The 72089-nt window shown below is 31.9% G+C and overlaps 3 protein-coding genes and 1 long non-coding RNA gene across 7 annotated transcripts in view; 1 reads left to right on the top strand and 3 right to left on the bottom strand.

The window, feature by feature from the left end:
- Window positions 1-21210: 21210 nt before the first annotated feature.
- On the bottom strand, window positions 21211-26199 carry LOC114924207 (probable LRR receptor-like serine/threonine-protein kinase At3g47570). Of its 3 annotated transcripts, XR_011863654.1 has the most exons (3): window positions 24099-24756; window positions 23388-23486; window positions 21211-21632 (listed from the first exon to the last, which is right to left on the bottom strand). XR_011863654.1 is itself a non-coding variant. In XM_072199103.1 (2 exons), exons 1-2 carry the CDS (start codon window positions 24754-24756, stop codon window positions 23473-23475), a joined length of 672 nt encoding a protein of 223 aa, XP_072055204.1. In that variant the 5' UTR covers window positions 24757-26199; the 3' UTR covers window positions 23136-23472. The 3 variants fall into 3 exon arrangements, 2 of the variants coding, with proteins under 2 accessions (XP_072055204.1, XP_072055203.1); XM_072199103.1 differs by lacking the exon at window positions 21211-21632 and having other exon boundaries at window positions 23136-23486; window positions 24099-26199; XM_072199102.1 differs by lacking the exons at window positions 21211-21632; window positions 23388-23486 and adding an exon at window positions 23836-24001.
- A 111-nt stretch (window positions 26200-26310) lies between these two features.
- On the top strand, window positions 26311-37058 carry LOC140174453 (uncharacterized). 2 transcript variants are annotated; one of them, XR_011863655.1, is made up of 3 exons: window positions 26311-26933; window positions 27039-27195; window positions 30181-30395. It is a non-coding gene; the product is annotated as an uncharacterized lncRNA (long non-coding RNA). The 2 variants fall into 2 exon arrangements; XR_011863656.1 differs by lacking the exon at window positions 30181-30395 and adding an exon at window positions 35591-37058 and having other exon boundaries at window positions 26392-26933.
- A 22480-nt stretch (window positions 37059-59538) lies between these two features.
- On the bottom strand, window positions 59539-63204 carry LOC112701113 (uncharacterized). The gene is made up of 2 exons (XM_025751911.3): window positions 60459-63204; window positions 59539-60149 (listed from the first exon to the last, which is right to left on the bottom strand). The coding sequence occupies exons 1-2, from the start codon at window positions 63166-63168 to the stop codon at window positions 59776-59778; spliced, it is 3084 nt and encodes a 1027-aa protein (XP_025607696.2). The 5' UTR covers window positions 63169-63204; the 3' UTR covers window positions 59539-59775.
- Window positions 63205-68768: 5564 nt separating this feature from the next.
- Window positions 68769-72089, bottom strand: part of LOC112701114 (uncharacterized) — a 3856-nt gene continuing 535 nt past the window's right edge. Inside the window, exons 1-2 of the mRNA XM_025751912.3 lie at window positions 69624-72089; window positions 68769-69315 (exon numbers count right to left, since the gene is read on the bottom strand). The exon at window positions 69624-72089 is cut by the window's right edge and continues 535 nt beyond it. Of these exons, the coding sequence (XP_025607697.2) occupies window positions 68942-69315; window positions 69624-72089 (2840 nt within the window). The 3' untranslated portion in view covers window positions 68769-68941. The remainder of the gene's footprint in view (window positions 69316-69623) is intronic.

The raw sequence follows: 72089 nt of genomic DNA on the forward strand, positions 1-72089 counted from the left end.
GTAAATAATATGTTGTATATTATTACGAAAAATAATCCGTAGATAAAATTGAAATTACACCCGTATCATATAATTATAATTGATTAATTGGTATAAAATGAAATTATACCCGTGTTATGATTAATAATCTAAATAATTATATCTTAACAAAATATAATTTGAAATAATTTATAAACAATTATCTTAACAAAATAATTATTTAATAATTGATTTAAAAATCAATGCAAAATATAATTTTTAATAATAGTATTATTAACTGGGTAAATAATATATGAAAATCAATTGAGTAAATCAATGATTTTGTACCTTAATAATTTGACAATTATTACTCAATTAACCAGTTAATTGAATTAGTAATAACAATTTCCAATTTCAAATTTTGTATATTAAGTAATTATTAAAAATTGAGTAATAACGATTTACACGGGAAAATCATTAATAAATTCAATTAATCATAAAGAAGATAATATACTAACAGTTTTAGTATATTATTTATGACAAGAGAAATTATTTTCTCAAATTAAATTTTATATAATTATAGTAAGTCTCTATAATTAAAGCAATATAAAACTGCTTCATATATAGCAATAATATTATACATATTTATATATCTCTTCTTTTATCTCTTTTTTTAAAATATTGGCATATAATTAATGTAGAAAATATATAATATTAAACTGTTTTGTTATGCATATATATGAATTTATATAATAACCCGTATAATTTATACGTATGGCATAATACATATGTCAAAAAAAGATTTCATAATTTTTGAAAACCACTGTTTTGTTATATGAAATTGAAATTGAAATTAAATAATTTCTATTTATATAATTTTTTTTATTAGTATCAAGTATTTTCATTAAAAATTCATATCGTTTGTAATTAGTATATATATATATATATATATATATATATATATATATATATATAAAAGTCGTAATAGTCAATTGTTTCAATTATTTTGACGTTAATACTCTTGCGAATGAACTAAGTGGGTATTTAAAAAGGCTAACTAATGAGCAGAAATTTGCATACGATCAAATAATTAGTGCTGTTAGCGGTAATATGGGTGGATTTTTCTTCTTATACGGTCAAGGTGGTTGTGGAAAAATATTTTTATGGTCAACTATATCATGCTCAATTAGTTCTAAAGGAGGTATAGTTTTAAATGTTGTTTCGAGTGGGATTGCTGCATTTTTGTTGCCTAATGGAAGAACTGCACATTCAAGGTTTAAAATTCCTTTTGCCATAAATGAGGATTCTTTGTGTAGCATTAAACAGGGAAGTCCTCTTGCAAGGTTAATATCCAAGCTAAGGCCAAATTAATCACATGGGATGAAGCTCCAATGATAAGTAAGTATTATTACGAAGCTTTAGATAAATGCCTCAGAGACATCTTAAGGTGCTCAGATTCGTATAATGCTCATTTGCCATTTGGAGGTAAGGTTGTTGTTCTCGGAGGAGATTTTAGACAAATTTTACCTGTAATTCTAAGAGACTCAAGGCAAGGTATAATTCAGTCTTCTATTAATTCTTCATATTTGTGGCATAACTGTAAGGTTTTGAAGCTTACAAAAAACATGAGATTGTCACTAGGTGAAAACAACAATATACAAGAACTCAGAAATTTTGCAGAATGGCTACTCAAAATTGGTGATGGTTTGGCTGGTGATACAACAGATGGTGAATCGATCGTTCATATACCATCTGATATTTTGATTAAGAACTCTGAGATAGTTTTGGATGACCTCATTGATTTCGTGTATCCAAATATGTTATCCAATTTATCCGTTGAAATTTATTTCAAGGATAGAGCAATTCTTGCACCAACTTTGGATTTTTGTGTCACTGATGTCAACAACAAGATGACTGCAGGGCTACCTGGACAAGAAATAGTCTACTTAAGTTCAAACTCTGTGTGTGCTGAAGAGGAAAATATGGAACTTGAGTTAGATGCTTTCTCGCCGGAGATTCTAAATGGAATAAATTGTTCAGGTCTACCACCACACAAGTTGGTTCTGAAGGTTGGCGCTCCTGTTATGTTGCTGCGGAATATAGACCAAACTAATGGTTTGTGCAATGGAACGAGGATGCAAGTTAGAAGAATGGGAAATCATGTGATAGAATGCAAGACTTTAACTGGTAACAAAGTTAGAAGTATTGTTCTTATCCCAAGAGTGAATCTAATTCCAAATAATGAAACATTGCTGGTCAGGTTTCAAAGAAGACAATTCCCAATTATCATGTCATTTGAAATGATAATAAATAAGTCCCATGGACAAACTCTATTGAAACTTCCAAGGCCAGTTTTCATCCATGGTCAATTGTATGTTACGTTATCAAGGGTAACGAGTAAAGATGGTCTGCGAGTGCTGTTGCAAGATCATGGACACTTGGAAGATAACTGCATGATGAATGTGGTATATAGAGAAGTTTTTGAGAGCCTATAATAAAAAGGTAATAACAAAATGTCTTACTAAATCTATTTATTTATTAAAATTTATTACTATCACTTAAAAAAATTTAGAAATTCTAGGAACTAATAGATGAATTCTTATTATACATTAATAGTTTGAAAATATTAAAATTATCATTAAAATTCGTATAATTTTATATACAAACATTGATACGGTATTGTTTCATGTATATATTTTGCAGGTATCAAAAGATAGCATTGAATTGTTATTCAGTAGGTTTAAATTATTTATTGTTTATTACAAAACTTTCTGCATTAGGATTCTCTATTAATTTGTTCTTCATTTTGAGCTGATTTTGATATTTTCTTACTTCACATTAAACCAACATATAAAATTTTGTTGGTAGATTTAAGTATTACTAGATTATTTATGATCATATTGAGTATATATGCCTGATTTATTGAAAAAAGTAGATTAAATAACTATTTTATAGTTAATACAATTAATACTATATTAAAAAAAGAAAAACAATGCATACAAGTTATTTTTTTATTAATTAAATTATTATAATTAAAATGAAATTTAACATAACAACTTAAAATTATAATTTTAATTTTATCACGTGCCTGGCACGGGTGATTAAACTTGTAATATCTAAAGATAGAAAGACAAAAATACTATCTATAAAAATAGTAGTAACATAAATTATGGTCATCACATACTCAAATCTTAAAATTTAAAAATTAAAAACAAAAATAATTAAATATGAGATCAAATATCATTTTGTCATTATATAAGAAGGATTTTTATTATTAACAACAAAAAATATTAATTATAAAAAAATAGTAAAACAGTGAAAAATAAATAATTTTAATGCAATCCAATTTTCACATATTTTTCGGATCTCTGCCTATTTAATAGTTGATAATTTTTATTAACATTTAAATTTTACTTATTATATATATAATTTGTTACAAATTTTTTCGTATTCATGATTTACAATGATTTCTTAAGTCATTTGTGAGTTAAATGATACTTAATTATTTATTTTATCAACCTAAAGGAGTATTTATTTTTTATTTATTTCTTTTAAAATAAAATCTTAAAATTTTATCTTTTAAAACCAATTTATACTACATCAGACAAACTTTTATAATTTGTACCATCTTAAATAAAATATTTATATTAAAAAATTATTTGATTAAATGTTGTTTAGATTAAAAAATATTTTAAAAAAATGTCTGTTAAAATTCGTTTCATTGATTTTTTTATTTTTTAGATGAATTAAACATTATTATATGCATTAATATGTTACTTAACTATCATAACTTAGATCCACTGTGAATAATCTTTATTATTTAGGCATATTCTTGTACATAAGTTAAATATGATTTCAATGTTGTCACTTACACACAAAATTTTAACACTAAATATTCTTAAAATCTGTAATTATAAATTATATTTTTGTAATATTTAAACCATAAAAATAATATCTATTTTTTAAATATATCATTTTATTGTAAAAAATAAATTTAAAAGGAAATACAAAAAATATATAAATTATATTCTATTAATAAATTTCACTTTAATGTGATTTTAACTAACATTATTAACACAAATTATATGACAATAAATTTTTTTAATTATAATTAATTTTATAAAATCACATTTATACCAACATGTATTGTCTATCTTAAAATACTTTTATATATGAATTATTTAAATATGAATTATTGCATAAGGTCATTGACCTCTCTGTAAAGCAATTAGAGAATGAAATATTAAATAAATATAAAAACTGACTCAAAAGGAAAAAAATATTTTTTTTATAACTAAATTTCTATTCAATTTGTACTTAAAAGTTGAAATAAAAACATCTTCTTGAAAAATAAAAACACTATGATAAAACTATTTCTTTGATAACTTGCACGATATTTTTTTTTTGTGACTGAACATAACACAAAGAAAAAAGACCTAAGAAAAAGAGTAGTACTTCTCTCTAATAATAATGTCTAAATTATTAAGAGGTAGTAACCACTCTAAATACACCTGCTTGTTTAAAGCAGCAGTCTTAGCCATTAAATCAGCTGCTCTGTTTGCTGTGCGCTGGATGAGCACTAAAGTAGCCGTCCAATTGCGCTGGAGCATCTCTTTGATTTTGTCAAACAAATTAGAGTCATTCCTAATCATGCTGGTTGTGCCTTGCAAAACATGAAGAAACGCATCAAGATTATCAGTTTCACATATGACCTCTTTGCACTCGTAATCCCAAGTCATAACAAGCCCTCTCCAAATAGCATGAAACTCCCAACAGAGAACACTAGAAAGAGGTATACTGGCAGAACAACCTTTTTATCCAAATTCCTATGCTGTCTCTAATATTACATCCAAAGCCAGCTAATTGCTCATTTTCAAAAACGCTTGCATCGCAGTTCACTTTACAGACATTCATTGGAGGTGATTCCCAGTTATAGTTCAAAGAAGAATGAATAATATGTTTTTGGTTGATAACAACATTAGAGAAATCTCGAGCAGCATGTTTAACTAAGTGAATAATTTTTTCCTTACTCCATGAATCATCTTGGTGGAAGATGTCATTATTCCTATCCCTCCAAATCCACCAAAAGGCCGCTGCAAAGAGAAACTCAGTTTTGTTGAGGTTAGAACGAATCCAAGACACAAAATTCAAACTAGAGTCCTCAGCGGCCATTCCCAAATTTAAGCTAATCCAAATCTGTCGTGCTTTTTGGCAAGTCCTAAAGCAGTGGTTAATATTCTATAGAGCAAGATAACATCTCTGACAAAAATCAGAAGTAGCAAGACCTTTTTGAAACCGGTAACTAGCTATGGGAACTCCGTTGTTGAGGCAAAGCCAGAGCAGACACTTTATCTTCTCCGGTATTCTCAAGCGCCAAAGCCAAAACCAATTTTCATTATCATTCCAGCCAAATTTCTTCTTCAATAGCCATTCATACCCGCTTTTAGTCGAGTAGGTGAGAGTATTTGAGTTTGTCCAAAACCAACCTGTTTTATCTCCTGCCTGCTTGATAGGATCAAAGAGCATCAAATCAAGTTTAACTTCTTCCGAAATCATTGTGCAAAAAATATCCCACCGCCAAGGCCCATGGTGCCACACACCTTCTAACTTCAAGTGAGAATCAGAAATGTGCACAAAAGGAACTAAAGGAGCTAACGTTCCACATGGTCGCCAAGCATGATACCAAAAGGATTGAGACATCCTGCCTGTACACCAATCAAAACCATCACGAAGCTTTTCTATTGTCTTATAAATCGTTCGCCTCTTGAAATATTATTAAAAAAATTGGGTAAAAAGCAAGAACTCCCAGATAAATATTTTGCCAACATAATTTTTACCCAAAACTTATCTTTATTATGCAATAATTGCCAAACAAGCTTTTCGAGTAAAGCAAAATTTACACATTGGGTATCTCTAATTCCTAAGCCTTCATATTTTTTTGGAGTGACAACTTTGCTCCACTTGACCAAATTTAAGCAACACTCTCCCACCTTTTCCTTCCACAAGAATTATCTAAACATAGAATCAATCTTTTGACAAACCGAAGTAAGAAAAATAGTCACTTGCATCTGATAAATAGGAAGAGAAGAAGCAAGAGATTTAATTAAGCAAAGCCTGCGTGCTCTGTTGAGGAGCCGATCTTTCCAACTAGCCAGTCTATTCTTGATCTTCTCTAAAGAGTCTGAAAAAATAGATCTAGCAGCTCGAGGATGATTAAGGTTCACCCCCAAGTATTTGCCTAGGTCACTAGTAAAAGGAATATGAGAAACACCAGACAACATTTCCTTCCTTCTATTAGAGATATTTCTAGAACAAATAGTTTTAGATTTTTCAATGTTAACCTTCATACCTGAAGCTTTACAGAACAACTCCAAGGTGTGCACAACATTCTGAGCTTGATTTTTCTTCGCTTAACAAAAAAGGAGTAGGTCATCTGCAAACATCAAGTGAGAAACTCTAGGTCCCCCTCTAGAAACAACCATATCATCCCAAATACCCTCGTCAACTTGTTAGGAAATGAAGCACGCCAATCTCTCTATGCACAAAACAAATAAATACGGAGAAATTGGATCTCCTTGCCTGAGCCCTCTGCGAGGTTGGAAGCTGTCCAATCTATTCCCATTCCAAAAGATGAAAAGATTTGAAGCCTGAACCCAATTCATTACAAGTCGAATAATTAGAAAAGAAAAGCCAAAATATAATATGATACAACTCTACAGATGTTCGTATACTTCTTTTTAAGATAAAAAACTCTTTAATTAAATATAATTAATATAGATGCCATCTAAACAAAATGCTTACTGATGTACTTTTACTGGCAGTTAGCATCAAATGTAAATTTATTATTTTGATTAGCTACCTTTAGCCAAGATACCAAATAATCATAGTTCAAATTATTATCTATTCAGTAACTGAGATGAGAAGTAAAGTATAAAAAATAACAAATGGATAACGGTTAAAAGCAGAAGACAAATATAAATGCTCGTATCTAAGGACACGGTTTCTTATTACATATCTTAACACAAATATATGTTTTTAAATTATTTTCATGCTTTTTTTATAAGTTCAATTTACCAAAACTAAAAGGAAGTTAATAAGATCAGTTCCACAAAATACATCCAACGACAAATTGATACAAAAAGATAACCTAAACTAAGAGAACAAAAAAAGACAATTATATCAATTGTTCTAGAAAAACTATCCATAAACAGATAATCACTCGAGCACCGCATTAAGACCCTGCAAACAATCACAGATTTGAACTATTATTCATTGGCTTTTAAAAATGACTTGTACTTTTCAAAATTAAAAAGTCTAATATAATTTCAAATATTAATTAATATCCAAAATTAATTCTTATTAATGTCTACTATAATATTTTTAAATCTTAATTATTTTACCAAACGCACTACCACTTATTGTTATTTGTGCTTATTGAAAGTCATTTTTAATTTAAATTATCAAACATAAAAGATAATTTTTATAAAATAATTTTTATAAGCTGCTTTTAAAATGTAAAATTTTTATCAAATTAAGCGTAATGTTAGTTTTAGTGATTTATTTGAGTAAAAAGAATTATTTTTATAAAAAACTAAATAATTTTTTTAAAAAGAATTATATATTATTTAGAAAATAGAATTAAAATATGCTTTTAATATTTGAAATTTTTTAAAAAAAATTATCTAAATATAAAATAATTTTTGTCTATTAATTTTTTAAAATATAATTTTTTTTAACCAGGTGATTGTATCTTCTCCCCTATAAATTTCTGTCTTCAAATCTTTTCATACTTAATTAAAAAGATATTTTATTAATATAAGATAACATATGATATCCTTTTAAGTTCAATTAGAAGATATAATATTAAATTTAAAATATGATTTAATTATTTTTTGATGATATGATATTAAAAATTGACACATTTAATTTTAGTTTATGTCAACTAAAAAGAGTAATTTTTATCTTAGATTTTTTTTGAAAAATTTAAATAAAGATATAACATAATTATTTTGAACCGAAACATCCCTGGCAAAATCAAAATGAACATAAATTGTCATATTTCAATATTTTTATTTTTTCAATTAGTAGAGACGTTCATCCAATATATAAACTCTACTACCGCATTATTAAACCACTTACTTCAATAATCTTCTTAATTCTTTAATTATTTGTTTCTTTCATTTTTAATCTTGAATATGGCTTTAACAAATTTGCCTTCAGGTGCAAGCAAGAAGTTCAAACCTACAGATGAAGAACTCATTCAAGATTTTCTCCGTAACAAAATTAATGAGAGGCCTCTACCAAACTATGGAACCATTCTTGAAGGTGAATTGTTTGGTACGGAGAAGAATCTATCGGAAATTTGGAAAGAACACGTTGAAAATTCTTATGACGGGAAGGACCTCTACTTCTTCACTACTCTGAAGAGGAAGTTCTCGAAGCTTGAGGATGGTTCGCACCATCGGGTTGGGTTCTTGGGAAGCTGAAGAGATCGGAAAAGAGATTATGACCAATAAAACTAACCAATGCATTGGAATGAGAAAATGATATCGCTTTGAGAAAAGTGGAACTAGCCATGATGGTGGATGGATCTTGCATCAATATAGCATTGATTCTTCTTTGTTACCAAATCCTTCCAATGTAAGTATCATAATTTTGTGCATATTCTTTAACCAGAGGTTTCGAATTTGAATCAAAAGAATCAGTACAAACTAAATTTTTGTTGGACTGTATTTGATAACGTTTCGATGATAGATTAAAAGTTCAATTGCTGATGGACATAGAGTTGTAAAAGTGTTCTGTCTAACAAAAATTTTTTTTTGTCTTTATTTTATTTTAATCTTCTCATTATTTCTGTTTCTATTAAAGAAACAAAATCAAAACACAACCTAGGTGACGACTACATTATGCTTAGTTTCTCAATAACACAACCTTGGATAATTTATTTTGGATTGATATATATATATAATGACTGCTACGATATTTTTGTCTTGCTCCAATTCCAATTAAACAAAGATTAATGTATTTATATATTTTTCTTACAGATGAATAATTATATTTTATGCAGATTTAGAAAGAATAACATTAAACCTCGTCTAAAGAGAAGAAACCTCTGGCTCCCGAAACTGTGGCTACTCTAATACCGGTAAGTATTGATTTGATTGATGTGTTTAATTTTTTCTAACTATAAAGAAAAAGTTCAATTTTGATTTTAAGCTTACTAAATTAATAGTAGTTTATAGCTTATTGAGTTGTGTTTATGTGTCTTCAAGTTTCAATTTAATGTCTCATACACACTCTTTCTTTTCAATAATAATAGTGCTGTCTTTGAATACGACTGAGTGTTGTTGAAATAACAAATTTAGAAATTACATTTTTATTTATTTGAATACAATATTTTTAATTAGTTTGAGGATTACAAAGTGTAAATGATTTGATTCTAACTCTTTTTATAATTTGAAAATACTGCTTCTATTAAAAAGTCTGTTTGAATTTTATTATATATAAAGTAAATTTTTTTTAATACTTTGATTTTGATTATTTAAATCCATATTTGCGTATCCCACTATCTACATATTTATAATTAATGGCTCTTTTATTTAAATGGAACAAAGATGTTTTAATTTATAATTACAGCTTCTCATATTTGTAAGACTAAATAAATAAAAGATTTTGATTTTGAAAGAATATAGGTGAATAAAGTAATTCGAGCAATTAAATAAAATAATTAAAGATTCAGTAATTGATTTAAGAACTGCAGCTTATTTTCTAGTAGACTTTACTTATTTACTTTAATTTAAAAACCAACTTGATTTGCATATATATTGGATGAAAGTCAAATAATAATTATTCTTTAACAAAAAGAAAAAAAATTTCCGTTTTACAACAAATGTCACATTCATTATAGTATTCGTATTGTAAGCATTATTCTATATTTTTTTTCTTCTTCCAATTGAAATTGTGTATGAAAATTATTAAATTTTTAGATTAAAGTAAATCTGAATTTATGATACTAGTTTGGATATTTAATTTGACTTGGTTTCCTACTTTATTTTCTATAATCATATACTAGTTACATATCTGAATCACACAAATGGTGAACGTGCAATTTTTGTTTTATGTTTTTTACTTCATTATTATTATTATTATTATTATTATTATTATTATTATTATTATTATTAATAGAATCTATAGGTCAAGTTCTTGATATTATTATTGTGTTTTTGATATTAGAATGCTAATGATTATGCTGGGATAGTAGAATTTGTTAAACAATGAGAGAATGGATATGAAAAGATTGATGAGATTTTGAGAGAACTTACAAATTAATTAGAGAATAATAATGGAGATAAAAAGATTGATGAGATTCTGAGAGAACTAACAAATCAATTTATTTACTTAATATACTAAAACTGGGTTTTCCCCCAGCTACTAAAGGTGATGTGTCGATCTCTCATGCCTCCGTTTTCCCTCCAAAATGAATAAATTTTTTTTTCTATTTTAAATTATTTTATTGTAATTATATTATAATTAATACTAAATAAATAATATATAATAATACTAATTTGGCAACATATCCTCATTATAATTATATCAAATCAATATTTAATACACTATTAAACTACTTATTAATTATCAATTAAAAATACTTTTAATAATTTTAATGATAATAATATCAATAATAGTAATAATAATAATAAAAAATATTTGTTACCCAATTTACGTATATCAAATAATTTTTCTAAATTATTTTATAAAAAATATCTTTAATATAATTATATTATAATTAATATTTAATGAATAATATATAATTATACTAATTTAGAAACATATCTTCATTATAATTGTATCAAATCAAAATTTAATGCATTATTAAAAAATTACCTTAATAATAGATAATTTACATATTTATTTTTGTTTTACTAAAGTCTATATATAGTGTTTTCCTGTGGTACATGAATCTAAATTTGAGAGTCAATTCATAATTTTATATTTAGTGTTTTTTTTTACTACTTCATAGAATAAGAATGTATTTTTCGTTTTTTATTGAAGTTGATCATTTTAAGGTACAATTTATAATTTTTTATAATATTTTTTATATACTTATTCTATTATATTATTCTTTTGATAATTTTTTATTTGTTGTTACTCTAAGTTATTCTTATCGTCTAATGTTCCAGTTCGATTGTCTTTTGCCACAATCATTTACAATGCATCACATTCATGAAATACCTCATCGAGTTGTCTTCACTGATTCGGGTTCCAACTACATGGATGTAAGCGTTCAAAGAAGAGGCAATAGTCTCTACTTTACCGAAGGATGTAAGCGTTCAGTTTTGCTAAATTCATGACAAATTCAAATATGCAATTTCAACGATTGGTAATATATTTAAATTTTCTTAGTTTAAGTTGTTCATTATTAGAATAATTTTTTAACATATTTTAATTTTTTTCAGAAATTATCAACTTTCTTTTGCATGCATGCAATGCCATTGAGGGGAATAAGAGTTAGTTTGGTTTCTCGGTGTGGCAATTTTATACCTTGCCGCATTGCATGGATAGCGGATGATGAAGCTTATCTAACAAGAGGATGGTCTGATTTTGCACGAATTCTAAATATTAAAACTTACGATGTTATTTCAGTTGGTTGTCGTTACAAGAATGATTCTATACTATACGTGAATAAGGATTAGAATATGTTCAATATTGTTTAGGTAATTTGGTTTTACTATTAGTATTTGATTAAATTATAATTATAGAATTTTAAATTATTGCCTCAATTTATATATTACGATTATTTTTTGTGGATGTGCTATTTTTAAATAATTTAATAAAATGAAGTAGTGTAAGATATTATTAAGTTTATTTTTATCCTTTATTTCTTTATTTGTATTTTCATTATATTTAACAAAAAATGAACCTACACATATATTAAATCGTTGACCTAAAGACAATTTATTTGTCAATAAAAACAGATTTTATTTATAATTGGAATAAAATTTATTTACCAATAATCGGTGGATAAAATTGAAATTACACCCGTGTCATATAATTATAATTAATTAATTGGTATAAAATGAAATTATACCCGTGCCATGAGTAATAATCTAAATAATTATATCTTAACAAAATATAATTTGAAATAATTTATAAACAATTATCTTAACAAAAATAATTATTTAATAATTGATTTAAAAATCAATGCAAAAAATAATTGTTAATAATAGTATTATTAACTGGGTAAATAATATAATTTTAAATTATTACTTGAAATATAAATAATATATGAAAATCTATTGAGTAAATCAATGATTTTGCACCTTAATAATTTGACAATTATTATTCAATTAACCAGTTAATTGAATTAGTAATAACAATTTCCAATTTCAAATTTTGTATATTAAGTAGTTATTAAAAACTGGGTAATAACGATTTACACAGGAAAATCATTGATAAATTCAATTAACCATAAAGAAGATAATATACTAACAGTTTTAGTATATTATTTATGGCAAGCGAAATTATTTCCTCATATTTTCTATTAAAATTAAAATTAGTAATAGTTTAAAAAAAGGTTTATTAATAAAATTACTAATAGTCACATTTTTATACACAAGATATATGTTTTCTATATATTATTTAAAAAATATAATGAAACATGAATAATGAATGAGTATGTTATTTCTTCGACTAGCTAATTAATGCAAAATCGAGTACCTTTTTTATTCGATTGAGGTCATATTCTGTTTGGTGAAAGTTTTAATCACCTTAATTAAATCCTATCTTTGTGCCTTAACTTATACAAGTAGTAATATGTTACATATTATTTGGTATATCTAAGTAGTTATTTCTCATAGTGGAGATGTAAAAAATCATATTAAGGTTTATTTCCAAATAATTAGTGGATGAATAATAGTAGATTATATTATTTTGGGAAAGTATTTTCATTATAATTATATCAAATTAATATTTAATTATGATAAAATATGTTAATTATAATTATATCATAGAATTATAATAATTACGATATTTATGTTATATATTTTAATCATTTATGTACGTAAATAATTAGAAATCAATCAAATTAAATTATCACGGTAAATAATATGTTGTATATTATTACGGGAAATAATCCGTAGATAAAATTGAAATTACACCCGTATCATATAATTATAATTGATCAATTGATATAAAATGAAATTATACCCGTGTCATGAGTAATAATCTAAATAATTATATCTTAACAAAATATAATTTGAAATAATTTATAAACAATTATCTTAACAAAAATAATTATTTAATAATTGATTTAAAAATCAATGCAAAATATAATTTTCAATAATAGTATTATTAATTGGGTAAATAATAAAATTTCAAATTATTACTTGAAATATAAATAATATATGAAAATCAATTGAGTAAATCAATAATTTTGCACCTCAATAATTTGACAATTATTACTCAATTAACCAGTTAATTAAATTAGTAATAAAAATTTCCAATTTCAAATTTTGTATATTAAGTAATTATTAAAAACTGGGTAATAACGATTTACACGGGAAAATCATTGATAAATTCAATTAACCATAAAGAAGATAATATACTAACAGTTTTAGTATATTATTTATGGCAAGGGAAATTATTTCCTCAAATTAAATTTTATATAATTATAGTAAGTCTCTATAATTAAAGCAATATAAAACTGCTTCATATATAGCAATAATATTATACATATTTATATATCTCTTCTTTTATCTCTTTTTTTAAAATATTGACATATAATTAATATAGAAAATATATAATATTAAACTGTGTTGTTATGCATATATATGAATTTATATAATAATCCGTATAATTTATACGTATGGCATAATACATATGTCAAAAAAAGATTCCATAATTTTTGAAAACCACTGTTTTGTTATATGAAATTAAAATTGAAATTAAATAATTTCTATTTATATAAGTTTTTTCTATTAGTATCAAGTATTTCCATTAAAAATTCATATCGTTTGTAATTAGTATATATATATATATATATATATATATATATATATGTTGTAATAGTCAATTGTTTCAATTATTTTGACGTTAATGCTCTTGCGAATGAACTAAGTGGGTATTTAAAAAGGCTAACTAATGAGCAGAAATTTGCATACGATCAAATAATTGGTGCTGTTAGCGGTAATATGGGTGGACTTTTCTTCTTATACAGTCAAGGTGGTTGTGGAAAAATATTTTTATGGTTAACTATATCATGCTCAATTAGGTCTAAAGGAGGTATAGTTTTAAATGTTGCTTCGAGTGGAATTGCTGCACTTTTGTTGCCTAATGGAAGAACTGCACATTCAAGGTTTAAAATTTCTTTTGCCATAAATGAGGATTCTTTGTGTAGCATTAAATAGGAAAGTCCTATTGCAAGGTTAATATCCAAGCTAAGGCCAAATTAATCACATGGGATGAAGCTCCAATGATAAGTAAGTATTGTTACGAAGCTTTAGATAAATGCCTCAGAGACATCTTAAGATGCTCAGATTCGTATAATGCTCATTTGCCATTTGGAGGTAAAGTTTTTGTTCTCGGAGGAGATTTTAGACAAATTTTACCTGTGATTTCCAGAGGCTCAAGGCAAGATATAATTCAGTCTTCTATTAATTCTTCATATTTGTGGCATAACTGTAAGGTTTTGAAGCTTACAAAAAATATGAGATTGTCACTAGGTGAAAATAACAACATAAAAGAACTCAGAAATTTTGCAGAATGGCTACTCAAAATTGGTGATGGTTTGGCTGGTGATACAACAGATGGTGAATCGATCGTTCATATACCATCTGACATTTTGATTAAGAACTCTGAGACAGCTTTGGATGACCTCATTGATTTCGTGTATCCAAATATGTTATCCAATTTATCCGTTGAAAACTATTTCAAGGATAGAGCAATTCTTGCACCAACTTTAGATTTTTGTGTCACTGATGTCAACAACAAGATGATTGCAGGGCTACCTGGACAAGAAAGAGTCTACTTAAGTTCAGACTCTGTGTGTGTTGAAGAGGGAAATATGGAATTTGAGTTAGATGCTTTCTCGCCGGAGATTCTAAATGGAATAAATTGTTCAGGTCTACCACCACACAAGTTGGTTCTGAAGGTTGGCGCTCCTGTTATGTTGCTGTGGAATATAGACCAAACTAATGGTTTGTGCAATGGCACGAGGATGCAAGTTAGAAAAATAGGAAATTATGTGATAGAATGCAAGACTTTAACTGGTAACAAAGCTGGAAGTATTGTTCTTATCCTAAGACTGAATCTAATTCCAAATAATGAAACATTGCCGGTCAGGTTTCAAAGAAGACAATTCCCAATTATCATGTCATTTGCAATGACAATAAATAAGTCATAGGGACAAACTCTATTAAAAGTTGGAATTTACCTTCCAAGGCCAGTTTTCACCCATGGTCAATTGTATGTTGCGTTATCAAGGGTAACGAGTAAAGATGGTCTGCGAGTGCTGTTGCAAGATCATGGACACTTGGAAGATAACTGTACGATGAATGTGGTATATAGAGAAGTTTTTGAGAGCCTATAATAAAAAGGTAATAACAAAATGTCTTACTAAATCTATTTATTTATTAAAATTTATTACTATCACTTAAAAAAATTTAGAAATTCTAGGAACTAATAGATGAATTCTTATTATACATTAATAGTTTGAAAATATTAAAATTATCATTAAAATTCGTATAATTTTATTCTCTTGACAAACAATTTTATAATTATGTTAATCATATAATTTTATATACAAACATTGATACGGTGTTGTTTCATGTATATATTTTGCAGGTATCAAAAGATAGCATTGAATTGTTATTCAGTATGTTTAAATTATTTATTATTTATTACAAAACTTTCTACATTAGGATTCTCTATTAATTTGTTCTTCATTTTGAGCTGATTTTGATATTTTCTTACTTTACAGTAAACCAACATATAAAATTTTGTTGGTAGATTTAAGTATTACTAGATTATTTATGGTCATATTGAGTATATATGCCTGATTTATTAAAAAAAGTAGATTAAATAACTATTTTATAGTTAATAAAATTAATACTATATTAAGAAAAGAAAAACAACGCATACAAGTTATTTTTTTATTAATTAAATTATTATAATTAAAATGAAATTTAACATAACAATTTAAAATTATGATTTCAATCTTATCACGTGAATGGCACGGGTGATTAAACTTGTTAGAAAATAATAACGGAGATGAAAAGATTGATGAGATTCAAAGAGAACTAACAAATCAATCAGAGAATAATAATGGAGATGAAATAAGGGTCACTCTTCGGTACAGATGTAAGTTGGTACAGATATACAAAAATTCTTTTTGCTTCACTACCAGATCGACACGTGGTTCTGGCTGATGCAAGTTGGTACAGATGTTAGCAGGACTTGTCGGGCGTGGATGGTAGCTATGGTTGAGCCAAGGCTGTCCATGCAAATGTTAGCTGTTGGACATCTGGAGTGGACTTCGGCAGCAATAAATTGAATATCTCAAAAGATGAATTAGACCTCAAATATTTTGCATTTTATTAATGGCATAGGAAAAAAAATTAAAAGCCCATTTACCTGAAAATATTTTTTTTTGCTCAAGTTGAAAAATAAAAATGATATATTGACTAGAATTATCATTGAATATATTTTTAAAATTTAATTGTATGTAAAGTGAATTTTTTTTAAAACAGTAAATAGGACCCTTTTAATACTATTATAAACTGAATTTAATATATGCAGGTGTAATATTACTTATATTTGAATTATGGATTTGGTCCAATATTTTAAAAGTTATTGCTTCTTTGTAGATCGACCAAAAAATATGCTAAAAACGATATTTGAATGGATATGTAGTTTATTTTATTTATAAAATTCATCATTTGGTTATATTAATTATGATTTTTTTTAATGTAAGAACAGTTTATTATATAACACCTTTATTATTAGAATGTCATATTTTTTATTGCATTAGAACATTAGATATAGATGAAACGCTAAAAAATAGAGACGGTTCTTTTTATTAAATGAAATTTATTATTAAAGTATCTTTTATAATATTTTTAATTTTTTAAAACCAAATAATTGTACATATAAATTAAGAATAATGTTCTAAAATAACAATTAAAAAGTTTCTTTAAATTTGTTCGAACATTACAACTTAAAAAAAACCCTGATAAAGATCAAGCTAATTTAATATTAACTCAATTTATTTTATTTTAATTAGGGGATGAATATACACAAATAATATTTCAAATCATTTTTGATAATCTTGCTTCAAACAAATTAATACTTAATTGTTAAAATGATTTGGTCACATAGCATTACTAACGATAAAATATCAATTTTTTTGTGACTTAAAAAAAAATAAACAACAACAAGAAAGAAAAAATAAATAAGAAACTGCTTAAGAAAGACAGTCCCATTAAATACTACTCTCAAACTCTTTTTAAGGCAACGGAAGCTCCACTTGGGGAGAAAGGGTCCTCATTGCAGTCTTCGTTATGATGTCTGCTACTGTATTTGTATATCTCAAAATCAACCGAAGATCAGCACGCCATTTCCAAGACATGATATCTCGAATTTTTAACACCAAAGGATCAATAAATCCAGAGCAACCCTGTAAATTATTGACCATAGTAAAAGCCTCCACACAGTCTGTCTCGCATATAATGTCTCTTTGTCCCGAGTCCCATGCTAAAAGAAAGCCTCTCCAAATAGCAAACAACTCTCCTTACAAAATGTTACGACTCTCAATTGTTACCAAACAGCCTCGTTGCCACTTTCTCTTCCAATCTCTGTTAACACAAGCAAAACCAACTCGAGCATCATTGCCAGGATAGCTAGCATCACAATTAATTTTAAAAGTACTCACTGAGGGGGGAATCCAAGAGCCACTAATGGTGGAGGGGATAGACAATCGTTGCAACTCAAAAATATTTTGGAGCTTCTTTTCTAAGGACAAAGCCATACCAATTACCTTGTCTGTGGTCCAATACTCATATGGATGAAAGATCTCGTTATTCCTCGAACGCCAAATCTACTAGAGACCAGAAAAGAATCTAAAGGGGCGCTGTTTGCTATTATGTAAGAACCAACTCATCAAATCTATTAGTTGATCGGAGATCCCTAAAACTTTCCAAACTAGTGGGCTTTTGGACAATCCTGAATATAATGTAAAACCGAATCCTGACCTGACAAATATCGTGGATAGCTATTCGTATGCGAAATGCCCCTCATAAAATGAAATGTAGCAGTAGGAAGAGCCTCCCGAAGACATAGCCAGGCTAAAAATTTGTGCTTTTTCGAAACATGTTGATGCCAAAGCCAAAGCCAATTACCCCTATCCTCCCAACTAAACATCTTCTTACTGAGCTACAAATAACCACTATGGGCATCGTAAACCTTTGAAGTCGCACCAGTCCAACACCAACCGACCTCTGAACTAGCTTGAACATCCGGGTTGTAAGAGTTAATATTGCTTTGCAGAGAGTGATTCAGAGGAGAATATATATTCTCAAGGTTCCACTGTCCAGATGACCAAAGGTCCAAGATCCTGAGATTCGAATCAGAAATGTGAACATAATCCATCTCCTGACACAGCCGCCACTCTCTTCTCCATTTAGAAAACCAAAAATTCTGTTCCAAATCCCCAATGCACCAAATAAAACCTTCGTTTAGGATATCCCAGACTCGACATATACTCTTCCAAACATAAGATTCCCTTCCTTGAGACCGACTGAAACAATCATCCTTAGAAGAATGGTATTTCTGTGTCAACAGTTGAACCCATAGCTTGTCTGAATGTGAAAAAGTTTTCAAACTAGCTTTCCAAAAAGAGTAATATTAGCACAAAAAGGGTCTCTAATTTCCAGACCTCCAAACTTCTTAGGGGTAACCAACACTTTCCAATTAACTAGAATCAGGCCTCTACCATCAGCTTGACCCTTCCATAGAAAGTTTCGCATCATGGATTCTATCTTTTTAGTTACCCCTTTAGGGAAGAGAGATACTTACATGCGGTAAGTAGGAATCGCAGTCACTACTGAGTTGAGCAAACAGAGTCTTCCTGCCTTAAAGATTGATCTAGAGAAAGCGTACGATAGAGTGGATTGGGGATTTCTGAAATAAACCCTTGTGAGTTTTGGCTTTTCTCCTCCGACAGTCAATCTGATTATGCGTTGTGTCACTGCTTCCTCACTGTCTATCCTTTGGAATGGGGATAGATTAAATAGCTTCACTCCGAGTAGGGGTCTTAGGCAAGGAGATCCTATATAACCGTATCTGTTTGTGTTGTGTATGGAGAGATTGTCCTGTTCTATTAATCAGCAAGTTGATAAGGACTTGTGGAAGCCGGTTGTGGTTTCTAGAGGGGGTTCAAGAATTTCTCATTTGATGTTTGCCGATGATTTGCTTCTTTTCTGTAAAACCGAAAAACAGCAAGTTCAAACAGTAATGGTAGCTTTGGAAAATTTCTACAGAGCCTTTGGGATGAAGGTTAATGTGGAGAAATCTAAAGCGCTATGCTCCAGGAATGTTTCAGCGACAAGAAAAGAGATTTTCACCAGAGTGTCCTCCGTCAGATTCGTCCAGAACTTGGGCAAGTATTTAGGGGTGAACCTTAATCACTCTAGGGTGACACGCGCAACTTTCAACGATGTTCTAGACAAGATTCGGAGAACGATAAAATATCAATTTAGAAAAATTAGATGACATATCATGTAACAATCAAATAATAAATTAGAATAATTGAGATTTTTTAATTAAATTTTAAAAAATAATTATTTTTCAGAAACACTATATTCCATCTTTTTAATTTGCATCTTACATTGAATATTATCTTAATAAATATAATAATAATAATAATAATATCAAAACAATAATTATTACTATATTACAAATAATTATTTCAAATTATTATATGCAAAATAACATAAAATAATCTTTTATATCTTAAATTCGTCAACATATCCATACAAAGAGAGAAACTAAATTAATAAGTCTTGGGTCGAACTCATTTTTATAAAGAAGTTATATCTATTCTTTGAATTAAGATTTTTTTATATAAACTTGATCAACATCTACAGTTGAATATAAAAAAAAATCAAACGAAATAATTCCAAACAAATATATATATATATATATATATATATATATATATATATATATATAAAGTTAATTTAATTTATTTTAGAGATAAATTAATTAATTAATTTTATTTTTAAAAAAATTCACATAAAAAAGTAACAAAACATGAAATTGGGTTGCAAGATATATCGAAAATATCTCATCTTTTTAAATTTTCTTTCGACTATATATCTTCAATATAAAAGGATTGGATTATAACTAAGGTTTGATTTGGTAAAATTTTTTGAAAAGGTGTTTACATTTTTTAAAAGTACAAGCATCTCATTGTGCATCTGACAACTACTTAAAAGTACAAGCATCTCAACAACTACTTAAAAGTACAAGCATCTCATCAATTTTTATCTTTAAACAGTCGAAGGATGGACCGCACTACTTAAAAGTTTAATTTACCAATTTTCTGGTCAAACCGACCAATCTGATCCGATTCTTACAACTATGTATTAAAATTAGTATACAATAAATTTTTGTCTTATTAGTTAATAAACAAGCAATTAATTAGGTTCATATTGATATTATTATAAAACAATCATTCAATATGTTAAGAACTTAATTGTGCTAATTTTTTAAAAATAATTTTTTGTCTTTTATTTATGTTCTTTCAAAACCATATTTTACTGTCTTATTATTTTTTCTTTAATATTATTACTATCTATTTCTAATTTTTATTACTATTATTATTCTTATCATCATTACCATTATTATTACATAAAAACATACAGAGCCAGTCAATCAGTCAACTTTTTTTAATACATTTAACTAGACTAAAAGTTACTTTTTCAAAAAATTAACAATTATCATCACATCTTTTAGTTCTCGAAAAAATTTATTTTGTATTTTAATAATTCATATGAAATACAAATATTTTTTAACACAGATTTCATTATAGCCTCTTTAATTTCTTAAGCTTAATATTCTTAATTTAAAATAAAATATATTGTTACCAATTTATTTCAAATATTTATATTCATTCTTAAAATTTTATTAGAAAAACACACATTATCCAAATACATGCCTAATACAACATATATTTTTTCAAAAATTTTGAATCAATTATTTTCTTCTGTAAACATGCACAACAATATAATAGTAATAACTAATGTTGGTTTCGGCTATATAAAAAACTCTACACATAGATACAACAATTTATTTTTTTTGTCGATACACTATACGTTATCCACTTCTCCCTAAACCCACTATCAAGTTTTACAAGCACAATCCATATACAGAATTGTATACATATAAAGGAGCCCACTCCCAATGACAAAAAAGAAAAAATAAAGAACTGAGCCCATTACTTTCCTAGACACATTACGGGATTTGCACGGTAGCTCTTTCTCTCCCTAGCCGTGGCTCCATCAAGCAAGCCCGACAAGCTGCAGAGATCTCAGACAAGCCTGTCTCCTGTAAGGAGCGCCCTGCCACTTGTCACTCAATTCTTGAATCTGTATCATTAACATCTGTATGATATAATTGATCTGAAATAAAGGTTGAAACTTTGGTTACTACTATTGGAATTGAGGCAAACTCTGACGAAATGGAAGATGGTGATGATGATGAAGATCACAATGATATGACATGGCCAGAGTTTTTTGCAATACAATTGATAGAAGTTAACAAAGACCGGTTCATCCCAAATAATGATGTCTCCCTAATTCCAAATAAATTTCACAATGACACGTTAAAGAGGTTTAAAAAAGTTTTGTGATCAACTATATCTAATTTTTGTTTTTTTTTTAATTTATTTTTAGTTTTTTAAATATATTCGGATTCAATTTTGTACAGACTTTTGTTTTGGTTCGATAGATTTATGTATTAATTTTTTAGTGAACTAAGAACTACTTATTAATATAGCTAATTTGTTTAACTTTGTTCTATATAAACTGATGGTGCTTTTTCTGCAATTTAAAATTTATTTGGAAGATGTAGTATATGCATCATGCTTGTTAATTAATGGGGTTTATTCTTGGGCTACTCTAAAAAAAAAAAAAATTTAAGAATGACTTTTGATGTTTGGACCTTGGAGAATTAATTGTTTAAATGAAACTAATGTAAAATTCGGGCTACGTTCTGGCCAAACACTATTTCATTATAAAATTTATTGATATCTATTTATTGGTATTAATAATTACTATTTTTAATTTAAAAAAATCCAGTATATAAAATTATTTTATTCTATATTCTTAGAGAACAAAATAATTTTATTATTTTTTTAGTTCATATTTAAAAAAATTATTTAAATATAAAAACTATTATATTTGTGTTTAAATATGTTACTGTTGTACCATTCAAAAATAAATAAAATTTTAATAAAATTAGTTTATATTCTAATCACACAAACAATAAATACTAACTAAATGATATTTATTTATATTATTAGTCTCTAGTGTATAATTTGTGCTACTCGTACATCATATATTTAATTTATTTTATTATATTTATGTATAATTTTTTCATAAAAAGATTGATATATATTTATTGAAAATATTAATTTACTTAGTATATATAGAAAAATTAAATTATTAACCTCTTTTGTTATATTGATATTTAATTTAGTTAATAATTTTTTTCAAATGCTTTAAAATACATTGTAACTAAATTTTAAAAAATAGATAAATTAACTATTATGAAAAAGTAAAATAAACTATTATAAAAGAGGTTAATATTTTAATATTAAATAATTATATTAATTAAAATACAAAACACATAAAAAATACTATTCATATACTAAACACTTTTGACACCTTTATAAAAATATAAAAATAATTAATTAATCACAAATTTAATAACAAAATATTTGGATAATTGTTAAGAAAATACAAATGTTAAAATAATATTTATTATAAAAGATATAGATATAGTAAGAATAACAAAACTTAATTATGAATATGTTATTTTTAGATATCTATTACTAATAAATTCATAAATATATCATATCTTTCATTATAATATTTTTTACCACCAAAATTTTAAATAAAATAAAAAATATTTAATTTATTATTTTCCACGATAGTAAATAAGATAATAATTTTTTTTTTCCAAAGATAGGAGACTCAAACCCGCAACCTCTTAGATGAGTATGAGGAGACTATGCCATTTGAACAAATCCAAACAATATGATACAGATTCAGGTTACAGAATTGGTTATTTATTTTACCATCCGCCTCTGTAGCTTTGCTCTAATTATATACAACAGAAAAAGCTGTGGATTGATCTATGGAAGTTGAACTTGCCTCACAAAATTAAGCTATTTATCTGGAAAGCTCTCCATGGCCGACTTCCGGTGCTTGCTCAGATTCATCACCGCATCCATCTATATCACCAATATGCCCCTGTCATGAAGCAACAGAAACAGTCACTCATTGTTTGATCGATTGCTCTAAAATTAAAGACGTGTAGTCTCAGAGTTATCTCGATTGTTCTAACGACTTTTGGACATGGTGGACTGCATCAACAGAGATACTTAACCCGTTGAAGAATGCTGACCGTAATCATCAATTGCTTGCCATCATTTGTTGTAACTGTTGGAAAGCTCGCAACCAGTTGATTTTTTAAAATTTTACTTCTATGCCGTCTGCCATTCCAGTAAGCTCTGTCAAGTTGCTTCGTGAAATCCAAAGAACTTTCAGTATAGGTCGTCATCTCCATGAGGCAAGCTTTTAGTTGCATTCAATTTGAATTATCATTCTTCCTTCTTTAAGATTTTCCTTCGTTTTTCGACCACGTACAGTTGAATGAATACTTCAATGTAGTGTTTTTGAAAAATTTCCACCTTTTATTATGATGTCCTGCTTTTCAACATCTTTATATTTCATTTTTTAATAATTAATGAAATATAACCTACTATCTTTTGAGAAAAAAAAAATAATTCATGAATTCGTTAAAAATAGTAGCAACATATTACCAAAAGAGATTAAAAAGAAAAATTAAATCTTTAATTTTACCTGGTGGAACATATCCGATGGTTCCCTTGATTACTGAGGAACTTCCTTTATCACTGCTAGAGTGGCTTGCGACACCATGAACAAGCCTAGCTAATCCAAAGTCTCCCAAGTGGGCAACCATGTCATCATCAAGTAAAATATTGCTTGGCTTTATATCACAATGAACTACAGCTTCCTCTAAATCATTGTGAAGGTAATCCAATGCAAAAGCTACATCAAGAGCAATATTTACTCTTTGCATCAGGTTGAGACTTGGATTTGTTGACTCGCTATCTTCAATAGTGTGGTGTAACAAGGTTTCTAGACTCCCATTAGGCATGAACTCAAACACTATGGCCTTGAAATCATCCCCTTTGTAATCAACACTTGAACAACAAGTCAATATGTTGATAAGGTTTCTGTGCTTGATTTTTCCTAGAGCTTTGCATTCGGCCATGAAACTCTTTGATGCGCCGCGTGTTTGAAGGTTCAACACTTTCACGGCAACAGGTCTCTCAAAATGAACAAGGGTTCCTCTATACACAGAACCAAAACTTCCTGTGCCAACTAAATTGGATGAAGAAAATCCATTTGTTGCTTGATGTAGCTCTCCATAAGAAACCCTCAAGTACTTATGTTCCAATGATGGTAAAAAAGGTAACTTCTTGGGCTTCCTCATGAAACAATAGATGCTAACAAAAATAATGAAAGAGATCAAAAGCCCTCCAATAACACTGATGAGAATAATTTTCTTTTTACGAGAGCTCTTGTGTTTATTTGAGGGCAACTTTGGACATGGAGGGAAATTCAGTTGAGGTATCCCACCACAGAGATCCTTGTTTCCAATGAGTGATATTGCTGTGATGTTACTAAATATTCCTCCTAATGGGACCTTGCCATAGAGCTGGTTATTGGAAAGGTCCAAAGCATTCAACTGTGTCAATTTCTCAAGTTCATACGGGATTGTGCCTGAGAAGCTGTTGTTGGAAAGTCCTAAGAATTCAAGTGATCTTAGAGAACCCAAGAAGGAAGGTATGTTTCCATGGAAGAAGGTTGCATCTAGATAAAGCTCTGTCAATGCAGAACATGCACCAAGTTCATATTGGGAAGTTGTCAGTGAATTGATTTGATGCAACAACAAAAACAGACAGATTGGGAAAAGCAAGGTGTAAATTTGAAGAAATAGGACCCACTAGTTTGTTGTTACTTATATCAAGAACTTGAAGATTTGAAAGGTTGTAGAACGCAATAGGAACTTGGCCTGACAAATTATTGGTACTCAAAGAGAGTTACTCCAAATTTGACAACCTTCCCAAAGCATGAATTATAGGACCTTCCAAATTGTTTCCTGCAAGATACAATGTATCAAGTGATGAAAGATTCCCCAAGGTTGGTGGGATATTACCAACTAGATTATTGAATCCAAGCTCCAACATAGTAAGTTGCATCATGGATCCAAACCATGATGGAACTTTCCCAGTTAAATTGTTGTAGGACAAGTCAATTTTCTTAAGACTTGAGCAGTTGATCAGCTCCATAGGAATCTCACCTTGAAGATTATTTCTCGTTAGTTCGAGAGCGTACAACGACTTCAATCGACCAACATCCCGGGGAACCTCACCATGAAGATGATTCTGCTGGAAGCTAAGAATCTGCAGCCTCTTTAAACGACCAACTTGTCTTGGAATCTGACCGTACAAGTTGAGGTCAGTAAGATTGAGCTTCTTGAGGAAGGTTAGATTTCCTAATGATGGTGCAAGAGTACCACCCAAGTCTTGATTTTGCAAATGCAATGCTGAGACTCTCTTATGGCGGCGACCACATGTAACGCCCTGCCATTCACAGAAATGAAGAGACTCATTCCATGATGGCAGAACATTTGAGTCACCATTAGTAAGCTTGTCCTTCAAAGTCAACAAAGCAAGCTTATCAGTCTCAGAACTTAATGGCATGGCCATTGTTGTAGTTAACAGCATGTTTATTGAAGCTTGTGAAGCAATAGATATGAGAAAGATGATGATTGTGAGAGCCATCATGATCATATTATCATTACTTGGTCACAATATGTGCATGAAAAGTGTTTGGGAGTAACAGAGAAGGGAAGTTGAATTGGTTGAAATGTAGAAGCATACAACTAACGAAATCTTCCTTTTATAGAAAAAAAATTCCAAATAAAAAAAAATCTAAATTTATTTTATTTGGTATTTAACTCCTTGACCAATTACACTAACACACGCACACTACCACCCATCCTTTCTCCAATGATCCACATATTCCTTTATTATGAGCCATTCATCCATAGCTAATGTAAACCACATATTTCCAAATGAAAATCAGAATTGGATTCAGAAAATCAGAGAAAGAAAGATCGAGAGAGAGCAAGACACAGAGGGAGAAAGGGGAAAAACGGAAACAGAAAGGGAGGAATGAAGATCAGAACTCACGGAAGGAAGAAGGCTTCGATCTCACCATCTTCGTACACCCATGGCTGCTACTATTATCAATCGAAACTACTGCGCACAGAGAGAAGAAAAGAGCGACGAACTGGGAGACGCGTTGCTTCTGTTGACATTTATTGGAGTTGTCGCGCGTAGAAGAGAGGTTACCGCCGATTCCGCCCAGGATCATCGTCGCCGCCGCTACCATTGATGAAAGTCGGCGCCATCGAAGGGGCCACTGGTGAGAGGAACCCTAACTGTCATCGATACCATCGAACAGGGCAGGAAGGGGAGGAGTGACGTGATGAAAGAAGAGAGTCGTTCTGCCACTGATGCACTTGCTAGTGCTATTGAGGAAGTCCGCCATCCGAGAAGCATCATCCGCGTTGTTGCTGTGAACTATTTCAGCCCTGCCCTGGTATTGCTCGGTTACCACATCCTCCTTCATCTTTGTATCTGAATCTGTATCATTAACAACCTATTTTGATTATTGTTATCTCTGCTTCCTGCTCCATTGTTATAGGAAAAATGCCAAAAAATGTTTTTGTTTTCGTCTAGCCATCATTATCGCGATTATTGATGACATTGCTGCACAGAGAGTCATTGGCATCACTGTTGCGGTTGCTGCCACGAATTAGGAATAAAGGGAATTGCTGTGTTAGATTCATTACGACATCGAGGTAGGGGGTTTAAAACGATTTCAATTTAAGAATGCCTGCAAGGTTTATTGAGTAAATTGCAAATAGTCTTAATTGTTGCGAGTGATTAATTGATGATATGAATGCTAAGTTGTGCTTATGAAGTGTAATTGAAATTATTGATAGTGATATTGATTGGTTGTGTGAATATTGAATTGTGGCTGAAATTGTGATTGGAATGGTTGAGATTGTGATTTGGAATTGGTGATTGGTGATATTGATTGATTATGTAGATTGGGAATAGTTTGATGACTTATTGTTGAGAATTACTGAATTTTAATGGGTTATGTTGGATTTGTTGCTGTTGAGCTATTATTTGGTATATTGTAATGTTAGTGAGCTTAGTTGGTGGTTGATTTGGAATTGGTTTTGAGGGGTATTGAAGGGTTGGATTTTGAATACTAAATGGTTTGCTGAAAATCAGATTCTCTTGAAATTAAACGGCAACTTTGAAAGTGATTTAGTAATTATATAGTGACTGAAATGATAAGAATTTAAATGTTAAGTAAATCATATTAAGTGTAATTGTGAAAATTTAATTTTTAAGGTTTCGTATCAACTAGAGAATTAGTTATGATTTTTCAAAGTTGAATTCTAAAATCTGATTTTCTGCATAATTTCTAAACTGAGTCAGCAACTTTAAAAAGCTATAACTAATTATGTGATTATCGAAATTGCGTGGAACCAAGTCCGGATTAAGCTTGGGAATATAGGGAGCTGGACTGGTGAATTTGAGACTTTTTCATTAAGTTTATGATTTATGGTGAATTTTTGAATTATGGATGTCAAACCTGATTTTTCTGTAGAACGTTTAACACAGCAGCAACTTGTTTCCTCTATTGGAATTTCTCCAGTTTGTATTTTGAAATAGAACCAATTTTAAATGAAACTCTGGTCCTAATACTATAATTTCATAAAAATTTAGAATTGTTAGAGTTGTGGTTTTAAAGATTTGGATTTTTAAAGTAAGATGTATTATGCGGTAAAAGTCAGGTGTTGTTTTCTAAATCAGTAACTTAGAGATTTTATAATCTTTAATTCTGGAATGATATTGAGATGCAACCAATTGAAGGTGAAAGTTGAGTATGTTTAGTACATATGATTCAAATTTCAGGGTTTTCCATGTTTTAATAAATGAGTTATGGGACTTGGAAGAGGATGTGTTTAATGATTTGTAAAACAAAATGCTGCAGGAAATTACCTAACTTTCAAGCTACGTAACTCCTTCATTAAAAATGGTATGACCCTGGAACCAATTGAGAAGGAAATTTGGCTAAGTTATGTTTAACCACATTAATTTTGAAGGTGGTTGGATTTAATTTGGATTTTATATGAAATTTTGAGTGTTGTATGCTGTTGCTGTCTTCTGGATTTTTAGCACTGCAGAGCAGGCACGGTTTTGCTTATATTTCCGAAGCTAAAGACAATGAAAAATTATGATTTTTTGTTTAATAGAAAGCTTAATCTGAGACGATCGCATGGATATAAAATTTGCGGAATTCCGAATTCATTTGATATTTTAAAAACAAAATGGAAATCAGGCTGCCAAGTTGTGTTGGTAATTATTTTGGATTTGGAATTTAAGAAATAGATTTTCTATACTATTATCAAATGTTTTTGAGAATATATTGTTGTGGCAATTGCTGAAAGAGGCTGACAAAATGTTGAGAAAGAAGGAACCCGTAAGGGTGGCGAAGTCCTATTTTTAAAGGAGATTATGTCGAAATTTTTATAAAAGTATAAGGACTTAATCAAAATCAATATTTAAGGCTTATTTAATGATAATAACTTCAATGATTTTTTTTAAGGAAAGATTATTTGGTATACGAGATTGTTGGCAAGGGCGTGGATTTTGTACCGCTTGCATATTTACAATTATAAAAGAGTAAAGAGATAAAAAGAAAAGAGTAAATCAGAGCAGAGTAGAAAAACACAGAGAACAGAGCAGCCGGAGTAAAGTAAAGAGAATAAAGAGAAAAAGAATAATATAGATACAGAGAAAAGAGTAATCAGAGAAAAGTAAAGAGATACAGAGAAAAGAGAAACCAGAACAGAGTAAAGAGATATTTATAAATATATATTAGTTGCTTGATGCAACCCAGAGTTATGTTTATATATATTAGTTGCTTAATGCAACCCAGAGCTTCTGTAGGGAAACTAAGTTACCTACAACCATTTTTCGCTTCCCCAGAGCATAGCAGAGTATATATATATTTCCTGCAGTGAGCAGAGGTTGTCTCAAATGAGCGGCTATTATTATATGCGCATTTATTTAGGAACGAAAAATCGTATCCGGGATTACTCGTGACCGGATAAATGTCGGGATTGCGGGCGGCCAACCGACACATGAGCTCATGGCCTGTACTAGGACTAGACATTCATCATATGCATCTATATGACATTGTTTGGGTGTGTATATTGTAATTGGTTTGCCTATATGAATGATTCTGTTTAACTACTAATTGCTATACTTGATATAATTACTCTTGATTGTGTTTGAACCTCATTATTTGTGTTTGTAACTGATTGGCTGGATTGTGGTGAATTGGGTGTTGGTTGAATTGCTTGGGCATGAGGCCGTGATTGGATTGTGTTTGAGGTTTAGTAAGTACGAAAGATTGAGTTGGTTCAGCATAGACTTAATGAACCTATGCTTGGAACAGATTAGTCATTCATACGGTATAGGAAAACTTTTAAGATTTTCATAAAGGAAAATATGGATTTAGAATTTTGGATAATTAACTGAAGCTTTATTTGATTTTGGATTTTTGAATGTTATGCCATTGGTTTTCAAAATAAAATATTGATAAGGCGAGTAAAGATCACTGCAGATGAAAACAGTTTTTCTTTTAAATATTTCTGAATGGAATTAACTATTTGCGTTTTATTCTTTACTTTCACGGCATTCTCGACCTCTACTGAGAACATGTGATTTGATTCTCACCCCCAAATTTTCCACGCTTTCAGTTACATAGGTTTGAAGACGCAATTTGAAGTTGCGAGCGATTAGTAGGCTTCCTTTATGGTTTTAATTGCTTTCATAGAGTCCCCTTGCTGTTGTCCCTTGAGATTTTATTTCGTATAAAGGGGTAGGTTTGATATATTATATTTAAGTTTCATATGGTTTCTTTTGTATAAGAATTATTATCAATAGTAATTATGTGATTATTATTACTTGGAAATGTTTGAATTATGACTTTAATGAATAAAAACAAAATTTTCTGGAATTTTCTTAAAACTAAAATGCGAACTCGATACAAAGGCTCGATAATTAAGTAGTTAATACTAAAGAAGGTTACGTAATGTTCTTTCTAATAGAACTATCCTGACTTAAGCAAGGTATTTTGCTGGACGAGACGTTACAGTTGTCTTATTAAGAAGACAACTCGGTTTGACATTATCTTGTTGTGATGCATATTGAAGAAAACGTATTTGATATCATCATGCACATAATAATGGTCAATGTTTAAACAAAGAATAACGATAAGGCGGCCAGATCTAAACTTAAAGATACTTGAAAACGGGTGGTGGACTAAACCGAAGACGGTGTTCGCTCTAACGAAGGAACAGAGACAAAATGTTTGTAGGTGGGTTAGAGGATTGAGGTTTCCTAATGGTTATACCTCTAATTTGAGCAGGTGTGCAAACATATCACATGGTAGACTTGCTGGGTTGAAGAGTGATGATTGTCACGTCTTCATGGAGTCTTTGCTTCCTGTCGCATTCAGAGAACTTTCAACCAACATCTGGAAATCCCTCATACAAATAAGTGAGTTCTTTAGGGAGTTATGTGCTATGAAACGTAGCTTTAATGATCTTCCAGTCATGGAAAAAAAACATTCTCATCATACTTTGTAAGCTATAGAGGATATTCTCTCCATCATTTTTTGACATTATGGAACACTTAGCAGTTCACCTACTATATGAAGCCATACTATGTGTGCCGGTCTAATTTAGGTGGATGTACCCATTTGAGAGGATGATTGGGTCATTCAAGTGTACGGTAAAGAACAAAGCTCGGATTAAGGGCAGCATTTGTAAAGCATTCCTAGCTAAGGAACGTCCGCATTTTGCTCATTCTATTTTCAACTTCATGTTGAATCACGTAGAACAAGGTTAGAAAGAATGAAGAGAGGGGATAATCCTCGTCAAGTGGAACAACATATCCAATCTTTGCTTCGGAATGAGCTACAATGGGTGCGGGCTGTAATTATTGGTTAGAGTAGAAGGAAATTGATGCCGCACATCTGCATGTGTTGCTTAACCGTGACCGGATTTCATGTAAAATCCCGAATAAACAAAAATTAAATAAATAATAAATTAAATATGAGCGAATATGGTTAGAAAAATTTAACAATCAGAATTTGATAATTTAAATATGACATTTAGACTCAGTGAATTTTTCCGAGTAAGAAAATGTAGTTTTCAGCATAAAAATACGAAGTGACATTTTAGCCGGCAGTACCGGCTTAAATCTACTCGGTACTGAATCTGAGAAATTAATTGGGAGTAAAGAGGGTAAGAAGATAAAAGTTAATTTAGAAAAGTAAAAAAATTTTAAAATGTGAATTAAAACACTAATTTTAAAGGTTTTGGCTCAAAGTTGGGACAACGGGCTAAACCGATTAGACCGGGTCCAAATTGGGCCCAAGTCCAACCTTTATAAGCCCAAATTAATAAGCATTCATGTAACACCCTAACTATCAAAATGTCACGCTTTTAGCTGCTCTCGAGTATTAAGACAACACTTAAAATATTTAATACTAAAATATGAGCCTGTTTGAAAGTTAAACCGAATTTTTCAAAACATATATCTATACTTAAATTATAAATTACGATACTTACAAAAAATACATACATACATACATATATATATATATATATATATATATATATTTACAATCAGACGAGGAGGTAAGAACATTGAAGGGTGCTGGAAGGAAGGTCGAATGACAACATTAATGAGGGTTAGAAAACAACACAGCGATTTGAAATGAATTCAAGCTGAGTCAAGAAGTATGAGGGTTATAGAAAAAGAAAATTCAAGGCCAAAGACAAACTCACAAAATTCAAGTATGAATGGAACCTTTCAAACGCATTTCCCATAAAGAATGGGAACTTCAGAAAAATTATTTTAAATTCCAAAAGAGAAAGTATGCAACATATTGTAAAAGAATAACAAAAGCATAGATGTGACATTACTCTAATACAAACTCAAGTTGAAGGAGATTATGTAAAGTTTGAAAAAGGTAAGAGTAAAAATATTTAAGTGCATTACTAACCAAATGCATGCATAAAACTGGCATATAGTCGAAAGAAAAATCAAGTTATATTACATCAAAACAATTTTCAAGTTTAAAAGTGGAATAAGAGAGTTTCGAAAAGTGAAAATCATAACCAATCTTAGTATTCAAAGCCTAGTCAATAGTTATGAAACTTAAATAGTGATTAGAGAAGATTAGTAAGCTAAGGAACGATTAAAATGTAAAAGAAACAATTTTCAGCAAAACAGAGGGATCATGCGTACGCATCATGCCCCAATCCCGCGTATGCATAGTAATAAAAAGGGGTAGCCGCGTACGCAGTACCTCTCCCGCGTACGCGGGAGTTCCAAACAGAGAGGATTCCCCGCGTCGTGTGTTACAGGTCGCATATGCATGTCTCGAAATTATTGTACTCGCATACGCATGCCTTAGAAAAATTTGAAAACTTCAAAAATTGCAGAATCTTAGATTTTTATACCAAACTTCAAACGCGCATAACTTTTTTTTAAAATATTTTTCATCCATTCTTTAAACATTATAAACTTCACGAACCCAATTTTTATTTCAAACAAATTTTACAAAATTTGGGAGTCCAAAAGTCAAACTACGACTCCTTAAAGTTCGTTAAAAAAATCAAGTTTTTATTAAAATTCGCAAACCCTCTTTCAAAACTCATTATGCCAAAGGTGATTTTATCGAAATTCATATTCAAACAAAACGAGTATAGAAGTTGCAACAAAGATCAATTTTAATTAAGAAGAAAGTTCGAGGTAAAAATTTTCTTATAGGTCAATAAAGGAAATGAGTGATGATTAGCAAACCGACAGATTTTCAGTCATATAAAGTTTTCAAAGTTTCATATAAGGAGTGCATGCAAAGCTCAAAACAACTTTATCAAAGTTTAAAGAATGGTTATGAATACAACCGAGTAAGAGAAAGATTTGTTTTGAAATTTCTTTAAAAAGAATCCAAAACTTCTTTCAAAATATTTAAATCAAAATTCCGAGTGTAATCTTAAAATTGTATCCTAATAAGGATATTCAGAATGCACTAGAAAGGAAAGTCAACTTGCTTCCAAGAAAGGAACTCAATTCAAAAGAAATCAAGCAAGATTCACAAAGTTGGAAAATAACGAAAAAGTTTTCAGGTGATTCGATGAATTACAGAACTTACAAAGAGGGACAACTCAGTCGATAATGATTTCTTAAAGATTTTCAAAGATCTTTTTGATATATCAAACAATTCAAAAATACATCAAAGAACACATGAGTCAAGATATAGGGTTTTGAACAAATGAGGCAGTTATTTCAAGGAATTTCAAATAGACATATACAATTAAGATCAAACAAGAACGCATATGAACAAGAGGGCAGGATTGGAAGGTAATCCGATTACTTTCCAAGAAAGAATTGCAAACAAGAACCTCATAGCATACCAAGAAGGAACATGTCACTTGACATTTGCAGAGTTCAAAACACTTAATCGAGTAACCTCGAGAATTAACTCCTAACGTTCCCAAAATCCACGATTCGCGTTACATATAACTCGTATACCGTCTATGATAACCCATTAGTACTTCCATATACATAACTTACTAGTGTTAAGCCGGCCAAACTTAATACCAGGAATTATGCAATGTAACACTAATGGCATTAATCAATAGACCGTCATGTGCATAAAGCTCTATTTCTCGTTATTCGAACAAGACCTACTACATGACAGACGCTCAGAATATGCAATTGAAGCATAGTCGGTCCATTCATTAGGCTCTACAGGAAGGACCGCTCTGATACCATAATGTAATACCCTAACTATCAAAATGTCATGCTTCCGACTATGCCACTCTAATAGCTCGGGTATTACAACGACTCTTAAAATATTTAATACTAAAATATGAGTCTGTTTGAAACTTAAACCAAAATTTTCAAAACACACATCTATACTTAAATTATAAATTACAATCCTTACAAAAAATAAGTATAAATGTATTTTTTGAAAAATTCGGTTTAAGTTTCAAACACAGCTCATATTTTAGTATTAAATATTTTAAAAGTCGTCATAATACTCGAGCTATCATAGTGGCACAGCTGGAAGCGTGACATTTTGATAGTTAGGGTGTTACAATTCAGCTCCTTCTTTCAAAGAGAAAGAGAGAGAGCCGTGGAAGTGAGAAGAGAAGAGAGGGGTGAGGGCTTCACTATTCATCAGAGAGGGGTGAGGGCTTCACTATTCATCCTCCTCTTCAAATCACCATAACTTGAGCTACGGAGCTCCGATTGATGAATGGTTTGTGACCACGCGTCGCTCTTCTCGCCCTCTTCTATTCTATCCAAGTTTGGTGGTGAGTATTTCGAATCTCAAAGCCCATTTTTGTTTTCTCTCTTTGAATTTGTTTGGTTAAGTGTATGTTGAGATATATTATGATTTTGGTTGTTTAGGGGTACTCTAGTATGAGTTATTGATGAGTTTCATCAACCAATTCAATGGGTTAAGGTATGGAATCTCCAAACCCTAGTGATTTATCAATTTCATGAACCCTAGGTTAATTATAAGTGTTATAACAGAGAGAGAGAGAGAGAGAAAAAAGTGGAAGCACGTGGGGGGCACATACCCCCACTTAAAATTTTCTTTTTCCCTTTCCCCCCTCCTTTGGTGACCCCCATCCCCTCCTTCCTTCTTTCATTTTCTTTCTATTTCTTCTCAACAACTTAAAACCCTCTCTTCCTCTTCCCTTCTCATTCAACTCTTCCATCTTCTCATTTCTTCTTGCAATTACACACTATTATCAAACTCATCTTCATCATCTTACCTTCCTTTCTTTTTCTACTCTATCTCTATTTAAAATCTCATTTTCTCAAAATCCCAAATCATGGAATGTCAACTTAATGAGTGAAAGAAGCATTCAACTTTGAGTTCCAATTATTATTGAGGCTTCAAGGTAACTATTTGACTCAATAATTAGCCATATTCCCAATTTTTGTCATCTCTATATTTATGGGTATGTATAAATCCGAATTAGGGTTAGAAAATTTGGGGCTTTTGTCAAGGTGAGTAAGATTATATTAATTGACAATATTAGTAGCTCACAAATATCATTATTGTCATATTTTTAGAGTTGTAGAATTATTGGACATCATTTGGTAGCTCGTTGACGCGCTCAGAGTTGCTTCCGGTTCTTTGGAATCAAGTTGTGAGTGGATATTATGTCTATAATTGTTTTTAAATATATTATTATCAATATTTATGTTGAATCATTATTTTTGTAGTTTGAAAATATCTGATTATTGTGATTTTTGAATTTTTAAAAATAAATATAGATTTGTGAAACTTATAATTTTATAAAAATACACACGAGACGATATTTATATATTTTGTAAAGTAAACATGTTTTCTTATTTGACTTTATTGAATTTTAAATAAAAATTTTAGTATGAAATCTTATATATATTGGATTTGCTATGGAATTTAGTAGTATATTATATGTATTAGAGATTTTTATAAGTGATTTGGTTTGGATTGGTTTGGGAGACTCTGACTAGAAAACCGTAGTTAACGGCGGTTATGACGTTAACCTAGATGCATCTGGCTCAGACCTCAGCTAGCAGGGGCGTTGCTAGCCTAACATGTAGGCCACACGTTGGATCTGTTATACCGTACGGGCACACTAGAGGAAAGGGCTACCCTTAGAGGTGGAGCCGCCCTAGGTGTGTAATATTTGATTTTATTTGACTTCTGGAATGAGAACTCCCATTTCAGTTCATCCGCTTAACTACTTATTTATTTGTTTGCATGATAAACCCCATTTGTAGGGTTTATCTTGTATTGATTTTAGGAGATTTTAATACTTTTTACCCACATTTATTCAATGAATTAGCATGATTTTGTGATTGTCTCCTTATTTGTGCTTAAATGTGAAAACATGCTTTTTAGGCCTTTAACTTGATGATTTTAATCTCCCTTTGATTCCACTAGATGTCTTGATGTGTTTGTTAGTGATTTCAGATTGAAAAGACTAGGAATGGATCAAAGTAGTGAAGAGGAAAGCATGCAAAGTGGAGAAATCATGAAAAGCCAAAGAGTTGAACTCGCCCATGGACGCGTGCGCGCACCTGGCGCTTACGCGAGCCTTGCAAATCACCCCATGGACGCATACGCATACTGTGCGTGTACCCGTCGATGCTGGTTTATGATTTTTTTTAATGAAAACGTGGCTAACGAATTCAGAAAGGTTGTGGGGCCCAATTCTAACCAACTTTGGCGCCAAAGATGCTATTTAAAGCCAAGGATTGAAGAGCAAAGGGACTTTTAATCATTCACACTTATTAGGATTAGTTTTAGTTAGTTTTAGAGAGAGAAGCTCTCACTTCTCTCTAGGATTAGGATTAGTATTAGGTTTAGTTCTTAAATCTAGATTTAACTTCATGCTTTCTTCTACTTCTACCTTTCAATTCTTTGTTGTTACATTCATCATTCTTCCATTCTTTTGTTGTAATTTCCTTTATGTTGTTCTTATACTTTGTTGTAGATATACTTTTGTTCTTTCTATTCTCTTTCAATTCAATTAGAGGTAATTCACAATAATTGTGTTCCTTTTGATTGTTGTTGTTAATTCATTGCAATAATTGCTTTTAGATTTTGTTCTTGTTGTTGATTTACTATGCTTTTCTTTTGTGCCTTCCAAGTGTTTGATGAAATGCTTGGTTGGATTTTAGAGTAGAATTTTATGCTCTTGGCTTGGAAAGGTAACTTAGGACTTCTTGAGTTGCTAATGTCCAAGTAATTGATTATTGGAAGCCATTGACTCTAGTTCTCACTAATTGAATTAGTAGAGAGTTAGGACTTATGGACTAGGATTGATATAGGTCATTTGACTTTCCATTACTAGTTAGAGGATGACTTAATGGGATTAATCCTTGCCAATTCTCATATTGTGGTTAGTGATTAGGATAGATATCCTTGACCACCAACCCTTGCCAAGACTTTTTTAGCTATTAGTTTACTTCTTTGTCATTTATCTTTCATGCTTCTTATCAAAACCCCAAAAATAACTCATAACCAATAACAAGTCACTTTATTGTAATTCCTAGGAAGAATGACCCGAGGTTTGAATTCTTCAGTTATTAATTTTAGGGGTTTGTACTAGTGACAAACAATCTTTTGTATGAAAGGATTATTGCTTGGTTTAGAAACTATACTTCGACGAGATTTCATACAGTAAAAAATCCAATCATCAATGCATAATTAATTAATATGAATTTCTCATCTCTGAAAAGAAATATAATTTTCAAGGTAAACTCTGTATTGTCTCGTGTGTGTTATAGATGTAATGTTTGCTCACTGAGTTGCAAAACTCACCCTATTATATTCCCATATTTTCCAGATACATGAGTCATTCCAGGTTCCATTCCACCTGCTCCTCAGTAGATCTTAGTCATTTCGGTGAGCCCTTTTTCTTTCCAAGGGCTAAGTGATTATGTAATGGAACCTTTGCTCAAAATTTAGATTACGTCAATGCTCCATATGTCACAGGCAGAATCCTCGTGTGGGTTATGTTATTTTGGAATCTTGAACTGTTTAGATAGTAATTATAAGTTGGTTATGTAAGACTTATGGATTTAACTATATACTCTAGTTATCAACTTGATATATATATATATATATATATATATATATATATATAATGCGTATTTTGGATATATGTGGTTGTGGATATAGTTGGAATATGTTGTTGTTGTTGTCTGTGGAAATAGATGTTTATTATTGATACAGTGAGTTAATATTTATGTTGGTAAGGTCCTAGAAACAGAGGAGATTCTGTTCGTTTTTCTGAAATTTGGTCGTTTGGCTTGCTGAGGGACTTGTCCCTTGAGCGCCAGTCATGGACAGGTTTGGGCCATGACAATAAGTGTGAAAATTGGTTATGTTAAAATATTAGGTGATATTAGTAAACAATTAGGAGGTTGATATTTCTTGTGGAGCTTTGGTGAGGTTTAGAACTAAGGTTTGGTAGAAATTTTCAAAGAAGATGCTCAATTGTTTTGGCTCTAAAAGGTACGATTTAAGTTTTATTTAAGTACCGTGTGGTGTGATGTAAATTCCTAGATTAGATGCCCCTAGGATTAAGTTTGAATAGTATGTTTGGATGGATTGATGTGTGTAGAGAATGCTTGAAGGAAATTGACACTGTATTTATGAAATTGCTATTGGTGTTGGATAATTATTGTGTGTTTATGAGTTGTGTTGAATTGAATAAAATTTTGGGTCGGAGGCCGGAAAAAAGATAAGGTAGGTAAGTTGTGTTTGTATTGTGTAATGATTAATGAGGATATTGAATGTGAATGTTGAGCCATGATGAGTTTTGGTAATAATTATGAAGAAAAGATAATACTTGATTGTTGATTTATGAATAATGTTAGTTGATTATGAGTTTGTTGAAAGGAAATTGATAGAATTGGACATTGATATATTGAGAGAGGTGTGATAAGGGTATGGAATAAGTCTCGTTAGAATTTGGGTTGTTTTTGGGTTAAGAAACTTTGGTTTAAAAATGAGATTTTTGAAGAATAGAGCTTTTGGTAACTTTTGGAAAAAAAAACTGATTTTTAATAAACTTCAGTGATGAATAACTCGAGCCTCAAATTTTGGATTTAAATGGAATCTATTTTAAATTAAAGATGATTTCAAGATCTTCTGAATGGTATAAATTTTGTGAAAAATGGAATTTTGTAGAGGAAGTTATGTTCGTCGAAAGTTTGGTGCGTAAAAGTATTTTCTACAAAATTTAACAGCTTTATTTTGCTATTTTTTAGGGGCTCGCGTATGCGGACACACACGTGATGCGGATGTTTGGCTTTGCCTTGACGTCTCGCGTACGCGAGAGTGTGCATGCGTACGCGAGGGTGAAATTTCAAGGCTCGCGTACGCGGGCGGGTGCCACACGACGCAAGCAAACCATTTGGGTCAAGGAGACTCGCGTATGCGGGCAGTTGTCACGTACGCGAGATGGGAAAAATTACACTTCCGCGTACGCGGGACATGGTTCGTGTACACGGGGTCCTATTTTTCATCAAATTGATTTTGATGATTTAAACATGATTTTGAACCTCTAAACCTCTATTTTTACTCTCTAAGACTCTAGAATTGAGTTGTAATGGTAATGAAGAGTGTTGAACTAGGAAGGGATAGTGACTTAGAGGAGAAGAGAGGTTTTGAAATGGGAGATTTGAATTGAAATTATGGATAAAGCGAGTAACTAGGTAATGAGGTGTTGGCAATGTTGAATGAGAAGTGAATGATGATAATGATGATAAATGGTGAACTTGAGATTGAATTGAGATATGAATTGATGAGATGTGAGTGTACAATAGAGGGCATAAAGGGTGGTAATGATAAATAGTAAGTGTGATTGGAGAGTGTGACGGACACTATATCCCAAGAGTGTGTTGGGCACTATATCCCTGGTAGACAGTGACTGTGGCTATGATTGATTAGTTGAGGAAGTGCGGAATATAAAACAGATATGAATGAATGAATGTGATTATGAGACATGATTGAGTATTGATTGATGATAAGGATGTGTATGTTTTCTCTCTGTTGTAAGGTGTGTCGGGTATTATATCCCATGAGTGTGACGGGCACTATATCCCAAGAGCGTAGCGGGTGCTATATCCTAAGAGTGTGGGAGCACCTTACCCTAGGAAGTGTGTCGGACACTATATCCTGAGAGCATGGCGGACGCTATATCCCAAGAGTGTGGGAATACTTTATCCCGTGTAATGTGACGTGCACTATATCCCATGAGTGTGGCGGGCACTATATCCTGAGAGTGTGACGGAAACTATATCCCAAGAGTGTGGAGGCATGTCAGAAAGACAATATCCGGGTTAGTTGTTGGGTGTGTCAGGTTCTGGCAAAGTAACCGACACGTAGGGGTGGAAAAAGGCCAAGCGGCCTACCAGGGGCTTGTAGCCTGGCCTGTGTTTGGCTTGGCCTGGCCTGGCCTATTATAAAATAGGTACAGGCCCATGCTCTTTTAAAAGCCTTAATACATTAATAGGCCAGGTTCAGGCTTATTAATTAGCCTTATAGGCCTGTCAGGCCTGCCTGGGCCTGTTAAAATATAATTAAATATATAAATAATTATTTATTATTAATAAAATTATGAGATATTTTAAATTTATATTTTATTATAAATATTTTTGTATATTTTAAATATGTTAAAAGTTTAAATTTTTTTATAAATATTAAATATATGACATATTACATATAACTATTTTTATTAAAAAAATAATTTTTTAAATAATATTTTTATTTTTGTAAATAAAAAATTATCAGGCCTTTTAATAGGCTTCAAGCCAGGCCAAGTTGAATAACAGGCCAGGTCTAGTACTTTATAAAGAGCCTATAACAGGCTGCAGGCAAGGCTCAGGCCAATCAACTGTATGACAGGCCAGGCCTGTTAAGAGCAAAGCCTGGCCTGGCCTGGCCTGTTTCCACCCCTACCGACACGTGAGCTCATGGCCAGTAGGATAGACATGCATCATCTGCATATGTTTGAATTGTTGGGTTTGCTTAATTTATTTAGTTTGCCTAATTGTGTATATTAATTGTTTAGGTGCTAAATGCCTTACTTGCCTTACTTGTGCATTATGTGTCTGTATTATTTGTGTTTGTATAAAAGTTAAATTACTTGAGGGCTAGTTCGAGTCTTGGGTTATTCTATTGGAGAGTAGTGAGAGTATGAAGGATATTGGGTTAGAATTAAAATCCCCTATGATAGTTGCCAAGTTATGGATCAGTAAGAACTTAGGATGGATATGTCGAGGTAAGAAGTTTAAGATGCTTAGTGAGTTTATGTTATAATGCATTGTATTTATTTGGTACTTTTACCGTACTGAAAATCTGTGGGTCGGGAGTTCTCATTCCTTATATATATATATATTCCATTTTTCAGATGCAGGTCCAGTGGTTCATCTAGGAAGCAGCAAAGCTTACTGGAATTCTGGTTTACTTTTGTTTTAAGATCTCTCCCCTTATTTTGGAAAATTTTTTATTAATGTACATATATTATATTGAAACTTGCTTATAGAGGCTGTGATGTATTTTGGGACAAATAAACAATATATGTTGTCAAACTAGTTTTCTTTTGGTAATCCTAGCCAGCCTAAACTTCGCAGGTCGCAGCTAGCAGCTATTCACTTATATTATATAATTATATTATGTCTTTATCTCATTCTGTTTTACTGTTTTACTTCGCTTTCTAAACACACCTTATTTATATATGTTATCGATACATGAGAGTTTCCGTTTTTGCGATTTTATTTTACTCCTTTTCAGGCTTCTCATTTAATATTTCCCTTCAACATATATATAATTACGTATTATAATCCACCTTAAGAGTCGTACCACCTTAGTATCGATGACTTATGACTCGAGTATGAGGATTTGAATATTAGGGTATTACATTATGGTATCATGGCAGTTCATCCTCGTGAGCTTGTGGGATGGACTGCTTATGCTTTAATGTATACTCTGAGTTTGTACCTGTGCTACTTAGGGTATCTAACTGATATGTTTAGCATGAAGTTCATGAGCATACCTTTGGTAAATTGAAGCACTTAACTTGGGATATTAAGATTGATCACCTTGGTATCGCTTGTTTAGTGTGGACAGGACCCGAATGGCGTCTCATGGACATGAGTGAGGTACTCGAAATGGGAATCTATGTAGCGGTATATGTGAGATTAGTGTGTTGGTTTGGATTCTTAAGTGATATCCTTGAAGGTGGATAGTTGATTTTGTTTAATTAGCTTTGAACTTGGCCGAGTTTGACATGGTTGGCATGCAATTGTAGGTATGATAAGTGGGATTCATCGGTTGTTTAGTATGTAATGTTATGACGTTGCCCTTAAGGAATAATAAGTTGAGTGGGAGATTTTTGTAATTTGTTTATTGAGGTCCTAAGTAATGCATTCATGAAAATTGAGGATTTTGAGGAGATTTTTTATTTAAACATAGAGATGCGCTAGGGACTTAAACTATGATTAGATTCTTAATGGCTGAAAATCAGAGTGACACAGTGGAAGCTTGCCAGAGCGTTAACATAGTATGGTTGCAATAAGGAGTAGTAGGGCATGATTAGAAATGCTTTATGTTTTGAATACTTGAAGGGTTAGAGAACTAATGCAGATCATGATTCTAGATAATTGAGTTGAATCGTGGCTGTAAGCTTTGATTGATTCTGGAATGGATGTGGAAATGATTGTTGATACGTAATTAGATTTAGGTGATGAGTGAGTGCAAGTTGTCGCGTTTGAGGGATGAGTACTATAATATTTGGCCATGGTGACCATGGATTTAGATTGAGATTCATAGTGATTCATTTTGAAAGACGAATTTAAAAAACATTAAATTGAGGTGCTGATGTTGTACTGAGGATAGATTGGGGGAGGAGGGAACTCATAAAAGGTGGTGAACTTCAGTTTAAGGGAGGTTTTATCAACCATTCTTTAAGGATTCAGAGGATTTTGGGAATTCTAGGTTAACACTTTAATTGGAAGTTACAGGAGGTTTAAGCAAAGTGAATTTGAAGCAACTAAATTTTGAGGTAAAATTTTAAATAAAGTGGGTAAGATGTAAAATCTCGAATAAATGAAAATTAAATAAATAATAAATTAAATATGAGAAAATATGGTTAGAAAAATTTAGCAATCGGACTTTGATAATTTAAATATGATATTTGGATTGAGTGAATTTTTTTGAGTTAGAAAACGTAATTTTCAGCGTAAAAATGTGAAGTGGCATTTTAGCCAGCAATACCGACTTAAGTCTGCCCGATACTGCATCTGAGAAAATTAATAGGGAGTAAAGGGGGTAAGAAGATAAAATTTAATTCAGGAAAGTACAAATATTTAAAATGTGAATTAAAACACTAATTTTAAAGGTTTTGGCCCAAAGTTTGGCCAACGGTCTAAACCGATTGGATCGAGCCCAAGTTGGGCCCAAGCCCAAATTAATGATCATTCAACTCATTCTTTCACACACACACACACACACACACACACACACACAGAGAGAGAGAGAGAGAGAGAGAGAGAGAGAGAGAGAGAGAGAGAGAGAGAGAGAGAGAGAGAGAGAGAGAGAGAGAGAGAGAGAGAGAGAGGAGAGAGAGAGAGAGAGAGAGAGAGAGAGAGAGAGAGAGAGAGAGAGAGAGAGAGAGAGAGAGAGAGAGAGAGAGAGGGTTTACTATTCACCCTCCTCTTCAAATTGTAACTTGAGCTTTGGAGTTCCGATTGACAAATGATTTGCGGCCACGCGTCGCTCTCCTCACCCTCTTCGATTCTATCTAAGTTTGGTGGTGAGTATTTCGAAACTCAAACTGTAAGAACCGAGGTTTTTCATATAAAACCGTTTGAATATAATAATTTTAAGTGCCCGAGATGGATTCAAAATTTAGAAGTTTTAATTTGAACATATAAATGTGAAATTTGATTTTAGTGATTTTTTCTAAGTTGGAAAATATATTTGTTTCGAAAAGTTTTGTAAAAATGCGTACTGGCGCTTAAGCTGGCAGTACCGGCTCTAATTTGTCCAGTGCCGCATATTTTAGAAAATAAGATTTTGAAAGTTGATTTATTGTTTTAGAACTGATAAAAATAATTTAGAATTAAAAACCGGGCACTAATATTAAAGGTTTTGCCCCAAAGTGGGACAAACGGGCTAAAAACGCTAACGGATTGGACTGGGTCCAAACCGGGCCCAAGGCCCAACATATATAAGCTCGTTTAATGAGTTTTTCAGCTCATTTCTTCCCCGAAATGAGAGAGAGCCGCGGTTTTGAGATGAGAGGAGAAGAGGGGAGTGGTTACTATTCACCTCCATATTCCGGAAGTTATAACTTTTGATCCGGAGGTCCGATTGACGAGCCGTTTGCAGCCACACGAAACTCTCGATGATCTCTTCCTTTCTATCTTAGTTTTTTTTAGTAAGAACTTGAAGTTCCATTTCCAGTTTCCAGCCCTAGATTCTGCGCATTTTTATGTTTGGTTTTTGAGTAGATTTTGTGGTTTTGGTTGTTTAGGTGAGCTCTAATAGCGGGCAATTGTTGAATTTTACCCCTACTCATGTTGGATAAGGTAAGGTTCCACTAAACCCTTGTGTTTAGTTGTTTTATGTATCTTAGGTTTTGATTTAGTATATATATGTGATGTTAGATTGAGTTTTGGTGTTTGTTAGAGTTGGTTGAGGCTTTGGATCGAGTTTAGTGGCTTCGTTTTGGTGTTTGGGAGGTTTGAGAATTGGCCAAGGTATGGTTTCAGTTTTCTTTATGTAATACGTAATGTTCATGGACACTTAGACTAGTGGCCCATATGATAGGATTGAATTGGATATGTGGTTGTTTGTGGTATATGTGTGATGATAGTGATTATTGATGATTATTGGGGCTAATGATGCATTATGATGTTGGTTAATGTTAGTTATTGTTTGGGTGATGAATTGTTGGAATTGATGAGGATTTGTAGTTGTTGATGATGTTGGTTGGGTGATGATGCTTGATGAATTGATTTTGTAAATGTTGTTAAATAATGATATTGAGATTATGATGTATGATTATTGTTGATTATGGATATGAAGCATGAATGAGTTTGGTGATGAAAATTGATGGTGATATAATGATGAATGGTGAGTGTGTTGGTGGAAAATTGTTGATAATTGTTATAGGTTGAAATTGATGTTGAAAATGATGAAGTGTGATGGAAGATTGGTATAAATTGAGGATTCTGATTGAAATTGATTATGATGATTGTTGGAAATGGTGGAATGGAATCTGATTAATGTGTTGATTTAAAAAATAAATGTATTGTTATGTATTTGATAATGGAAATCGATGAATGTAGTTGGTGGAGGAATGATTATAGTGTTATATATTTGGTATTTGAGGCTGATGATATTGGAGGGTGAATGAAAAACTTGGTATTAATGGTAGACTGTGACACAAAGGGTGAGTTATGAGATAAATTAAAGTTGGTATGGTTTTGGTTGAAATATTTTGAAAGTTGAGGTTTGGAAAAATTCTGCATAATCTATTTTCTGACAGCAGTTTCGAATACCTTTTGGGAACGATCTAACCATCACAATTGAATGGGATTAATTTTTCTCAAATTTTTTTTATGTGTAGAAAAATCCTGGAAAATTTGGTTAAAGTTTAACGGTTGGATTAGGAGATATAAATTTTTGAAGTTTGTTACTTTAAAACCGATTTTCTGCTGCTACATAATCAAACCAGCAACTTTCCAAGCCTATATCTCCCAATCCTGACCATAATTTTGAGTGGGACCAAAAGGAAATTGAGACTTGGACTATTTTCTTGTTTTTGTCAAAATTTTAGACTATTATAAATTTTGTAGAAAGAGTTGTGCTCGTTTTAAAAATAGAGCTCTTACTATTTTGACAACAAAACTAGTTTTTGAAAGTAAACTTGTAATCAATATAACTCTCTTCAGAAAAATAATTTTTCTATAATACTTTGACTGATTTAAAGCTCTATGAGTCTAGTTTATTTCTGAAAAATTTTAGATACATCAAATAAAAATATGATTTTTGGTGGATTTTCTAAGAACAGGGTAGCTTGCTGTCTTGGTGCAGAGATTTCAAACTTAAAATCAGTTTTTGCAAGAGAAAGGTTTTTTTTTTTTATTTTATTTAACTAAACTATTTCAACTGGTCTGAATCTATAGGATACTTTCATTTTGAGTCTAGAGATGGAGAATTAGGCTTGTAAGCTTCTATAACACCATTTTAAGGCTTTTGGGCTTAATTTTGAGTATGAGGACGTGGAAAAAGTCGTAGGAGAATTTTATTTAAATTTTACGTTGAAAGTTAACAAACGGAGGTTTAAGCTTCTGGTGTATTGAGGATGAGTTGCTATCAAAGAATTTGAGAAAATGAACTAATGAGTTCGGAATGGAAATTATGAATTGATGATGGTTGTGATGAGTTGAGGACTCAAAATGGAATGATGATCTTGATGAATATTGAGAGTGTGCCAGGCACTATATCCTTGGGATGATAATGATTAAAAGAGAGTGTGCCAGGCACTATATCCTTAGAATGTTGAAAATTAATAATTGAAAATTAATTGGGATAAGAAATGGTGATGACCGGTGATGGTTTAAGGTGGATTGACTTGTTGGATGTGAAAAGTGTGCCAAGCACTATATTCTTGGAATGATTTTTGATGAGTCATATGTTGTTGTTATCTGTGTATATGATTATTATCTGTGTATTACTTGCCTGCATTAATTGTGATTGTCTAGAGCTGAGGAGGTTAGGTAGGCGGTGGCGATGGGATCGCACGGAGGTTAGGGTGGTGAAGGCTGTGAGATACAGCGGTGTGATTATTTTTAGTTAGAATTCCCCTAAGTTTAGATAACCCGATTTATGGTTTAAGTTCCTGATTTATTTATTTATTTTGTTCTAAGCTTGAATATGTTTTGGTGTGAAGTTCTAGGATTGCCTTTGGCGTCCCGGGGCCTTACATCTTACATATTGGGCACTGTTACCATACTGAGAACCTCCAATTCTCATACCATATGTTGTTGTTTTTCAGACGCATGTTGCTAATCCACCTCGGTGAGATTACGGATATGGTGACAGAGCGGAGTATGGTTCCTCCTTGGTTTATTTCTGTTTTACTTTGTTGTAGTTACTCTCGCATCTCTTTGTATATATTTATCTTTATGGCCTTAGAGGCTTATTTGAGAGAATAGTTCTATAAGCTGTTTTTAACTCCAAAACTCTGTATGTCTGTATATACTAGTCGACTTAAACTCCGCAATGCTACGGCTAGTTTCCCATGATTATCATACTATTATATCTATATATATGTTCCATCCTTTTGCATCTATGTCTTGTATCTCACGCGTTAGCTTCGTGTGAACGTTTCGCACTTTTGTAAATCTGTCTTTGAGCTTATTCTTCATCAGCCTTCTAGAATATATTATTTCCTTCTATATATAAATATATATAAGCCCTAGGACTATCGTAACCTCTGATTAATCTTTGCTTTACAGCTAGAGGTAAGGCTTAGGGTAATTGAGGTGTTACACAAACCCCAGTTTTGTTTTCCTTCTTTGAATTCGAATTTGGTTAAGTGTATGTTGAGATATTGTAATTTTGGTTGTTTAGGGGTGGTTTTGGTTACGACTAAGTCAAGAGGTCACATTGAACCTAACGATGAGGCAGAGGGTCAGGAATCTTACCAGATTGATGACCCAACTCTTTTGAAAATGGTGGTTGCTACCGGTGATCTGATCATCCTTAGGTCGGCTACTATGGATGATGACATCATTGGCCTTGGAATAGAAGACGACAAACTACCACCAGAGGACAATGGTCTCCAAGAAGAAGACGGGATCGATGACGAAGAAGAAGAGGAAGATGAGTTCAATTATCAGAAAACTACTTCAGAAGACGAGGATGGTGAACCAAAGGAAGAAGAAGATGAATTTGTAAATATAGTACTATCTTATGTGTTTCTTTATCAAATTTTGAGAAGAATGTAATATGATTAGCATTATTTTATATATTGATGCGTGAGCATCTTGTACCTTTTTCTCTCTTGTTTTCTAGTTATTTTAGTTAGAATTTATTAAGTTTTATTATATTTTAATGCAAAAATCCTCTTTAGATGCTACTTTGAGTGTTTTAGTGTTTTTATTTATTTCAGGTGAAATTCGGAATAATTTGATAGAGTTTCGTGTAAGAAAGAGAAGAATTGGAGCTGTCTTGTTTGGGCGCTAAATGCCCAACTGTCGTTTAGCACCATCAAGCTGCACCGAACATAAGCATTTAGTGCCAGGCAGTCCAAATTGAAACCTCTTTAAAATAGCATCTTCAAGTGGATTTAGCTTTTATTTTATTTTTGTAATTTTTAATTACAAAAAATATCTTTTAGTTTTAGGATTTAATATTTTATTTTAGTTTTAAATCAAATTAAGTTAGTTATAAAAGGAAAAACCGGTGAATCGGAGAACCTCTAAGCAAAAACAGCCTCCATTTGCCACTCAACTATTGAGCTTCTTGTTACTATATGTGACAAATATTAATTATGTAGTATACATAAATATCTAATTTAATTTAATTTTTATTTTTTCTATTTTTCAAATTAATTATATTTTAGTTATATACCATTATTAATATAAATATAAATTTCACTAAAAATTTATTAATTTACTTGATCTATTTCAATGCTAGTATTGTGATTAAGGTTATTTATTTTGATATTAGTGTTAAATCTACTAATATTATAGTTAGATGATAGACTTTGTGAATTAATTATTTTTTATTGTGTTAAATTAAGATACTATTGTAGTATTACTGATAAATTTTATGGTTTTTTTATATTAGTTATTTTTAGAATTTGAGACTTGATTCTTCATAAAATATTAGTGAAAATATGTATTTCAAATTTTATTTTTAAGTTTTTAACTATTTATATTTTATATTTACGTGAAACTGGTTTTATCGGTTCAACCAGTAATTTATCGGTTGAACTAATAAATCAGTGAACCAATAGCTTGACCGATTCGATCACTGGTTCAGTTCTGACAACTATGCTCGAGAGATGTCTCTCACCTAAATAACAGCTTAAAAGTAAATTTCTCCTAAATTGCTAATTACTTGAACTAATCTGGATACGTGACATATAATCCATTTAGTTTTGGATAATTAGGGTTTTTGTGGCCATAAACTAAAATTGAACTTAACCCTCTAATTTCGTCGGATTTTAGTTGTTTTTGCAACAATAATTCTGACGGTACTTAACATTTTTTTATAGTGTAGTATGTCATTATTTTAATATATTTTCTAACGAATTAAATTCAATATATAATAATGTATCAACTAAAACTAAATAAATTAAAATATTATAACATATCAACTAATTAACTATTCAAAAAAAGAGATAGACAAACTAACTTTAAAGTTCAGTGCCTTGGCCATATGTCACGTTACATTTAACCTGTTAATGTTCTCTGACCGTACATAACTCCTTCTTGAGCTATGTATACTTTTCAAACTTTTTAAAACTCCAAAAAAAAAAAAAAAATCAATGAACACAAACACCTTAACTGCGCCCATTTTTATAGTCCTGAAAAGCATTCCGAGTATTGAATCCGAAAAATTTTTAAGAACGTATTACTCGTTTTTAACTTTTGTTTTTTTATCCCGGAAGTCTCCGAAATGTATACCAAATTACTGTATCATATTTCGTGTACTCCATAATTGGGATGTATTTTTAATGTGATTTTAGACACAGTACTTAGAATATGACATGTCGTACATATCAATAAATATTTTGCTGTTTGAGCATTTTGTTATATTTATTTAGTTTAAATAAAAAAACTGCATATATTACCCATTTCCTTCATAACTTTCAATAAAATTATTATTGCTTTTAGATATTATATTTTATTTTTTCATGTTCTTTTAAGTAAGATTTTGAATTTTTTTATATACAATTTTTTTGGGTGAGCTTCTGATATATAGAATAACTAAAAGCAGAAAGCAAAATTTTTTAGATTATAATTAATTTAAAAAATACTAATTTGTCAATTATAAAAAATAAATTAAATCTAATTAACTATTTATTAGACACTCGCAACTTTTGTAAAATTTTATTTTACTTTACATTAATATTTAAATTAACATCTAAAAAAACTCTAAATGACTCCTGACAATTACTTAAAAAGATAACAAGGTCTTTAACAAAAAAATATTTATTCTGATCTTTATTTTTATGGGACTGATTAGTTTTTGTGTCAATGTTTTTTTATCATTGATACATGGACTAATCAATCCCATAAAAATAAAGATCAAGAGGTGAAAATATTGACACAAAGACTAATCAGTCATATAAAAATAAAGATCAAGAGCCGAAAAGAATAACTTTTTGTTGGAATCCTAATAATCCTTTCGAAGTAATTATCAGGAGTGAAATTGAGTATTTACCAAAAAATAAATGTATAAACAAAAAAACGTGTTATCTATAAACGCTGTTTGAATCAATCATTGGAATTTTTAGACGCCAATATCACGTTTAAAAAGAGATTAACGCGTGATTAGGACCAGAGAGAGATGAATAGAAATGGGTCAGGTAAAAAAGTGAAAAAAGAAAAAGTTAATTTTGATACATTATAATTGTAAAACAGCTTTCTACGTGTATTTATTTAATCATGTAATGACATATTATAAAAAATAATTATTATTTTTTATTGACCATAAAAAATTACTTAAAAAAATAAATATAATTATATTTAATTATGTAAAATATTTTATACTATTAATACATTAAAATTAAACTTTAAAAAATCACGGTGGAGCATGAGGCAATGAGGCATGGTTCATTGAACAAAAAAAAGCAATAATTAAACAAGAAAAAGGCTTACATATTCCGTTCAAATTTACATACGGCTTTGTTTCCTCACATGATAAGACGTCAATAAAGGGAGTGCCAAATGATAATAAAGTTCTAAAATATGAGACCAAAGAGATAATAAAGAATAATAAAGATAATTATTGAAGACTATTATTCCAAAAGCAAAAGTTACCTTCCCCGGCTTATAATGACAAGAAATTGGAGTGGAAGTGATTAGACTTCACTAATTTGTTTGCCTCACGAAATTTGAAATCAATTCATGATTAGATTTAATTATCAATAATTGAATTAATTTTAGTTTAAGTTTGTTTTTATGATTAGACTTAATTATCAATAACTGAACTAAATTAGTTTTAATTTTGTTTTGCAAAAAACTCATGAGTAAATATGATAAATATAATTTATATAAATTATAACTTTTATATATATATATATATATATATATATATATATATATATATATTATAACTATAAATTGTATGTTAATTTTGATTTTAACAACACCAGTAACCGCTATAACCACATGTCATAGGTGATGTGTGGAAAACGATCCAACACAAAACTCACCGGCAAGTGTACCGGGTCGCATCAAGTAATAATAACTCACATGAGTGAGGTCGATCCCACAGGGATTGAAGGATTGAGCAATTTTAGTTTAGTGGGTGATTTAGTCAAGCGAATCAAGTTTTGGTTGAGTGATGTGTGTTTAACAAGAAGTAAATGACAGTAAATGTAAAGGGGGAAGGGAAAAGTGCAGTAAATTAAAGAACAGGAAGATAAATTTGCAGAAGCTTAAAGAACAAGAAAGTAAATGACTGAAACTTAAAGTGCAAGAAATGTAAATTACAGTAACTTAAATGGCAAGAAAGATAAATGGCTTGAATATAAAAGGGGTTTGAGGACTGAGATTGCAGAATCTAAACCAAGAGAAAGTAAATTGCAACAATTAAGAGAGCAAAAATTGAATCAGAAGCAATAAGCATTCAAACAGAAAGGAAATAAAATGTAGCAGAGGTTCACAGAAGAGCCAAAAGTAAAATTGGGTCTCAGGTCTCAAGAGACTAGGTAGCAGAGCCTAGATCTCTATTTGCCTTCCTAGATCCAAGTTAGCAAAGCAATTGACAAGAATTAGAAGAGAAAGCAATAGAAGAACAGAAATCAGATTTAATTATGCAGAAAACAAATTGAAAAGAGTTTGAATGAGAATTGAGACAGAATTTCCTCAATTTCACACACCCAAAACTCAGAAACAGAAGAGTAGAATTGCTCAAGTAAGAATGAGGAAGGAGATCAGTCAATTCTCCCTTGATCCTCTTAGTGCTCGGTCAAGTCTCTCAAGGAAGCTCAAAGAAAGTGCAAATTCAAAGGCTAAACCCCTAAAGTAAGTCAAAAGGTAAAAAATTCAAAAAAAGATCCTAATTACATCAAACTAGCTTCTATTTATACACTTTCTATTCTTGGATTTTGGGATTTGGATGGGCTTTTGATTTGGTGAAGAAATGAATTCAAATGGATTTTTAATTTGAATTTTTGGCCCATTAAAAGTCACTCCCAGGAGGCTGCCCTGCCCTTGTGGATGGCAGGGCAGAAAATTGGTGCATGGTGGTGCGTCCGGTGTGGCCTTGTGCGAATTTGGTGCGCCCTGATGCGTGGAACGCTGCCCTGCCCGCGCCAAGGGCAGGGCAGGAAAAGTTGGTGCGCCAGATTTGTCTTGGTGCTGCCAGAACGTGTCATGGTGCTGCCAGAATCCAAAGTTGGTGCGCCAGAATTGAGCTTGGTGCATAGGATGCTGCCAGGAGAGGATTGTGGTGCGCGCTGGTGCTGCCAGGAGAGGATTTGGTGCGCCAGATTTGTGTGTGGTGCGCCAAGATCGTGCGCCAATCCAAATGCTGCCCTGCCCGCGCCAAGGGCAGGGCAGAGTTCCCTCTTCCACGTCCCGTGTTCGAAACACGGCTGGGGCACAAATTCAATTAATTTCCTTGGCTTCTTGCACGGCAATCAACCTTAGTTCTTGGCTTCCTCATGGTTCCTTGTTCGATCCTTGTAGCATGCATGGGTGACATTTTTCCCTTGAATTTCTTCCTTAGAGAGCCCGATTCTGCCCTCCACAAGGGCAGGGCAAGGTTCTCTTCCTCTTGGTCCCAAGGCACGTTTTGTGCTCTGCCCTTGTAGTGGGCAGGGCAGAGTTGCCTTCTCTTCTTGGTTCTCTTATGTTGCCCTCCTAGAGGGCAGTCTGCCCTTGTGGAGGGCAATGTTGCCTCCCCCTTAGCATGCGGCACGCTTCTTATTGCTTCGGCCACGCTTTCCTTTCCTTAGGCTACACTTCTTAGGCCACGCTTTTCCTTTTCTTTTCTTTTCTTCACCTACAATAAACCAAAACAACCACTCCAAGTATCACTAAATTCAAGAGGCTTATAAATCAATTAAAATTCAATTAAAATTAGCTCAAACCTCATGATTTAACATTAATTTCATGGTGGTTGCTTGATTTAGAGAAGTTATGCATTTTCACTCCAAATCACTTACTTAGGATGCAAGAAAGTGCATAAATGCTAACAAAACAAGTGAAATTAGCTTGAAAAATGGGTATATGATGACTTGTCATCACAACACCAAACTTAAATCTTGCTTGTCCCCAAGCAAGCCTCAAAACTAAGAGTAAATGAAATGAATAAGAAAAGGATACTTATCCTTATTATGCAGATAGCAGAACTTGATCTATGGGGCATTTATGCAGACAATGACAACTCAATTATTGTTGTTGTTACATGATATACATTTTGCATCAAAGGTTTGCTAAACTTGCTGTTATAAGACTCACTCTTTGATTCTTCCCTTGCTAACTTTTCTTGGCTTATAATGCTTTAACAAGCTTATTATTCTTTTAGAGGTTGGGTGTCAAATGCTGCAGCATAGCCTTTGGCTTTATTTTCTTTTCTTTTGCTCAACATCTTTCCACCACAGACACATGGCCCACAAATTCTTCCTAGGATCATTGATGCCCAGCATCTCTTTGGATAACTAAATGTTCTGCATCTAATTTGCTCTTTATTGTGGATTTTCAATTGGCCATCCCAAATCAGTTGATCTAAGTGACCGGGTTTCAAAATACCCCTTAGAATTTACTCATCCAAGCAGATCTTAGTACAAGAACACCACAGGCATATGTCCTAAGGTTCAAGCTATTGGTGTCCAACCTTTATTCTTTGTTTTTCTTGCCACTTTGGCTTTTTCTTTCTGTTTTTGTTACCAAGGGCTTTTTCAGTATTGATAGGAGTTTTTATAACAGCAAGCTAACTCACACTTGAATGAGAATGATATTATGCAACAATTATTTCATGAGTCATGCATTTAATCAAACACATATACCACCACCAACTTCCATTCATACTTATGCAACATTGGATATTTTACTTTTCAATTCAAACCAAACTCTTTTATTTAAGCATATGGGAAACAAAACAATATTTAAAGCTAAGTGATGGATACAAGCATTATGCAGACTTATCATTTTTAGCAAACAATTTCACTTGCAACTAGATAAACACTTTAGCAAGACAAACAATGGTTCCCATGTTCGAAACAATACACAGCAGCAAGGATTAAGTTCAGATACAACCTTTGAAGTTGCAGCCCTTTGATTCTTCCTTCTGTTGTGCTCTCTTTGAGTTAAAATGCATAGTGTCTTCAATTGTTGACTCATATCCTGCATAATCCTCAAAGTTGCTTGCTTCTCAAGCCCTTAATTATATGGTTAGTGTGTATAAACTGAGTGTGGCTCCAGGATTGATTTTTGGTGTAGGGACACCAAACTTAATTGTTTGCCACTACCTCAGATGTGACAAGTTAACCATATGTGAAACCTTGTGTCCTTGCTAAAGGTTATGGAATTAAAGCTAAAAAACAGTTAAATAGTTGAATAATTTGTCTGACTGCTTGGAGCTAGCATTGTGCAGGAAGTGAGAATGTTCTTTTAAATGAGATTTTGGTGGAACACCAAACTTAGAATCCTTCATTCTCCCTTAAATTGTTTTGGTGTGCAACACCAAACTTAGCTCTTTGCAATACAGACCAATTATTCAACTTTTTTATTGAAATAGCTATGAAAAGAAACTACATCAGGTTGGGTTGCCTCCCAACAAGCACTCTTTTAATGTCACTAGCTTGACATTCCTCATTCTTGCTCAACTTCCAAAGTGTTTCAGGATCAAAAGGTGTGGATTCATTGCTCTTTCCTCCTGTCACAAAAGCAGAAACACAAACAGAGCCAGAAACTAAAATAGAGCACTTTGTAACCTGAGTGCAGTTAGAGTTAGTAGAGGCAAAATCTCGAACAGTTAGTGTGTTAGTTTAAAAATAAAGAAAAGTGCTTGATCTAGACCTCCACTTCACTTAATCATTGTCAATCGATTTCAATCCCCGGCAACGGCGCCAAAAACTTGATGTGTGGAAAACGATCCAACACAAAACTCACCGGCAAGTGTACCGGGTCGCATCAAGTAATAATAACTCACATGAGTGAGGTCGATCCCACAGGGATTGAAGGATTAAGCAATTTTAGTTTAGTGGGTGATTTAGTCAAGCGAATCAAGTTTTGGTTGAGTGATGTGTGTTTAACAAGAAGTAAATGACAGTAAATGTAAAGGGGGAAGGGAAAAGTGCAGTAAATTAAAGAACAGGAAGATAAATTTGCAGAAGCTTAAAGAACAAGAAAGTAAATGACTGAAACTTAAAGTGCAAGAAATGTAAATTACAGTAACTTAAATGGCAAGAAAGATAAATGGCTTGAATATAAAAGGGGTTTGAGGACTGGGATTGCAGAATCTAAACCAAGAGAAAGTAAATTGCAACAATTAAGAGAGCAAAAATTGAATCAGAAGCAATAAGCATTCAAACAGAAAGGAAATAAAATGTAGCAGAGGTTCACAGAAGAGCCAAAAGTAAAATTGGGTCTCAGGTCTCAAGAGACTAGGTAGCAGAGCCTAGATCTCTATTTGCCTTCCTAGATCCAAGTTAGCAAAGCAATTGACAAGAATTAGAAGAGAAAGCAGTAGAAGAACAGAAATCAGATTTAATTATGCAGAAAACAAATTGAAAAGAGTTTGAATGGGAATTGAGACAGAATTTCCTCAATTTCACACACCCAAAACTCAGAAACAGAAGAGTAGAATTGCCCAAGTAAGAATGAGGAAGGAGATCAGTCAATTCTCCCTTGATCCTCTTAGTGCTCGGTCAAGTCTCTCAAGGAAGCTCAAAGAAAGTGCAAATTCAAAGGCTAAACCCCTAAAGTAAGTCAAAAGGTAAAAAATTCAAAAAAAGATCCTAATTACATCAAACTAGCTTCTATTTATACACTTTCTATTCTTGGATTTTGGGATTTGGATGGGCTTTTGATTTGGTGAAGAAATGAATTCAAATGGATTTTTAATTTGAATTTTTGGCCCATTAAAAGTCACTCCCAGGAGGCTGCCCTGCCCTTGTGGATGGCAGGGCAGAAAATTGGTGCATGGTGGTGCGTCCGGTGCGGCCTTGTGCGAATTTGGTGCGCCTTGATGCGTGGAACGCTGCCCTGCCCGCGCCAAGGGCAGGGCAGGAAAAGTTGGTGCGCCAGATTTGTCTTGGTGCTGCCAGAACGTGTCATGGTGCTGCCAGAATCCAAAGTTGGTGCGCCAGAATTGAGCTTGGTGCATAGGATGCTGCCAGGAGAGGATTGTGGTGCGCGCTGGTGCTGCCAGGAGAGGATTTGGTGCGCCAGATTTGTGTGTGGTGCGCCAAGATCGTGCGCCAATCCAAATGCTGCCCTGCCCGCGCCAAGGGCAGGGCAGAGTTCCCTCTTCCACGTCCCGTGTTCGAAACACGGCTGGGGCACAAATTCAATTAATTTCCTTGGCTTCTTGCACGGCAATCAACCTTAGTTCTTGGCTTCCTCATGGTTCCTTGTTCGATCCTTGTAGCATGCATGGGTGACATTTTTCCCTTGAATTTCTTCCTTAGAGAGCCCGATTCTGCCCTCCACAAGGGCAGGGCAAGGTTCTCTTCCTCTTGGTCCCAAGGCACGTTTTGTGCTCTGCCCTTGTAGTGGGCAGGGCAGAGTTGCCTTCTCTTCTTGGTTCTCTTATGTTGCCCTCCTAGAGGGCAGTTTGCCCTTGTGGAGGGCAATGTTGCCTCCCCCTTAGCATGCGGCACGCTTCTTATTGCTTCGGCCACGCTTTCCTTTCCTTAGGCTACACTTCTTAGGCCACGCTTTTTCTTTTCTTTTCTTTTCTTCACCTACAATAAACCAAAACAACCACTCCAAGTATCACTAAATTCAAGAGGCTTATAAATCAATTAAAATTCAATTAAAATTAGCTCAAACCTCATGATTTAACATTAATTTCATGGTGGTTGCTTGATTTAGAGAAGTTATGCATTTTCACTCCAAATCACTTACTTAGAATGCAAGAAAGTGCATAAATGCTAACAAAACAAGTGAAATTAGCTTGAAAAATGGGTATATGATGACTTGTCATCAATAGGCACTATAAAAGAATGATTTTTTATGATAGAAAACATAGATCAGAAATAACATACAATACTCAATTATTACGTGGGCTTTTACGTATTGTATTGTCATATGAAATGTATGAAATATGAGAAATAGGTTTAACTAACTTTGGGTTGATAGAGTATAAGGATGACAACGCTATTTGAATCTGCAGATATTTATTTCGTTTTTATCCACTCAGGGTGAGTAATTACCTTCTCATCACTGGGATAGGTTTTTAGGGGGATGGAATCGATTTTAGATATTATTCATTTTGAGATATATATAATATATATGATTTTAATATATAATATATATAATATATGTAAAATAATTAATAAAATGATTAATAATATTGTATTATATTTAAATTTTTATTTTAATTTATGTTATATATGTGATGATAGTTATACAAAATTTAAAATTTTATTTTGTTTATTAGATTTTAATAATTATAAAGATGGATAGGAGCGTAACGAGTTAAGATTCAACCTTTTAGAAGTGGGGCGAGTTCTATACGGATTATTTTAGGATTGGGTGGAGTCGGATAGAACAAAAATCCGTCCCTACCCGCACTATTGCCACCTCTAGTCGAGTAGTCAGCTTATTCCTCCGTTTAAGTAAGTATCGGGATTCGAATCCTAAAATTTGAAATGGAAGTAATAAATTTGAAAAAAGGTTTATCTTTGAGAAAATAAGAAAAAAAAAAAAACTAAATATCAAGACGAAGGTAATAAATTTGAAGTTGTGGAGTTCTGGTCTAAGGCATGCAGGGACGGTTCTACATACATTGTTGTGGGGGTAAGCGCCCCCTACAATTTGGAATTTTTTTGAGTAGTATATGATAATAATATTTATTTGCCCCCATTAGATTATTAAATTTGACCCCACAATAAATTTTTATTCAACTTTTGGTACTTAATCGTCAATTTAAAAATTTTATATTAGAAATTCGTTAAAACTTAGAATGATCAATTCTCAAATTTAAACGAAATTAGTGTTCTTTTTTAAAAATCAACTCAAAAGAATATTATTTATCTTCTTTTCAAATTAGCTTTAATTTTTGCATAGCAACTGTATTAATTGAAAGAACTTTTTTAACTATAAATATAAATAAGAGTCGACTTCTAATTGTGTTAGGAAGTGAATTTTTAAATAATTATTTAGTAATATATATAAAAAGAGAGAAATTTTGATGGTAGTTAACAGAAAAATTATTTAATTTTTTAAAATATAAAACCTAAAATAATAAAAATTTAAATTATATATTATTATTTAAATTACTATTTTAGTATTGTAATTTATATATTAGATATTTTGAAGACTAATCATATTTTACAATAATAAAATATAATCATAATAATAATTATGTTATATGTACATAAAAAATAATTATTTGTATAAAATATATATTAAAATATAAAATATACATTAAAAATGAGTTAAACAATACATATATTTATATACAGATATATAATAATTAATAAATAATTTAATATTTAGTTTTTTATATACATATATTATTTTATTATAAAAATAATTATGATGTTATATAAATTTTGCCCCATTACCAAAATTTTTTGGATCTGTCAGTCACTGAAGGCATGGCTAAAAAAATTTCCTTCTTTCCCCAACAAGTGGTGACAACATAGAGAAGTCAATATATGGATAAGGTACCATGGAAGGCATTAGTGTGAATCTACACGGGTGTAACGTACATATGTGAATTTAATTATATTTGGTTTTTCGGAATTCTGAGAAGGTTTAGTTTGAGTATTGTAATATTTTAAAATTCTGTAAAGTATTAATTATTTTACTGTTTAAAGATTAGTTGTCACCGTTATTTCCACAAAAAGTTCTACTTTGCATGCATTTTTATGATCATGATCAAATTCTACTTATTCTTCTGCTTCGTGTCAAATGATAACTTTAAATGTTTTTTTAACTTGTATCCAAAAAAATGAGTTAATTCTGCTCCTAAAATTTAGACTCTGAACCATAGGATTTTAGATAATTGCTAAAATAATTATTTCTGATCACGGTAGAGAAAAAACCTATAAAAACATGATAAAACTTTAAACATACATTATTTATTAAAATTGTAACAAAATATTAAAATTATTCATTGATTCGTAAAGGGTACAGAAAACATAGATGAATAGATCGGCTATTATAGTATCCAATATAGAGATATTGAAAGAGTGTAAAGTACAACACACTTTAATAAAGTTAAAACGTATAAAACAACAAACGGATACTAGCAAACACGGCAATCCTACTCAGATAAATCCAAGTAGTAAAGCACCCCATTATTTGGTTTTCATGAAAACGACTCTTTATAAAAACAGCTTCTGTTTAATTGCATGTAACTCCTTTATGACATTTTTTATGCTCATTCGTTGGGTGGGAACCTCTTCAGAACATGCAATTCCAATCTTAGCAAAGGACACAAGACACTCTTGAATGGTGCCTTCCATATTTTGCTGACTTGTGACCCTTCTCCCCTCTTGTTTAGCAATTGGAATGAGCAATCTTGAATCGACAATCTCAGTGATTCGTTCTAGAGTTGCCGCGTTACAGAAATTGTGTAGGCTTAAACCTTCAGCAAACATGGTATCAGTTGGCTTCTTTCCAGTGAGCATCTCCAAAAGGAGAATTCCATAGCTATACATGTCTCCTTCTGCTGACACCGAGGCACCTGCTCCATACTCTGATTTAAACAAAAAATTCAGGAAAGAAGAGAAATAATGCAAGAATATCATCATTATAAAATAAGTATTTTCAGTTCAATAAGGTAAATATATTAAGGGATTGATTGCCATAAATACTTGATACTAAAATTACTTAGGACATATACATGGAACTCTGAGATGTAACTAATTTGGTACGATTAAATAGATGAAAATACCATGTCAAAAGCAAAAGATGAATTTAATATGATAGATTGTTTTATGTAAAGGAAGAAATATAAGCAAAACATTTCCAAAAGACATTGTTAGATATGTCAAAAGAAACTTACCTGGTGGAATATATCCAACGGTTCCCTTAATTGTAGAGGAAGTAGCTTGACCACTGCTAGGACGGCTTGCGGCACCATGAACGAGCCTAGCTAATCCAAAGTCTCCCAAGTGAGCAACAACTTCATTATCAAGTAGAACATTGCTTGGTTTAATATCACAATGAACTACAGCTTTTTCTAAATCATTGTGAAGATAATCCAATGCAAAAGCTACATCAAGAGCAATATTTACTCTTTGCATCAGGTTGAGACTCAGATTTGTGGACTCGCTATCTTCAATTCTGTTGTGCAACAAGGTTTCTAGACTCCCATTAGACATGAAGTCGAATACTATGGCCTTGAAATCATTCCCATTGTAATCAACACTTGAACAACAAGTCAATATGCTGAGAAGGTTTCTGTGCTTGATTTTTCCTAGAGCTTTGCATTCAGCCATGAAACTCTTTGATGCCCCGTGTGTTTGAAGGTTCAACACTTTGACAGCAACAGGTCTCTTAAAATGAACAAGGTTTCCTCTGTACACAGAGCCAAAGGTTCCTGTGCCAACTAAATTGGATGAAGAAAATCCATTTGTTGCTTGATGTAGCTCTCCATAAGAAACCTTCACATAGCCATATTGCAAAGCTAGCGAAGTAGTAGATAATTTTTTTGCCTTTTTCTTGAAAAGATATATACTAATAAAAGCCACAAAAGATATTAGAACCCCTCCAAATGCAATGAAGAGGATGACTCTCTTTTTAAGAGATCTCTTGTGTTTCTTTTGCAAGGGCAACATAGGGCATGCAGAAAGATTCAATTGAGGTATCCCACCGCAAAGATCTTTATTTCCAAAGAGTGATATTGCTGTGATGTTATTAAACACTCCTCCTTCCGGGACTTCACCAGAGAGATGGTTGAAAGATAAGTTCAACATACTTAGAAACTTGAGATTCACAAGTTCATGTGAGATTGTGCTTGAGAAGTTGTTATTAGAAAGGTCCAAGATTTCAAGGGATAGTAGAGATCCCAAGAATGAAGGTATACTTCCATGGATCAAGTTGCTTTCTAGTACAAGCTCTGTTAAAGCAGAGCAAGCACTAAGTTCCATGGGAATCTCACCAATCAGCTTGTTCTCTTGCAAATATAAGACTGAAAGATGGATCAAGTTACCAAGTTCAGAAGGAATGGGACCAGTGAAAGAGTTGGAGAATAAGGACAGTGCTATTAAACCTTGTTGGTAGCCGAATGTTTGATTGGGTATGTTACCACTTAAGTTGTTTTCATGAGCATAAAATATCTCCATCTTGGTGCAGTTTCCAAGTGTAAAAGGAATGATTCCTTCAAATTTATTCGAGTACAGTTGAACTTCAGATAACATAGTAAGGTTACCAATAACAAGAGGAATCTTGCCATATAACTTATTTTCCTGCAACGTCAACCGTACCATATTCTTTAGCTTTCCAATGGAATATGGAATTATTCCCTCAAGGGAATTTCTCTCCATACCAAGTGTTTTTAGGTTGATTAGTTTTCCAATTCCTTCAGGTATCTTTCCAGATATTTGATTGGATCCCATAACAAGAATATCAAGATTGCTTGATAAATTGCCTATGGTATCTGTCAATACACCGCCTAAATAATTTTCCTCAATGACCAGTTTTTGCAATTGAGTACAATTCACTAGCGAGAAAAGGAAATCCAAATCGTAGGCCCTTCCGCTCCCGAATCTATTCAAAGGAACAAAAAATATCTGGAGTTTGTGTAAACTTCCCAACTTAGGAGAAATTGGTCCATGAAAACCATTGTCACCTATATCAAACACTTGCAATTCAGAAAGGTTGGATATTGAAGATGGAAAAGTACCAGTGAATCGGTTCCCTCCACACGTAAATTCCCTAAGATAGGGAAAAGCCATAGGTATATTTAAGAGAAGAGTATTACCCACTAACTGGTTATCTGTGACTGAAAAAACTTGAATATTTGAAAGGTTGTAAAGTGAATAAGGGACTTGGCCAGAAAATTTATTTCCACCCAAAGCCAAAAAATTCAAATTCGACAACCTACCCAATGCTGGAGTTATACTTCCTTCCAAATGATTGTATGTAAGTGACAACTGCTCAAGCGATGAAAGATTTCCCAAAGAAGGCGGAATACTACCAACAAAACTGTTGACTGCAATCCCCAGATGAGTAAGTTGCACCATAGAACCAAACCATGAAGGAACTTTACCAGTTAGATTATTATAAGTCAAAATAATCCAATAAAGGCTTGAACAATTTATCATCTGCATAGGAATTTGACCATGAAGATTATTCTGCTTCAAGTCAAGAATCTGCAGCCTCTTTAAATGGCCAATTTCCCTCGGAATCTCACCACGCAAGTGGATGTTAGTAAGAAAGATTGCCTTGAGGAACGTTAGATTTCCCAAGGATGGTGCAAGAGTACCACCCCAGTATTGATTCTGTAGTATCAAGGCTGTGACTCTCATTCGGCGACGACTGCATGTAACGCCCTGCCATTCACAGAAATGGAGAGACTCATTCCATGATGGCAGAGCATCATGGTTGCCATTGGTAAGCTTGTCCTTCAAAGCAAGCAACGCTATCTTATCCGTCTCTGAACTCAAGGCCACATGCACAGCCAAGGTTTGTGAAGCGATAGACAGGAGAAACATGATGAGAGACACCATCATTATTATTTTGTTGTAGTGTGACGGGGACAATGTGAGCATTGTGTTAGTATATGGAAGAGGACGATGGTGAAGAAAAGCTATAATAGTTGCTTGAATAATACTCTCTGTTATATAGATTTCTAATTTGCTTCATTGTAGGATTAATAAAAATCAATCTAAAAATATTTACTGTACAACACTACAATAATACTTATATAATATAAAAACAATTGTTGAAACTTTTGTGCATGGGAATGGAAAGAGAGTGCACAGAGCGGATATGATATTGTAAGACCAAGACTTGCAAATTCACTTGGGAGGACTCCGCGATCTTTCTTGTGTGTACTTTTCCTTAATTTAATACATTGGCAAATTAAAAATCGCCACCTTGTGTTTGTTATTCATTCGTATCGGCAACAAGCTAAGCTAAGCTAAGATGAAGAGCAAGAACAGGCAATTTTTTTATAAAAAATATTAATTTAGATTGATTTAAAATTTAATTTATTAAACTTTTGATTAAATTAATTTGTACGGTCTAATTTTAATAAAAATAATATAGTTTAATTAATTATATGTTTTAAATTTTAATTTTTAAAAAATATCTTAAAAAAATATTTTTGATATTTTTATCTCACATTACATGAAATTGAAGTTGTTAGGGAGAAACGAAGGTGAAGAAATATTTAGTTGAAGTAGACAACTAATAAATCTTCTTTTTCAATGCTCTCTTATTTGGTCGCTTTCAGCCAAATGACAAATTCAGCTTATAAATCACACAAAGTTAAAAAATTACCCTAGTCTTTACTTTTTAAGATACTTCTCAACAAAGTTAAAAAATTTTAAAGAATTAGTTAATAAGTCTCCTTAAAAAAAAAAAACTCTTTTAAAAGTGTTAAATATAACACAATTTAGTCACCAAAAAAAAATATAACACAATTTTATTAAAAATCCAAAAAGTTATCATTTTCAGTGAATTCATAATGTTAAATATATAGACCCTCTATTTGGCTTGAGCCCTATAACTGGTAGGTACAAATGATTAAGAAATTATTCTTCATTTCTATTTTACAATACAACTAATGTTTCATAAAGTAATTCAATATATAAGTTAAATTATGTGATTAAAATGAATATATCTTTGCATAAATATGATAATTAAAAATTATTAGATAATTTGATATAATTTTTTTTATTAAACAGCTTAATATTACTTGAGAGATTGTTTATACTCAAGGATAATACTACTATATTTTTAAGCTTTCTAATTGAATTTAGAATTGGTCCCTGAAAGACATTCTCATCCATAATAATTAATAAGTGAACCTAAGCCGAATAGATTTTAGATTCTCTTAGTTATCTTTTCAAATATTTGATTCAACCCCATATCAAGCAAAACAAGATTTATTTATAAGTTGCCTACGAGATTGTTGAGTCAAGAATTGGTTTGGTATTTTATTATGACAAACATAATTAACTATTTTTTATTATAACTAACTATTATGATAAGCAATGTAGAAATCAATCATATTTTATAAGAGGAGCACACGTACAAGTCATTTTTGCTTACAAATTTTACAAGTTGGGCCAAATCTAACATGCGCGTCACTGAACCATCTTCGCGTGTTTCATCTTCGTTTCCTTTTTCGAGTTTCTTGTCAAATTTGTTCGATCTCCTTCGTGCGTTCTCTTTTTGCCTTCGATCTCCTTCTATTTTTTTTATTTTTATGGTTTCTGAAATCAAGTTTTGAAATTGTTTTGTAGATGATGGAACTTCAGAAATACACCCGAACGATTACAAAAATACACTCAAACGATTACAGAAATACATCCAAAGGATTACAGAAATACACCAAAGGATTTAAGAAATTCACCCAATATAGGAGGGAGACAGTATATTTCTTCTTGAAATCTTTTAATGTTTTGCGGATGAGACCCATAGCAGAGACAATCTAGAAAAAAATATCTAGAAGAACAGTAAAATAATACCTTGAATAATGTTTCTTCGTTTTTTGTGGTGATTTTGATGAAGGAGAAAGAGAAAACGAAAAGAGGAGAAGAAATTTTAATAAATAAACGAAGGAGGAAAAGGTGGTGTTGATAACGACAATAACGAGAGAGAAAAATTACGAAAAAGAAGAAGAAGACAGAGAAAGAAGAAGAAGAAGAGGAGGAGGAGAAGGAAGAGGAAGAAAAAGAGGCACAAAAAAATGTGAAAACGGCGTGAGTATAAATGACTTATATGACTTGTATGGAAAAGTGCTTGTATGTGGAGAATAATCCAGTTATGAAGGAAGCAAATATAGTCCATATTAATGGGATATCATTAAAGAATAATCAAGCTATATATAGAAGGATATTGAACCATCAATATAGCATTCAAAGCTCCCAAAATCAGAACCGAATCATGGGAAGCTGCTGCACCTCTTTACTGTGAGATGAAACAAAGAAGGAAAGAAGTGCACATCAATGACCAATGGCCATGAAGTCAATCATGCAACGGCTAGCATGTTTCATGAGGATTTGATTGCATACCATTTATGAAAAAGATCAAGTTCTATATATTGATAGTTTATCTTTATCAAGGATGAGAGCAACCTGGACGTGCAGATCACATTGAGAAAAAAAATCAGATTTTAGTTAGTGTTTTATGTATATTCTGCATCTCTTGTGCTTAGAATTGAGAGTTTATTGAAATAAACAAAAGGCAAAGAGAGCGTTCACACAAAAGCTATATATTCTATTTTGTTTGAGAGAGTTGTATTGGAATAGAGTGCTGGTCTTAGTACTCTAGGTTTTTCTTAACTAGGTTGGGTTAGCACTTAAGTGTTTTACTAAGTTACGAATAGCTTAGGTGGTTTACAAGAGTGTGACTTTTTTAGAATTGGTAACTGTAATCTGTTTTGATTAGAGTGGAAATTCTACTATTGTTGTGGTGGAGACTGGACGTAGGTTATATTGTGTTGTGTAGCCGAACTAGGATATATAGAGGCGTCACTCTTCTTCTTCCCTATTTTCTGCATTTGCTGTTCTGCATAATCAGAAGACAATTCGAAATAATCTCCTGAATTCTGGGTTTCTGCACAAGTTATTTAAATAGCCTAAAAGTGGTTCCATTGATTTAACTCCCTTCTCAATTCATTTGGGAACCTTCAGAGATCTATCAATACTTTCAAAGCGAAAACTTTCAAATTCGAACAACCTACCCAATGCTAGAGTTATGCTTCCTTCCAAATGATTGAGTGCAAGAGACAACTTCTCAAGCGATGAAAGATTTCCCAAAGAAGGTGGGATACTACCAACAAAACCGTTGGTCCAAGCCTCAGTTGAGGGAGTTTCATCATAGAACCAAATCATGAATGAACTTTGCCAGTTAGATTATTTTGCCACAATATAATTACCTCAAGACTTGAACAATTTATCATCTCCCTAGGAATCTGACCATGAAGATTATAGGTTATCAAGTCAAGAATCTGCAGCCTCTTTAAATGACCAACTTCTCTTGGAACCTCATCATGCAAGTTGATGTTAGTAAGATTGATCACAATTTAATTATGTTCGGTTCTTCGGAATTTTGAGAAGGTTTAGTCTGAATATTGTAATATTTTGAATTCTATAAAGTATTAATTATTTTACTAATTAAAGATTAGTGTTCACTATTATTTCCAGGTTAGTTCTACTTTGCATGCATTTTTATGATCATTATCAAATTATAACTTTGATATTTTTTTTTTTTAAAACTTGTATCCAAAAAGAGGAGTTGGTTCTGCTCCTAAAATTTAAACCCTGAACCATAGGATTTTAGATTGCTGTTAAAATAACTGTTTCAAATCAGGGTAGAGGAAAAACCTATAAAACATAATAAAACTCAAAACATACATTATTTATTAAAATTGTAATAAAATATTATTATGTTGTAAAAAAAAAGATACTTGTAAGCAAAATTATTCCTTGATTCGTAAAGGGCACAGAAAAAATAGACCGGCTATTATACCACCCAACATAGAGACATTGAAATAATGTAAAGTACAACACACTTTAATAAAGTTAAAAGTATAAAACAACCAACGGATACTAGCTAGCATGGTAATCGAACTCAGATAAATCCATTTAGTGAAAGCACCCCATTATTTTGTTTTCATGAAAACGAGTCTTTATGAAAATAACTTCTGTTTAATTGCATGTAACTCCTTTATGACATCTTTTATGCCCATTCGTTGAGAGGGAACCTCTTCAGAACATGCAATTCCAATCCTAGCAAAGGACACAAGACACTCTCGAATGGTGCATTCCATATTTTGCTAACTTGTGACCCTTCTTCCCTCTTGTTCAGCAATTGGAATGAGCAATCTTGAATCCACAATCTTAATGATTCTTTTTAGAGTTGCCATGTTACAAAAATTGTGTAGGCTTAAACCTTCACCAAAGATGGTATCAGTTGGCTTCTTTCCAGTGAGCATCTCCAAAAGAAGAATTCCATAGTTATACATGTCTCCTTTTGTTGACACTGAGCCACCTGCTCCATATTCTGTTTGATTCAAACAAAAAATGGAGAAAGGGAGAAAAGAACTATTGCAATATTATCATTATTAAAGTAAATATATTTAGGAGTTGGTTGCCATAAATACTTGATGCAAAGATGCTTAGGACATATACAGGGAACTCTGAGTGTAACTAATTTGGTATAATTATACAGATGAAAATACTATTTCAAAAGCAAAACATGAATTTAGTATGACAGATTATCCTGTTGCTACAATATGCAAAGGAAGAAATATAAGCAATGGAAAATATGGGTCCTAAGGTTTACAGAATCAATGAATCATCATTCAGAAGAGTTGTTAGACTTCAAAGGAAAAGCATCATGGACAAGAAGAGTGGAAGAGAAAATGATTTTTTTTACCATTCCAATGTTCAGCTATATTAGTCCTGAAAGAGATTGAGACAGAATAAATTCTTGATATGAAGAAAGAAGAAGAGGTTACAAGGGAGAGAAACCAGAACAAGAATATTGATGAATATTTGGTGTCGATTGCATTTTGTAATTCAATCTATCTAACTCTGTGTACAGGTGCAGCTTATATACTACTTGAGCTGCTGCATGATAACAGAATTCCTAACTTATGGGCTAAGTAAAAGGTTTATCTATAATACCTAATCTATGCTTAGCTTCATCAAGTTTGTTAGGATACAAAACAATATTTGCAATGCTCAATAAAGCTATCAATTAGATTTTACATTCTTATAAAATTTGGTTTAATATAGAATTAAATTTTTAGGGAGAAAAATGTCAAATTTTAAGATTATTCGCGAGATCATCTCAAAGTTGTTGCCTACCATGTTGAAGGTTTGAACACTCTCCTTATTTTTTTTTTATCTCTATTATTTTTCCTATTTTACCATTTAAATTAAAGTAAAACGTGGCATATAAACATATTGTATATCTGCGAATAATTTTAGTTTAAGATTTTTTTTTTTGGGTCTACTTGGAATTTCTTACGACTCAACTTTGATTGATTTGAATCATGACTTTATAGCATATTCAGGACATCTAAGAATAAGATCAAATTTTTCTTACAGTGTAATTTACATTAGCAAAATCGTCAAATTGTGTTTGTTCCATTTCTATTGGCAACAAGATGAACAAAAACTTCATAAAAATATTTAAGTCAACCACTATTATATTAAATATTGAAGATAAATCCAAAATCTGATATAAAAGAAATGACACATTAATAGAGTAGATAGAGAGCACAAACTGAAAATAAAACTGATACATATGTATCTGGTCCATTTTGCAACAGATAATACAAGAATGGCAATCACAGAAGTGTTATTAACAGGATAGCTTTTGCTTAATTGCATGCAACTCGTTTATGACATCTTTTATAGTCATTCGCTGATTAGGAAACTCTTGGGAGCATGCAACTCCAATCCTAGCAAACGACACAAGACATTCTCGAATGGTGTCTTCCATATTTTGCTGTTGTGTGACCCTTCTTCTTTCTTGATGATCAATTGGAATGAGCAATCTTGGATCAACAATATCAGTGATTCCATCTAGAGTTGCCATGTTACAGAACTTGTGTAGGCTTAGATCTTCACCAAACATGCTATCAGTTGGCTTCTTTCTGGTGATCATCTCTAAAAGAAGAATTCCATAGCTATACATGTCTCCTTCTGCTGACACTAAGCCACTTGCTCCATATTCTGTTTTGTTCAAACAAAAATAATGCAACAATATCATCATTACAAACTAATTATTTTCAGTTCAATCAATAAATATGTTAAGGTGTTAGTTTCCATAAATAACTGATAATTAATTTTCTCTTAGGACATAGGGAACTCTGAGCTGTAACTAATTTGGTGTAATTATATAGATGAGAATACTATGTCCAAAGCAAAACATGAATTTAAAATGGCAGATTATTTTGTTGCTACAATTTGCAAAGGAAGAAATATGAGAAAAACATTTCAAAAGGATATTGTAAGATATACCAAGAGAAATTGACACTGACCTGGGGGAATATATCCAATGGTTCCCTTAATTGCAGAAGAGCTTGCTTGATTACTACTAGAACAGCTTGCGGCACCATGAACGAGCCTAGCTAATCCAAAGTCTCCTAAGTGAGCAACAACTTCATCATCAAGTAGAACATTGCTTGGCTTAATATCACAATGAACTACAGCTTCTTCTAAATCATTGTGAAGATAATCCAATGCAAAAGCTACATCAAGAGCAATATTTACTCTTTGCATAAGGCTGAGACCTGGATTTGTGGACTCGCTATCATCAATGGTGTTGTGCAACAAGCTTTCTAAACTCCCATTAGGCATGAACTCAAACACTATGGCCTTGAAATCATCCCCTTTGTAATCAACACTTGAACAACAAGTCAATATGTTGACAAGGTTTCTGTGCTTGATCTTTCCTAGAGCTTTGCATTCGGCCATGAAACTCTTCGATGCCCCGCGTGTATGGAGCTTCAACACTTTTACAGCAACAGGTCTCTCAAAATGGATGAGGATTCCTCTATACACAGTCCCAAATCTTCCTGCCCCAACTAAATTGGATGAAGAAAATCCATTGGTTGCTTGATGTAACTCTCCATAGGAAACCTTCACATAACCATATTGCAAAGCTAGAGAAGTAGTGGCTAACTTTTTTGCCTTTTTCTTGAGAAGATATATACTAATAAAAGCTACACAAGAGATTAGAATTCCTCCAAATGCAACGATGAGAATGACTCTCTTTTTAAGTGATCTCTTGTGTTTCTTCTGTAAGGACAAAATAGGGCATGCAGGAAGATTCAATTGAGGTATCCCGCCGCAAAGATCTTTGTTTCCAACGAGTGATATTGCTGTGACATTATTAAATACTCCTCCTACCGGGACTTCACCATAGAGATGGTTGAAAGAGAAGTTCAAAGTCTTCAGCAAGGTGAGATTCACAAGTTGATGCGGGATTGTGCTTGAGAAGTTGTTATTAGAAAGGTCCAAAATTTCAAGGGATAGTAGAGATCCCAAGAATGAAGGTATACTTCCATGGAATGAGTTACTTCCTAGTACAAGCTCTGTTAAAGCAGAGCAAGCACTAAGTCCCATGGGAATCTCACCAATGAACTTGTTATCTTGTAAGTGCAAGATGGAAAGATGGTTCAAGTTGCCAAGATCAGAAGGAACGGGGCCAGTAAAGGAGTTGGAGTATAGGGACAGCTCTATTAAACCTTGTTGGTAGCCAAATGTTTGATTGGGTATATTGCCACTTAAGTTGTTTTCATGAGCATAAAATCTCTCCATCTTGGTGCAGTTTCCAAGTGTAAAAGGAATGAATCCTTCAAATTTATTTGAGTCGAGATGAACATCAGACAACATAGTAAGGTTACCAATGACAAGAGGAATGTTGCCAAACAACTTATTTCCGGCCAACCACAACGCTACCAGATTCTTTAGCTTTCCAATTGAATATGGAATTGTCCCTTCAAGGGAATTTTTCTCCATAGCAAGTGCTTCTAGGTTGCTTAGTTTTTCAATTCCTTCAGGTATCCTTCCAGATATTTGATTGGACCCCATAGCAAGCTGAATGAGATTGCTTGATAAGTTTCCTATAATATCTGTCAATACACCGCCAAAATAATTTTGATAAAAGCCTAGTTCTTGCAATTGAGTACAATTCTTTAATGAGGAAAGAAAATCCAAATCGTGAGCGCTTCCACTCCCGAATCTATTAATACCAATATCGAATATTCGGAGTTTGTGTAAACTTCCCAAATTAGGAGAAATTGGTCCATGAAAATCGTTTTCTGCAATATCAAACTCTTGCAATTGGGAAAGATTGGATATTGAAGATGGGAAAGTACCAATGAATCGGTTCCCTCCACATTGAAATGACTCAATATTGGGAAAAGCCATAGATATACTTGAGAGAAGAGTACCTACTAACTGGTTTCTCGTAAATTCAAGAAGTTGAATATTTGAAAGGTTGTAAAGTGAAGGAGGAACTTGACCAGAAAAATTATTTACACCCAAACCCAAAAATTTCAAAGTTGACAACCTACCCAAAGTTGGAGTTATGCTTCCTTCCAAATGATTGAATGCAAGTGACAACTTCTCAAGAGATGAGAGATTTCCCAATGAAGGTGGGATACTACCAACAAACCCGTTGGAAGCAAGCCCCAGTTGAGTAAGTTGCATCATAGAACCAAACCATGAAGGAACTTTGCCAGTTAGATTATTGTATAGCAATATAATTACTTGAAGGCTTGAACAATTTAACATCTCTATAGGAATCTCTCCATGAAGATTATTTTGCCTCAAGTCAAGAATCTGCAGTCTCTTCAAATGACCAACTTCTCTTGGAATCTGACCATGTAAGTTGATGCCAGTAAGATTCATCTCCCTGAGGAATGTTAAATTTCCCAAGGATGGCGCAAGAATACCACCCAAGTCTTGATTTTGCAGTTGCAAGGCTGAGACTCTCATGT

Source organism: Arachis hypogaea, chromosome 7 (assembly GCF_003086295.3).
Source record: "Arachis hypogaea cultivar Tifrunner chromosome 7, arahy.Tifrunner.gnm2.J5K5, whole genome shotgun sequence".
Classification (NCBI taxonomy): Eukaryota; Viridiplantae; Streptophyta; class Magnoliopsida; order Fabales; family Fabaceae; genus Arachis; species Arachis hypogaea.

Bases quoted from the DNA above. Each gene is read 5' to 3' on its own strand.
- LOC114924207 (XM_072199102.1), bottom strand. From the start codon at position 24,756: ATGAGGAAGCCCAAGAAGTTACCTTTTTTACCATCATTGGAACATAAG. The intron at 24,002-24,098 runs GTAAAATTAAAG...TTTTCTCAAAAG, and splicing joins CATCGGATATGTTCCACCAG to ATAGTAGGTTATATTTCATT.
- LOC112701113 (XM_025751911.3), bottom strand. From the start codon at position 63,168: ATGCTCACATTGTCCCCGTCACACTACAACAAAATAATAATGATGGTG. The intron at 60,150-60,458 runs GTAAGTTTCTTT...TGTTTAAATCAG, and splicing joins CGTTGGATATATTCCACCAG to AGTATGGAGCAGGTGCCTCG.